General features: G+C 44.3%; 2 protein-coding genes and 1 long non-coding RNA gene across 4 annotated transcripts; 2 read left to right on the forward strand and 1 right to left on the reverse strand.

Moving 5' to 3' along the window:
* Positions 1–723: 723 nt before the first annotated feature.
* Positions 724–6,025, reverse strand: LOC124243006 (uncharacterized). Its single transcript, XR_006889571.1, has 3 exons — positions 5,779–6,025; positions 1,702–1,816; positions 724–1,337 (listed from the first exon to the last, which is right to left on the reverse strand). It is a non-coding gene; the product is annotated as an uncharacterized LOC124243006 (long non-coding RNA).
* Positions 6,026–13,460: 7,435 nt separating this feature from the next.
* VDAC1 (voltage dependent anion channel 1) lies at positions 13,461–39,116 on the forward strand. Of its 2 annotated transcripts, none has more exons than XM_046667280.1 (9): positions 13,461–13,514; positions 24,291–24,363; positions 24,909–24,958; positions 25,589–25,741; positions 25,838–25,890; positions 32,187–32,414; positions 35,312–35,462; positions 37,136–37,193; positions 38,171–39,116. In XM_046667280.1, exons 2-9 carry the CDS (start codon positions 24,297–24,299, stop codon positions 38,260–38,262), a joined length of 852 nt encoding a protein of 283 aa, XP_046523236.1. In that variant the 5' UTR covers positions 13,461–13,514; positions 24,291–24,296; the 3' UTR covers positions 38,263–39,116. The 2 variants fall into 2 exon arrangements, with proteins under 2 accessions (XP_046523236.1, XP_046523235.1); XM_046667279.1 differs by lacking the exon at positions 13,461–13,514 and adding an exon at positions 13,595–13,742.
* Positions 39,117–41,853: 2,737 nt separating this feature from the next.
* C7H5orf15 (chromosome 7 C5orf15 homolog) lies at positions 41,854–56,234 on the forward strand. Its single transcript, XM_046668324.1, has 3 exons — positions 41,854–42,022; positions 51,971–52,497; positions 54,738–56,234. The coding sequence occupies exons 1-3, from the start codon at positions 41,884–41,886 to the stop codon at positions 54,867–54,869; spliced, it is 798 nt and encodes a 265-aa protein (XP_046524280.1). The 5' UTR covers positions 41,854–41,883; the 3' UTR covers positions 54,870–56,234.
* The last annotated feature ends 14,332 nt before the right edge of the window (positions 56,235–70,566 follow it).

Below are 70,566 nucleotides of genomic sequence, written 5' to 3' on the forward strand. Positions count from 1 at the left end.
TTCTAGCACAGTGGAGATCTGAAGGGAAAGCTTTTCTACCTGCTGGTTTCAACCTGCGAGTCTGAGCTTACTTAACCTTGAGAGGTGGTGAGTCTGCTGTCACTAGAAGTTCTGAACAGACGCTCAATGACCAGAAGATACTGCAGGGGGATCTGTGAATTATTTAGGACCTCACTGTCCAAGGTGGTAGGCACTAGTGACATGTGCTATTTGGTGCTTTATGCTCATTTCATATTTAAAAATATTTTATTTATTGTAAAATAATTATAGATTTCCAGGAAGTGGCAAAAATAGTACAGTGAGGTCCTATGTACCCTTCACCTGTTTCCCCCAGTGGTTACGTTTTACATCACTGCACAATATCAACACCAGGAAACTGATGTTGGTACAATGTGTGTATAGTGCTATGTCATTTTCTCACATATGTAGATATGTGTAACCACCACCATAATCAAGACACGGAACTATTCCATTGCCACAAAGATCTCCCACCTGCTACCCTTTTACAATCAGCCACCACCCTCTCCCCCACCATCCCTAACCCCTGTAAACCACTAATCTGTTTTCCATCTCTATAATTTTGTCATTTTCACAATGTTATGTAAATGGAATCATACATGTGTGCTATTTAGATTTAAAGTTTAATTTATTAAAATTAAAATCAAATAGAAAATTCAGATCCTCAGTTATACCAGCCACATTTCTAAGGCTCAGGAGCCACAGTTGGCTATGGACTATCACATTGGATAGCACAGATATATGGCCGTTCCATCATTGCAGAAATTTCTATTGGAAAGTGCTACTTTGGGGAATGAGACCAGATCCGTGGTTCACATCTGCTGATTCATAGACCAAATTATCCAGGAATGTGATGAAATATAGAGTCCTGGGTATATTACTGATCTATTGCTGCATATTAAGTTATCCCCAAATATGGTGGCTTAAACAACAATTAACCTTTATTATCTCACATACTTTCTGTAGGTCAGGAGTTCGAGTGACTTGGCTGTGTTATTAGGCTCAGAGTCTCTCATGAAGTTGCGGTCAGGGCTGCGGTCATCTGAAGGCTTGGCTGGGGCTGGAGGTTCTGCTTCCAAGGTGGCTCACTCACATGGCTGGAAGGTTGGTGCTGGCTGTTAGGGTGACCACTTGTTTCCATTTGCTTAGGACTAAAAGGTTTCATGGGATGTGGGACTTTGAGTGCAAAACTAGGACTGTCCCGGACAAACTGGAACAGTTGTTGGCAGGAGAACTTGGCTCCTCCCAGCATGGGCCTCTTCCAGGGCTGCTCGAGTGTCCTTATGACATGGCCACCAGCTTCTTCAGAGTGAGTAATCCTAGAGAGAGCAAGGCAGAAGCTCCAATGTCTTTTCTGACTTGCCTTGGAAGTCACATGGCATCATTTTTGCTGCATGTTTTCCTTAGAAGCAAGTCACTAAACCCTCTGGTCCACATTCAAGGAGAGGGGAATTAGGAGCCATCTATTGAAGGGAGGATTGTCAAAGAATTAGTGGACATACTTGAAACCCTCCACACTGGCCTACGCCTGAGATCATGATGGGCATATGGGGCGGGGCCTAGGAATCCATACTGTATCGAGGTTCCCTGATGACCCCTGATGTGCAGTCAGGTTTGCCCACCACCAGGTTGACTGACCTCGGTGGTCCCTTCCCACCATGAGAGGGTGGCCATCCCACCTACCTCAGTAGACACTCACAGGATGGAAGTGGGAAAAGGGCAAGTCCAGGCCAGAGAAATTGTTGAGCTGAGCATGATTCCTGAAGCTCTATTAGATTACATGGATGTCCCTTCTCGCCTATAAATGAACAATTGGGGTACTGCTTAGAAAATCCTGGCCATACTGAAACATTGAACACTGTTAGAAATGATCATAACCAAACTGCATAGCAACACGGGAGAAAAAACTCGTGATACAATACATCTACTTGAGGGATGGTTGAAATGCTGTAGCAATGCATGGACAAGGTCTGGAGATTAATTATTACACAAAAAGAACAGAGTTGCAGTTATGGCAGGTGGGCGGGGAGAGGATTATGAGCAATTTAAAGAAATGCTAGTGTTGTTATGTATTAGTGTTGGTTATATTGTCTTTTCAGTAAAAAGAGGGCCACTCCTTCTTCAGATCTTAGCTTAACTGATGCCTTTTCAGAGCCCTTTCCAACCTTCTTGGTTAAAGCTTAGCACCTTGGTTGTGCCCACATAGCACATGTCACATCTGCAAATGCGTTGTCTCTCCCTGTAGCCTATGAGCTCCATGAAGAAAGGCAGGGATGTGTCTGCTTTTGTTGCCCAGAGTCTCCCCAGGGCCAGCCCAGTGCCTTGCACATGCATGCTGCCCAGGAACTGTTAACTGAGGCACGAATGAGGCGAGGTCTGAGGGAAGGAGGAGGGAGATGCTGCCAGTAAAGGAGGCAACGGGAAGCCTTCTGTGGCTGGTGGTAGAGAGGGGAGGCCGGGGATCAGCCTGGTCCAGTGGCCCCTGATCTAGAGATGTCTAAGACTTCATGGGCCTTCACCTCTTGAGAATCTGATTAAATCAGCATTTCTCTACTTCAGCATTGTTGATATTTTGGGCTAGATAATTGTCTGTTGTGGGGGGCTGTCCTGTGTATGATGTTTAGCAGCATCCCTGGCCTCTAACCAGTAGATGCCAATAGCACATCCTCCCTGTTATGATGATTAAGAACATCTCCAGGGTCCTGCTCAGTGGCCTAGTGGTTAAGTTCATGTGCTCTGCTTTCGCGGCCCAGGGTTTCTGGGTTTGGATTCTGGGTGTGGACCTACACACTGTTCATCAAGCCATGCTGTGGTGGCATCTCACATACAAAATAGAAGAAGATTGGCACAGATGTTAGCTCAGGAACAATCTTCCTCAAGCAAAAAGAGGAAGATTGGCGACAGAGGTTAGCTCAAAAAAACCCCACACAAAACCCTCCAGATGTTGCCAAATGCCCCCTGGGGATTGCCCCAGGAGCTGAGTTAGAAAACCAGCCCAGCACTCTAGTGGGCCTGAAATATTTGCATGAAGATGAGCCGAGGATGTAAATGAGGGAGACTGATGCCTGTCTTACACCCAGGAAAAGCTCTGCGAATTTGTTATTCAGAGCCTGTGGGGCACAGGCACAGGGTGTGCTGCCACCTGTTGGTGAGTGAGTGGGAGTGCGCCCCGGGCTCAACCAGCCCAGGGACAGCAAAGCAACTTGGCTGGCAAGTGGGCTGCAGTTGGCCTGGCCTTAAGGGCCTCTCCCCAAGACTGGGCCAGGGAAGCCCCAAATAAAACCAGTCAGGGTGTTCAGCAAGCAGGAGGGTCAGTGGGAAGGGACATTTTCCTATCTTTTGGTCAAATGTTTAATGACGTACTTGTTAAAGAAGACATCAAGTCAACTTCATTTATTTCCTTTCCCTTTTTCCTACAGACACCATGGCCCCTCCTCTTTAAACTCTCTCCGATTTGGGGCTTGGCCCTCAAAGATTTGTGTCAGGGCAGGGACCCTGCGAGTTGGAGTCATGCCCAGCTTGTCACTCTTCAGCCACTCACCTTGGCCAGACTGGTGGTGATCCCAGAGGCAACCCCCTCCCCCAGGCTGGGGTGTGGGAAAAGGCAGGGGGTTGGCACCTCCAATGGCTAAACCCAAACTCACGGTCTTTCCCTACGCCTGCCCCTCCTCAGTGCACCCAGCTCAGTAGGGACAGCACCAACCCCTAGTTATCTGGACGGAAACATCGCCTCCATGGCTGAGTCTTACAGGCTCTACTTCCTCAGTCTACTTTATCCTCTCCTCACCTCCACTGCACTCCCACCAGTGTCTGAGCCACCCTCATTCCAAGCCTGGTCCAGCACAAAGGCTCAGCTAGACGGTTCTTCCGTTCCATGTGGTGTTACCTGGGGTCACGCTTGGAGGTGCATTTAGCTGGGAGCTTGGCCAGGACTGGAATGTTCTAAATGGCTTCATTCACATATCTGGTACCTTGGCTGCTGGGGGTAGGGGTGGGGGTGGCAGGGCAGCTGGATCTCTCTCTCCAGCAGGGTAGTTGAATTTCTTATTTGAGGGGACCAGGGCTATGAAAGAGAGAATGGAAGCTGCCTGGCCTCTAGGGTCTAGGCCCAGAATGGGCACAGTGTCCCTTCTACCACATTCTGTTGGTCAGAGCAAGCCCTGAGGCCAACCCAGTCTTAATAGGAGGAGTGGTTGGGAGGAATTTGCCATCATATTTGCAGACAATACACTGTGCCCACCTTTCTCAGGGCAGGTCAAGCCGTCCATTAAATATTCACTTGCTCACATCATTTTCTTCATTTATTTCTCCTCAGAAGTCATCTGCAAGGAGAGGCCTCCCTGACTGTCCTGAGGAGACCCCCTGTTGCTCTCTACCCCTGCCCCGCCTTAATTTCCTACAGTCGCTGACCAGTGCTTGACAGGGCAGTCCATGTTTATTTGCTAGTTGTCAGTCTTGCCCTCTAGCCAGTAAGCACCAAGAAGGGAGGCACTGTGTCTGCTTAGTTCACTGCTGAGTCCTCAACAGCTAGAAGAGTAGCAGGCCCACTGTAGGAGCCCAATACATATTTGTTGAGTGAATGAGTGTTTCTAAGAAACTTTCTTCCATAACACTTATCAAAGTTCATCATTCCTTGTTTATTTGTGTGATGATTTAGCAAAGTCTATCTTTTCCACAAGGGAAGAGACAGTGTCTGTTTCTGCTCACCATTATATTATATCCCCAGTTCTTCAGGCAGCATCTGGAAACAGCAACCTGCAGTGAACACTGGCTGGATGAATGAACTCTGAGTGGGAGCGACAGGATGGGGGGCAAAAAGTGAATCATCTTCCAATAGAATCACCCTCTTTACAACACGCAGATGCTGGATCCTGAAGAAGAGGGATGTAAATAAAAATATTCTGAACTGCTTTTCTTTAACCCCCTCAGGGAGCTGGTATTCAGAGCAGCCACACCCTGAATTTCTTTCTGTGAGGTTATGTAACGTCACAGCATTTCTCTGAGCGGGCTGTTCCAGGATCACTCAGGGTGCTTGTGAAAAATGCAGCTGCTGGCCCCACCCCAGAAATATTAATGGAGAACCCTGAGGGGTGAGGCCCCACCACCTGCAGGGTCCCCAGCAGTCCAGGTGATTCTCCTGTGCACTACATTTAGAAACATTGCCTAGGCGCCAGCCTGGTGGTGCAGCGGTTAAGTACGCACGTTCCACTTTGGTGGCCTGGGGTTTGCCAGTTCGGCAAGCTATGCTGTGGTAGGCGTCCCACATATAAAGTAGAGGAAGATGGGCATGGATCTTAGCTCAGGGCCAGTCTTCCTCAGCAAAAAGAGGAGGATTGGCAGATGTTAGCTCAGGGCTAGTCTTCCTCAAAAAAAAAGAAAAAGAAACATTGCCTAGGGCCAGCCCTGGCGGCCTAGTGGTTGAGTCTGGTGCACTCTGCTTAGGTGGCCTGGGTTTGGTTCCTGGGTGTGGACCTACACCACTTGTCTGTCAGTGGCCATGTTGTGGTGGCAGCTCATATACAAAATAGAGGAAGATTGGCAACAAATGTTAGCTCAGGGCGAATCTTCCTCAGCAAAAACAAAAAACATCGCCTTTGCATTTCTGTGTCAGATGTTTGGATTTTCTTGGGCTGGTTTCTCCTTTAGACCACCTTGTGTCTCTTAAGACCTTGGCAGCTGTATTTCTTTATTTCTCCCAGAAGGCTTTGTAAACAAGCAGCCTGGCCCATAATCCCTGAAAAATGAGGTATATTTCCTTACCTTCCTCAGGATCATGGAGAGGTCAGATGGTCCGATCCCCTGTGGTTGGGCAGGATCATGCTTAAACCACAGCAGGTAGAGAGGAAGCAAAACTGGGTTCTCTCCTTCTTCAGATTTCCTGTGTGTGGAATTATGAGGTTTGTGTCTGGCGCTAGGGAGAGAAGAGGTGGGTCCTCGATATGGGGCCCTTTTAGCACAGTTAGGGAGCAGCAAGCATTTCCCCAGGGGTGAAGAGGAGCCGGGGACAGGGGAGGGCGGGAGAAGGGGCCTAATCTTCTTATGTAAGAGTCATGGAGGAACCTGTTTTGTAATCCCAGAGCAGCAGGGCTGCTAAGTTTAGATTTGAACCTGAAACTTCTCGACTTCGAGAGGCATGTGAGGCTGCTGCTGACTTGGGCCAGGCTGGCTGTGGCAGGAAGGGCTGCATCTGTGGCTCCACTGTCTCCACTCGGCAGCTGTGGGAGATGGTGGGTGTCAGAGGAAGGAGGGACCTAACAAGTTTTAGGAAAGCTATGGCATTTCCAGAGAAAACCCTGATGGTCAGCCTACCCCCCACAATCTCTCCTCTAGCAAAGACCAGAGTAAGTCAAGGGGGTGGAGGGGGGCATGAGAGGCTGCGGTGGAGACAGTGGGAGGGACACTCGAGCTCAGTAGCCAGTGTGGCTGCTGATTTTTTGTCTGTCTGTCTGTCACTGTCCACATTGGAAAGAAAGTCCTTCCCACTGGCCAGGACAGAGGAAGAGGCACTGATGGTGGGGCCAGTGAGGAAGCAACTTCTCTCCAGTTCCTGGAGGAGGCCTTCGGGGAATAAGAACCTGTAGGCAGTGCCATCTCAGCCAGGGCAGATGCTTGGCCTGACAGCAGACCTTGGGCAGCCAGGAGAAGCCAGTCCTCTTTGTACAGAGTGTACACGTATGTACGTGTATGGGGGGTGATGTAGAGGAAGCACGCTGTGAGAGGGAGCACAGTCCACAAGACCTCCCCCACTGCTGACACCAACTGCAAGTTTGAGGGTCTCCAAGACCACTCTTACGTTTGATAATTCACTAGAAGGACCCGCAGAACTCACTGAGGGCGGTTACACTCACAATCGCGAATTATTACAGGGAAAAAGCAGAGACTAAATTCAGCCAAGAGATGGGGCCGGTGGCATAGGAGTTAATTTTGCAGGCTCTTTGGTGGCCCAGGGTTCACCGGTTGGGATCTTGGGCGTGGACCTGTGCACTGCTTATCAAGCCATGTTGTGGTGGCATCCCACATATAAAATAGAGGAAGGTGGGCACAGATGTTAGCTCAGGGCCAATCTTCCTCAGCAAAAAGAGGAGGATTGGCAGCAGATGTTAGCTCAGGGCTGATCTTCCTCAAAAAAAAAAAAAAAATCAGGGGGCTGGCCCCATGGCCGAGTGGTTAAGTTCACGTGCTCCCCTCCGGTGGCCCAGGGTTTAGCCAGTTGGAATCCTGGGCGCAGACATGGCACATCTCATCAGGCTACACTGAGGCAGCATCCCACATGCCACAACTGGAAGGACCCACAACTAAAAATACACAACTATGTACCAAGTGGCTTTGGGGAGAAAAAGGAAAAATAAAATCTTAAAAAAAAAAAAAAATCAGCCAAGCGATGAGATGCATGGGGCAGAGTCCAGGAAAATCCAAACCTGGAGCTTCCAGCTGTCTTCTCTCGGTGGAGTCCCAGACAGTGTTAACTGCTCTAGCAACGATGTGTGACAATACATGTGGAATACTGCCCACCAGGAAAGTTCACCCGAACCTTGATGTCCAGAGATTTATCACGGCTCTGTAGTCAACTGTCCAGTAGCTCTGGAGGTCCTGCTGATACTGTGTGACTTCAAGCCCTCACCCTAAATAACATTGTTAGTTTGTCCAGTGTGGCCAGTCCCTACCCTAAATAAAGATACTCCTATCTGGCAGGACATTGCAAGGGCTTAGAGAGTACTTTCCAGAAGCCAAGGGCAAAGGCTGGACCTCTCTTTGGGTGAGGTTAAACTCTTTACTACACAGGCAGATTAAACAGTGCCCAGCCCACAGCAAGACCATTCTTCCTGGAGGTTTGGCAAGCCGTGGAGCACAATTCCTAGATGTCTGGGCTGTAGGACAGAGAACACTTGTTCCCAAGGTGTGTAACCAGCATAGAGGAGCGTGAGCCACTTCGTCAGCTGCCTCCCTTTATGCTGGGCATCACTCACCATCTCTTCAGTCATTCATTTGTTCACCGTTTACTGAACACCTGTGACGTGATCAGCACTCATTCTAGTCGGGGAGACAGATAATAAAGACCAAGCCAACTATTAAGTAATGTTTAAGGCTGCTGCATGGTATGGAAAAAGGGCTGAGCTCAGAGTAAGGACGGAGGGGAGAAAAGAACTTGCCTTAGATGTGCGACAGGGAAGGCAGCTTTGAGGAGGTCCCATTTAAGCTGAGCCTAGAGAACGAGAGGCACCAGCTGTGGGAAAAATCGGTGGAAGAGTGTGCCTGGCAGAGGAGCACATGGGCCTCGGCTGGCAGTTGACACCTCTATACAGACTGTGAAAAGGTGCCCAGAAGCAGAAACACAGTCCCATCCTTGTGGCTGACACAGTCTTGTCAGGACCCGAGGCTTCATGAGCCATGCATGGACAGGATCTCAGCCCCACACATCCCCTTGGCCTGTGCTTGTGCAGTGTGTAAACCATGCCACCCTACATGGCAGGCTTGGACACACAGTGCCTGGAAGGCAGCATCCCTGGGTAGCCCTACCAGGTTGGCACCACACACTACGCCATTTTAACTCCATCTGACTTCACCTACATTTTAAAAAATAAAAAACCAAGTTGTGCCTGTTAGCAGAGGCCCTGGTCCCAGATCCTTGGGCAGTGAATGCAAATCAAAGGGGAGAGGCAGCTCCATATGTGTCTTCAGGGCAAACTGCATGTGTCCACTCACTGGCGGGGGGGTGGGGGGGTGGGCTGGAAAACGGGTTCCCTGTCCCTTGCAATAAAAGGAGATCCTAGCTGAATTTTCTTCATCTTTCTCAGGAGCCAGCACATGCTGAGCAAAGGAAAAACTCTTGCCTTCTCTTGGCTCCCAGGTCTCTGAAGGATTCCAGCCCAGGTCATTTCTACTGCCACCCTCACCTACACACACCCACACCCAGGTGCACGTGCGCACACACTGGTGTCCCTTCCAGGGGACCTTACAAGAACCAGAGCTGGACCTGGGTTGGCCACACGACAACAGGAAGGTGCACAATCCAAATCGCAGGTGGTTTTTTACAGCAGAAATCCCTACCTCTTTTCTTCAATGATTTTAGTATGATCTCTCTCTCTGTCCCTCGCCACCTGCGCCCCCCCTCCCCCGCCAAGCACACACCAAGGAAGACTGTGAGGCTATAACCTGGAAGAAAGCTCTTACAAGAAGCTGACCATGCTGGCACTCTGACCTCGGATTTCCAGCCTCCAGAACCGTGAAGAACAAATGTCTGCTGTTTAAGCCGCCCGGTCTGTGGTATTTTGCTATAGCAGCCCGAGCTGACTTAGACACCGTTCTAACAAATCGTTTATAGCAATGCCTATTATAACAAACTACCACAGACTTAGTGGCTTAAATTTAAATTTATTATTTTACAGTTCTGGAGGTCAGAAGTCCAAAATCAGTCTCATTGGGCCAAAGTGAAGGCATCAGCAAGGCTGGTTCCTTCTAGAGGTCCTGAGGAGAGAAATCAGGTTCCTCGCCTTTTCCAGCGTCTATAGGCTGCCTGCATCACGTGGCTCGTGGCCCCTTCTTGCATCTTCAAAGCCAGCAGTGGAGTATCTTCCAATCTCTCATCTCTGCTGCTGTTCTATCACCTCTCTCACTCTGACTCTGGTCTTCCTCTTTGAAAGATCCTTGTGATTACATTGGGTCCTCCTGGACCATCCAGGTTAATCTCTCCATCTCAAGATCCTTAACATAATCACATCTGTAAAGGTCCTTTTGACATGTAAGGTAACATCTGTATAGGATTGGGTGATCAGGACGTGGGCATCTTTGGGAGGTCATTGTTCTTTCTACCATAGTTTGTCTCTATAGTTTTTAAAGTTATATTTGCAGTGATACGGAATATATGATTGCCTTCAGTTAGTATTGTGGCAGAAATGGTCCCCTCAGGAAGTTTTTGTAACCTTCTTTCCTCAAGGCTGTCAATGCTCCATAGAGGGGATGTGCTTCAATTTGCTCAAGCTGGAAACCAGGCTGCATTCCACTCTGGGCTGCTGTACAGCTTCCTGAAGCCAGCGTTCCCCACCCCGTGCTCGGGACGATTGCCTTAGCATAGGTCCCAGGAACAGGTCAAAGGGAGCAGGTTTATGATTCTTTCTACACATTGCCTAATTGCTTTCCAGATTGTGTCAGTTTACACAACCTCTCCTGATCCACCTCATTTGGCTTTCATAAAAAGAAAAAAAAAAAAGGTTGTCTCTTTTTATATTAAAGGTATGGGAAATATAAAAAGAACTGAAGGAAAAAATCACTCATCATTCCATAAATTGAAATACAACTTTCATTACTACTTAATACATTTCTTTCCAATATTTCTCTCTGGGTGTATGTATATATAATTTTTAAAAAACATGGATAGGATATTGGAACTTCTTGGAACTATTTTAGATCTAGGACAACTCATGTGTTTGGATATGCAGGAGAAAAATTTTTATTGTGTTTATCTTGGGATGGTTTCCATCCTGTTGACTTCTGCTCTCCATGTCACGCACAACCTGGAGGCCTGGCCAGGTCCTTCCCTGGATGATGAATGTCAGGGTACAACGTGAGGAGAGTGGCTGAGATTCTTGACTATGAACCCTCATTACTGACTCCCGTTACCCAGGCTTTAGTCTGGAAAATGGTTAGAAAGGTTAGGTTTTATGAAAATTCAGCTTTATAATCCCATTCATTCATGCTGGTTACAAGCAGAATATTTTTCTCTTTAAAAATTAATTTATATAAATTACATCTTCCATTTCTACTTTCACAGACCTCATCTTCAGGTTCTGGTTATTTGGCAAAGACAATAAAGACGTACAGGGACCTCTGGCCCTGAAAAGAGAAGGGCGGGAAGTGTTTCAACATAGGTTCTTAGGAAGGATTGGCTGCTTTTCATCTTGCTAAATATAGTAGAAGAGCTACGGCTGTAAGTTAGACATAAGAAAGAACTTCTCTAAATGAAATATTCTTACACTGGTCACCCATTCCAATACTAAAAATAAAACAAGAATCTCATTTCCCCTGGATGTTGTACCTTGTTCTGCTTGAAGAGAGGAGGTGAACTGAGTTAGGACCTGGAAGGAAACCTAATCCAAACTGGAGCAAGCAAAAAGTGAATATTTCAGCACAGATGGCTGGAAAGCACAGGGGGTAGCCTGAGGTATGGATAGATCCCAGGGCATGATGTCCGAGGAATCCGGTCTCTGACTTTCTTTTGTGGGCTGGCTTCGCTTTTAGAAAAAGGAGGTATTTCAATACCCCAGAATGTCTGCCTGGGGCTCATTGGTCCATCCCTGAAGCTGGGCGAGTGCAATGCTTTGATTGGTCAGGCCGAGCCACAGGGCCACCCCAGGAACAGCCCTTGAGTCAGGAATGGAGTCAGCTCCATCGAACCTTGTGCACAAGAGGAGGCGGCGGCGAAGACTCATTCCCCCAAAGAAAAACCATTGGACCCGGCCTGGGTTTCTTCAAATTTGCAAGAGAGGACCTGATTGGCTGGGCTTGGGTCAGGTGTCCGCCCCAGCCCAATCAGCGGTGGCAGACAGAGTGGAGGCGGGGCTGGGGGTGGGGTTGGTAAGCCGGGTGTGACAAGCAGTCTTTGCTCAGCTCTCGCCTCAGGGCTGTGGTGGGGAGGGGTCAACACCAGGGCCTGAGGGCTCCCTTGTCCCGCCTGATGTCTTCACTGTTTTCTGAGTGCTTATTTGTTAAGTGTCCCATTTTTAACTCACAGTAACCCTCCCAAGTTGAAGCCGAGAGGTTAGGCCCGTTGCTCAGGATCACAGCCAGTAAAAGGCGTTCAGGTGACTAATCTGAACGCAGCACCTGGGTGAGCCCCAGAAGGGACTCAGAGCAGATGGGGCATGGGGAACTCTCAGGCCCAGGTTAAGGGTCATGAAAAGGGGGGGGAGGGGGAGGTGGCAGGGAGGGGTGGAGGGGAGGGAGCACTCTGGGCATCACTGACCCTGGACGCAGCGTCGGCTCCAAGGTTGTGGGAGGTTTCCGGAGCTCCATCTTCCCGCAGAGCCACCTGGTCCTGCCCTGCCTCCCTGAGGTCCTGTCCTCCCAACTCTGCCTCACTGCACTCATGGGTGACTCAGTGGCTTTCCCTGCCCGACCCTCTCCAGGAGTGGACTGGGACCTCTGCGGGGTGGGGACGGCCAGGTTGGGAAGTCTCGAGTCCCCAGTCAGCCATGGAGCAGCTTAGGAGCCTGGGGAGAATTCTAGCATCGATCCTCCCCTCTCCGGGACCTCAAGGAGTTTAGGGACTACTCCTCACATTTTCAGTCAGACCTGAGCCCCCTACAGGGCCCAGGGCACCCTGTCCGCACTCCGCCCGTAAGCCCCCTCCTTCTCAGCACCCCGCCCCCACTGAAACACCAGTTGCCACTTTCCCATTTAAGCTGCCGCCTCTTTCCAGCAGCCTGTCCGATTGCCTCTTCGCTCGCCCCAGCTGCCTATTTCTTTAATTTGCGCCACAGGTGGTTGTGAGGGAGCATCCTGGCGCCTCCTCCATGGGGTCTTAGCCGCCTTAAGTCTTGGAGAAAGTTTGCTGGCCGAAGGCGAAGGATGTGCAGAATCTGCATCCAGCCACGAATTCATTCATCCTCCAAGTCGGCTTGGGGCGGGCCTCGCCCGGGATGCCGGAGACACGCAGTGGTGAAGGAGATCACCGCTTAGGGCTAGCGGGGAGTCTCCACGCACCTTCCCCGAGCTCCGCGGGAAGCAGACCGCGGCAGGGCACGGGTTCCCGGAGCGGCCCCCGGCTAGTCCGAACCTGCGTTACCTCGGCGCGCCGTAAGACCCAGCAGAGGACGTTCTTGCAAAACGCAATTTACTTTTTTCGCTTCTCAAAAACTCCGAAAATGGCTGTTTGCAGCTTCGCTACAGGGGAAAACTGCTAATTGGAACGCAAACTCGGCGCACAGTGGGGTTTCTCGGCGCTTCGCCCCGGCCACCGCCGGGCCCGGCGTGAGGAAGGGTCTGAGGCGCCCGAACACCGAATCGGGAGCCAGGAGCCGAGGAGCAACAGTCGTGGCTGCTGCCCTGTGTCCGAGCCGCCTCCGGCGCCCAGGCCCCCAGCCGCGCCTGGGACTGCCCCAGGGGCTCGGAGCCCGATTTGACACCCCGCGCGGGCTTTGCTGGGGGACTCTGGGATCACCTCGTCCACCCAGGCTTAGGCCTTGGTCCAGCGCCACCCGCCACATCAACTCCCGGAGGAGGGGAGGGTTGTCTCCTACCCCGAGGCCGAGCCAGGAGGCCCAGGACCCCGCCCGTCTTCTCTGAGTGCAGGGGACCCCGGACCACCGCTCAGCTAACCGGAAGACCCCCCTTCTCGAAAGCTTCTACCGGGCGGGATTTCCAGCAAAGGCTGGACACACGTGTCCCTGCGCACGCACGCATCGTGCGCACGTCAGCGCCCCGTGCCCGGGCGCACGCAGGCACTCCCTCGTGCCCGCACACGCCCGTGGGTACACGCGTCCACTGCGGGATCCGGGAAGGTAAGAGGGCGACTCGGGAGCTGGAAGGGACCCAGGGCCCGGCCGGGGCTGCGTCCAGGGCGGGCCGTGGGGGCGGAGCTCTTGGAGCCGGCGCGCTGGGTCGGGGCGGGTCCGCGCCGCCGCCGTCCGCGCCGCCCCGCCCTCGGCCCCGCCGCTCGCTCCGTGCTCCGCGCGCCGCGTTGCACCCCCGCCGCAGCCGCCGCCGAGCCCGCCGCCACCGCCTCTAAGGTAGGCGCAGGAGAGGGGCCTGGGCTCTGCCTGCGTCCCGGCCGCGGGCCGGGCTCCTGGGGAGTTGAGGGGGAGGAGTAGGGGGGAACGGGCGAGGGTCCCCGGACCGGGCCCGAGGGCGAGCGGGAGCGGGCGCGGCTCGTGCGGGGCTGGCTGGTCAGCAGCTGGCCGAGCAGGCCGCGCGGGCGGGCGGCGAGCGGGCCCGGACCGGGGAGCGGGAGGCCGCACATCCGGAGGCGCCTGCGGCTGGGGGCCAGAGCCCGCGGGGACCTGCGGGCGGAAGGGCACAGGCGGCCGCGTGGAGGCCGGACCGCCTGCAGATTAGGTGACCTTCCCCGGCGGCGCCCTCAGGCCCTCGATGCCGCCAGCGCCGGTCAGGCAGGGACTTGCCCACTACCCACGCTCGCCGGGCCCGGCCCGACCCGGCCCTCGGACCTCTGCGGGACACAGCGTCCCCGTGGGGATGAGCCCATGTGACGACCGTGGCCCCGCACGTCCTGTCCGGTCCACGCCCGGGGCAGCTGGTGCCCAGCACTGTCCGAGCGTGCCAGCGCCTTCCGGGGCGGAACGGGAGGCCGAGAGTCGACTTAGGCCGCAGGGGCTGGGGCTGGGGCCTGGGCAGGAGGTTAGGCCTTGGCAGAGGAGGCCCCGCGGGGAGGGACTTGGCCTCCTTGGCCTTGAGATGGATTTCTGATTTGATCGTTCATTCATTTACTAAATGCGGCAGTGCATTCACGAAACTGGTTCAGAGCCAGTTTCAGAGCCGTCTGGATTGGAGGCCTGCAGCCCTAGTGACTGTCCAAGGTCACACAGCTCCGAAGATGCCAAGCCTCAGTTTTCTCATCTGTAGAACGGGAGCAATTATACCTCTCCTTCATTGGGTTTTAGGAAGAGTAAAATGAGTGGATTAACTCGAAGTCTTTAGAACAGGGTCTGGCAACGAGAAGGCCTCTGTAGAAACCTTGGAACATACCCTTGAGAGTTTGGGAAGGGTCAAGCCCATCCCCCGCAGACAGTTTTGCTCCACGGTGGTGTTCTGGAAAGAGTTCAGTAAATGCAGCCCCTGTTGTTTTACGCATTCTTATTAAGCATTTGTGTGCCAGGCATTGAGTTACTTTCAGATAATTCATGAGAAATCCTTTACGATTATGGACAGACAAGGCGAGGCTGGAGCAGGAAGTTGAGTGTGGGTGCAGACCTGGGCTAAGCCTGGGCCTGTGCCGCCCGAGGTCCCCATCCCCTTGACCAGCCTCCCCTCTCCAGAGGAAATAGGGAAATGATTTCCTCCTTGGCCTAATGTGCTGTTGACAGGGCCAGGGCACATGGCCCAGGGCCTGCCTCCTGTCTCTCCAGTCAGCTCTGAACTGAGTTCCTCCAGGGTCAGGCTTAAGCCCTCTGCAGCTTTGTTTTCAGTGCCTCGGGTAGTGCCACCTGGCACACAGTAGGTCCTGGAGAAGGGTCTGGGGGCGGAAGTGCACCCCTGCTTTTTGTCTGAGAGTCAGCTTGCCCTTATTGACAGAGGGTGGTTTTACCATTCCAGCATGTGACTGATAGGAGGTGCCCATTAAGTATTTGTGGAATTATTGGATGGGCATATGTAGTGGCTGCAGGCCTGGGCCATGGTCCCTTCATCCTGGACATCCTTTTTGAGGGACGCACACATCTCACTCGTTTCCAAAAAATAGCCTTGCCTAGCAGAGAATCACAGATATCTGAGAGCTGCAACTGTATGTACATCCCTGGAGCAGTGAGAGGCAGACTGTTTCCTGATTTTGAAATAGCTGCTTTAAACACGTTATCTTCATTCTGTGATTCTCCAGGTCCTGTGGGGAACTTGTGGAACTGGTGTTTCTGGGCTTGCAGGGGAGGTGACCTGGGTGAATGGGATTCTCCTAAAGGCCTTGGGCCTGGTGCCTTTTCCCTCTCTGCTGGTGGCTGGGTCGATGGCTTCTGCTGGAGTTGTCCTCAGTAAAGTGCTTTCCCTGGGCATGGGGGCTGCTCTCTCAGTTGGTTACTTGGTTTTATTTCTGCTATTCTGTAGGTACGGGCTGTTTGTAGACGCAAACCCAGGGGCGCAGGGGGACCATATGGTGAGGAATTGCTGTGAGCCTCTGGTCCTGCTGGACACTAGGCAGATGTGGACAGTGACCTCCAAGCTGGTGGTAATGAGGGACATTCACCCCCACCTTTACCAGTTAGATGCTCCTGAGGCACTGAAGTCCACTTCACCCTTGATGGCGTTTCTCACAGTGTGACGTCCTTGGGGATCGTCACTGAGAGAGGTGTGTGTGTGGCTGCGAGCTAACCAAAGCCTGCAGGCAGCCCCTCCGGGTGCTCAGGGGGTCTGTGGCCTTGGGCTCCCCACAGACTCCTCTGGTAGCCCCTGAGGAAAGGTGAGCATTGGGATCCTTGGCTGGCGGGGCGCACTCCTGCATTTCACTGCTTGCTCTCAGCGGGTGGGGGGTTGGCGGGAATCCACACCCTTTACCCAGAACCGTGCTGGAAAGAGTCCTGGAGAGCAGATGGCGCTCACAACACAGCTCTGACATGAGCCACAGGGTCTAGTACAGGTCATGTCACTTTCTTGTTCCTCAGTTTCTCCCCTATAAAAATGTGATCGTCATCCTGACAGTCATTCTTTATTGAGGGCCTTCGCAGCACCCTCCTGGGGGCTTGACATGTCTTCTGTGACATTGAATCCACTTTCCTACAAGCCCTGGAAGGGAGGTGCTGTTTCCATTTCAGGGGTCAGGAGGCTTGAGCACAGAGAGGTGAAGTCAGCACCCCAAGGTCACATAGCTCAGCAGGGGTGGAGTTGGGATTCAGGGCTAGGTCTGGCTTTCTCCAGTTCTGGTGCTTTCACACTGCAGTCGCCACTCCCAAGGGCCACGGTGAGGAGCTAATAGATGTGAATGCCTTTTGAAAAGTAGAATTTGCTGTTCAGAGGGGAAGCATTACTCTTTCACACTGAGCAGAGTGAGCATGTGCGTGGCTGGGTGTGGACCGGCTATCAGTGGACGGCGGTCAGTGGAGTCACCCCTATTTGTTGCAAGGACAGTGGCGCTGGGTGTCTTATCAGGAGAAGGGTCAGTTTTCCCTGGAACAAGGTGGGAGGCCGTCTTCCAGGACCTGGCTGGACAATATTCAGCTAAACAATACCTCATTATGGTCAGGGAGGACTCTGGACCCTGTGGTTCAGAGTGACCTTTTGACAACCAGCACGGCAGCCATAATTATAATAAATATATAAAATGAAAGACTGTAATAAAATACTGTGTTTATTGCGTGCTTACTGGGTACCAGCCACTGTACTACACGTTTTATGTTAACAATCTAATTCAGCCCTCGTGGTGGTGCTGAGTCAGGTACTCTTTCCCCATATTAGAGCTGAAGAAAAATGAGGTGCAGGTAGGTTGTGACTTGCCCAAAGTCACATGTCCAGAGAGTGGCGGAGTAGGATTGGAACTCGAGTCTGCTTGACTTCCGAGTCTACCTGTCTGAGCACTGTTTATTTTAAGCCCCCTGGGTCAAGCCAGGCAGCGAGGCTCAGGGAATGTGAGTGAGGTGCCTGAGGTCGGACAGGAGCCCTGCATGTGCCTGGGACCTGGACCTTGGCATGCTACCTGCCAGCCCAGGCCTTTCCCCTTGATGGGTGGTGGGCAGGCTGCCCCCAAGTCAACTACATTCTTTTGAGGCTTGTGGAAGGCTGTAATGGTGGTGGCCCAGCTTCCAGGGTGTTTTAAAATAGAAGCAACGCCTGGAAAGCTCGGCTACACCGTGTGAGACTGTCCTGGCAGGGGGGAGGGGAGCAGTGGGGAACAGCTGCACTGGGAACACAGACCTACTAGCAGAGCGTGGGCATTGGCTTTGCCAGCATCCTGGAGACCCAACCAGGGGCTGTTCTCCTGGGCTGCCTCTTCCTGGTGAGAAGGTGTACAGTGGGGGTGTGGGGGAGGCTCCTGATGTGTTGGCCCCACACACTGGCTTGTAGAGCTGGGCTGGCTCCCTGCTGGGGAAGTTGCTTTTCCTGGTCCCTGGAGTTAGGGCGGGTACTTTTGCTCTAGTCTCTGACTGGTCTGATGCTCCTCCTAAGGGCTGGCCCAGTTCTGCCCTGATAAACCACCTAGAATGGTGTTAGAGAAACAGCACAGCCAAAGGCTTCCCTGCATTCTTCCTTCCTAAGGGGAATCCAGGGTGGCCATGGTGACGATTGCTGTGTTGGTTGGGGTCGTTGCAGGAATCAGATGCACTCTCCTGCAGGGTAATCAAAGAAAGCATAATGAAGGGATCATTCGCAAAGGTGTGGGCAGGGTGTGGGGCACCTTACAAGGGGTGTGGTCAGGGTGTGGGGCACCTTACAAGAGGTGTGGTCCCTGGGTCCTTTGGAACCGAGAGGAGACCCCTTGGCATGAGCTGTGGCCTTGGGTAGAGGAAAATAGTCACTGCCCACCTGAGGCCCAGCAGAGAGGGGGCCTGGGGCATGAGTACTCCAACCTCACTCTCCCATCTTCTGCTGGTACGTCCTGTTGGCTGAGCCCAACCGTAGCCCACTGATAACGGTCCATAATGATCAGCTCTTGGGATTCAGAGCAGGGTGGAGGAGGAAAGTGGATCTGGAGGGGCAAACCAAGAATATCCAGAATCATGGACTGTGGTTACCACTGCCACTTATTGAGCACTAACTGAGTGCCAGACATTTCTACATGCTTTACCTGTTTAACTTACTTAGTCCTTTCAATATCTTTGATAGAAAGGCACTGTTGGTAGCTGCATTTTATAGATGAGCAAAATGAGGCCCTGGAAGCATAAGTTTTAAGTGCTATGTCCAAAGACACACAGCTGGTAAGGGCTGGCATTGGATAGAACCTCTGCCAGGCTTGTAGCCCCACCCAGTGCCTGCTGCCTGAGCACCGGATGGGCTGGGAGATGCTGTGGCAGGTGGCTCCTGGTGTTTAGGTCCTGACCCTGTTATACCCTTCCCTTGAAGATGTTGTCTCTCAACCCACTGGAGGTTACCTGTGTTCAGATGACTTTTCCTCTTAGCTGTTCCTAACTGAGCCTTGGGGACCTGTAGCCACCCTGCTACCTGTGTCAACCATCGCAGTGATTGTTGGCTCTCTAGGGGCATCAAGCCTCTCCTGTCTGGATCCTTCTGAGGGAGCCTCTGCAGAGAAAACAGCCTGCTTCAAAGTGGGGGTTCTGGTAGGTGCTTGATGCGGGGAGCGAGCCCACTCTTCTCAGTGGCATCTGAGGACTGCCCAGCCTGTTAGGTGACAAAAGGCTGAGAGGGAGGGAAGGAGGCCTTTGAACAAGTGCCTCAGGTGATTTCAGGAGCTCTGCCCAGCTCCTGCCTTCTGGGCAGGGTTGCCAAAGCCGTAGCTGGTCACCTGGGAGTAGAATGTGCCCCCCACAGGCCCTGCCTGTTAACCCTGTCATCTCAGTGTAGTTTGAATCTGCTCTTGGAACCGGTACAGTCACATGCCACATAGTGATGTCTTGGTCAAGGATGAACTGCATATACGACTGTGGTCCCATAAGATTAGCACTAAAGAGCCTAGGTGTGTAGTGGGCTGTGCCACCTAGGTTTGTGTAAGCACGCTCGCTGATGTTCGCACAGGGACGAAATTGCTTAATGACACATTTCTCTGAATGTATGCCCATCATTAAGGGATGTGTGACTGTACAGAAACATTGTAGATAGCTTTTCCTTCTGCCACCTCTACTGCAACAGCGGTTTAAAATGTGACATGTTGCAGCATCACAAAGGCGATATGACTCAATTTGAGACATATGGGTTGGATTTTTAAAGTTTCTGTCCTTAAAAAAAAGATTATTGTGTACAAACAACTTAAATAATGAAGTAGAATACAACATGAGAAGCCTATTCTAACTCCACTCCTTCCCTAGACCCCGTTTCCTTTCTAGAAGCAGCTCCGAGGCAGCCACAGTTTGCTGATTGGCTCGTATCCTTCCACATGCTTTGCCATCCATTCACAAATGTGTGAACATATGAAGATGTGTATTTAAAAAAGTTTTCCTCTAATTACTTGAAATTGCAAATTTTCTCTGACTTGCTTTTTTCGTTTCACTCTGTCATAGGTAGCTTTCTATGCCACTTCATGTAAATCCACCTCATTCTTTTTGATTGCCACGTGGTACTCCTTAGTTTGCAAGTACCTTAATTCTTATTCATTTCCCTATTGTTGGACCTTTAGGTTGCTTCTGGGTTTTGTGTTGCAAATAACACTGCAGTGAGCATCCTTGTATACACGTCTTGGGGTGCCTTGGGTGCTGTTGTCGAGTGGGTTCCTAGCTTTAGAATTGCCCCACTGGGGTTAATGCGTGCCCACTTAGATGCTGCCCAGCTGTTGGCTCCAAAAGGGCTGTACTTTATATAGTACTCCCACTTAGCGTGAACGGGAGTGGCCGTTTTCCACACCAACGGTAGATATTGCCATTTACATTCTTGCCAATCTGTTGGTTGAGTGAGCTTCCCAAACACAGATGTGTCAGTACTCTCAAATGGCTCCCTAAGGCCCTTAGAATAAAGTCCCGGCTTGGTTCTGAGGTCAGGGGTGACGGTGCTCACTTCTGAAGGCACTGGGTCTCCTCAGCCTGAGTTCAGCTCCCCTTAGGCCAAGGTGTGGGTGGGGGGTGCTAGTCATGGGTCTCCCTGCCCCCATCCCTGGTGGTGCTGCAGCCTCCCTGCCCAGGGAGCTCCTGCTTCCTGGTTACATTGTCATTTACCTGGTCCCTATTGTCAGATACTAAGTTTCTTTTTCTTTTCCTACTATAAAAATACTCTGATGTTCGTTGGGCATTTCCTCATTGAACGGACATTTATGTTGAATGTCTACTATGTATCAGGCTTTGGCATCTTTGTACACACAGCTTTTTCCATATTTTGGATAAATTTATGCATGACAGGCTCTGGGATGCTTTGAGTTCAAGGGTGTGATTTGGGGGTAGGTGTGCATTTGTGGGGGTAGTGGGGGAGCGCTGGGAGCAGAGCAGCTGTCACTGCCATGCAGCTGATTAGTCAAGGAGGATATGTCCCCCCAGGATGAGGTTATGTAAGTGTTGCACAGCCCATGCTGGGCGATATACTATCTCTCCCCTCAGGCTTCCAGTATGGGCTGGATTTTCATTCCTCAGCTGGAGTGGAGCTTGCATAATCTGTTCAAGGTCAGCCAGGGAATGGTTGGGTAGGTAGGCAGGCAGGCAGTGGAGGAGAACCAGGGTCTCCTGTATCCTGGTGTGACTTATTGGTCCTTCTCAAAGTCGTCATTGACTGCAGGTACATCTCTCAGCCTGGCCCTGCCCATCCCTTGCTTACCACTTATCCTTGGGAGCCATGCTCCCAGGCTCTGCCTTGAAGCCGTCAGCCAGGCAGAGACCTGGGCCCTGCCTTCCCCAGGCAGCTTTGTGCTTTACATCTGTCCATGTGATTTACATGCCTTGCCCATGTCAGAGGGCCCTGCTTCATGCTCAGCCTCTAGAGGTTGGGCTTCTGAAGGCACATGGGGTGGATGCTGTCGAGACAAGACAGTGGGTGGCTTGGAGCTGATCCCTATGGAGGCCGGGGCGGGGGCCAGGGTTCAGCCTCCAGGGCAGGTAGAGTGCTAAGTGAGAAAGCAGAATGCTGAATTCTCCTCTCTCCAATCCTGGCCTGAGAAAACATGATTGAAAATCATTCTTTCTACAATGATTTCTACAACAACAAAAAAAATGTTTTTGAAGCAGGTACTGAGAACTACGTAAAAATGGGCATTTTCTGGGTGCTGTTTGCAGTTGTGAGAAAGCTGTTCTCAGAGGCACAGCTGCCTCAGGCCTTGCCTCAGTCATATCAGATAAGTGCAGCAGGGGACCGTGGGGACGAGGAAGACTGCGGAAAAGGCAGAAGGGGAAGCTACACCCGCACAGCAGCCCGGGGCCTTTAGGGAGGAGAGTCATCCTCCTGTTCTCCTTGGCGGGTGTCATCTCAGGTCTGGGAGTGGAGTTGGCTCCACTCAGCCAGTGGTTCCTGTGCATCTTCTCTGCCAGGAGCTGTGCTGGAGTCGCAGGGAGAGCCTGGCCTTATCTGAGCTCCCTTGTCCTTGGATGGTAATCTCCTTAGTGGCCGTGTACTTTGGGGTGATGTTTGCTGGGGGCGGGGTGTTTTTTGACAGGTGGCTTTGCTTGTTCAGTTTTGGGGATTAGTGATGAGAGAGGGTATTTGGGGAACATTAAATGGTGAGTGTTCTGCCTTTGCCCTGAGGGATGGGCCAGTCCAGATGTGAAAGCTGCTTGTGTCTGGTGAAGCGAGTCCTGGAGCCAGGGGAGGGTCCTTGGGAGGGCCCTGGCCCCTGAGGTACAAGGAGGCCTTAGCTGACCCAGAGATAGTGCCGCTGGACTGCTCTCCCCCTCACCCTGGGGCTGAGTTGGTGGCCCAGCTGGGGAGGGGGCAGCGCTGAAGAGGGGTACTCTGTCCACTGATACCTGTTAGTGCTGGCGGGGATGGAGGATGTTCTGGGCCCTTGGCTGAGATGTTCTGCAAGTTTCCGTGGGGCTGCATTACTTCAGCCTTCCATCCAGAGCTGTCTTATTGCTTCTCCTGGGAGGGGACCAGGCCCTTCTATGCTGCACATGTGCCTTAGGTAGTGGGTATTTCTGGAGGACCTGGTCCAGGACCGGGTTGCCGTCTGTCCCTGGGGTGGGTGTGCCTGTGGGGTTTGTTTGGGGTGGAAGCGGATAAACTCGGGAGAGGGGAGTTCCCAGACTTGAAAGAACCAGTGGGGGCAGCCTAAAATGGATCTTCCCCCATGTTCTTTGTGCCCTGACCCTAATAGACTGAGCTGCCCATGGTTCCAGCCCGATCATGTGCAAGAAATAACAACAGCAACAAAAATAGGAGAGCGTAAACAGCTCGCTGGGCTGCTCCTCTTGGCTCCCACACAAAAGTGAGTTGGGACAGAAGTAGCAAAAGTTCTCAAGAAAGTAAAATAGGACCTGGAGCACAATTTTATAATTTAAGATTGTGGGAGTTTATAGTTGTTTCTTTTTCAGTGTGCTCACTGATTCTCGGGGCTCCTTGCAATGTCTTTGAAGTTAGGGCTTTGGTCAGGAATGCAGCTTTTAATTGTGATATTGTTCCCCTAGTATCACTTGAACCACTTTTTTTTGGGAGGGGAAGATTAGCCTTGAGCTAACATCTGCTGCCAATCCTCCTCTTTTTGCTGAGGAAGACTGGCCCTGAGCTAAGATCTGTGCCCATCTTCCTCCACTTTATATGTGGGACACCTACCACAGGATGGCTTGCCAAGTGGTGCCATGTCCACACCCAGGATCCGAACTGGTGAACCCTGGGCTGCTGAAGTGGAACGTGCGAACTTAACTGCTGCGCCAGCAGGCTGGCCCCCTTGAACCACTTTTTAGTGGGCTCCCACTTACCAGAACATGCCATGCAGGGGTGTGAGTGGATGTGTGTGACTTTAGATGGGGTGTATGCGGATGTAGTTTGGTATTTAGGTATACTGTATTTTAAAAGTTAATGGAACCATCCTTGGGTTAATTGAATTTCTGACCAGTAGAGGCAAATGATGTTGAGGACGGAGAAGATGCCAAAGATGGTGCTTTTTCATGGTCTATCTCCTCCTCGATGGAGCACACAGCGTGTGCTGTCCTGGATTAGGATTTTAATTCTGTGTACATAATGTGTCAAAGCAAAGCCTCCGAGGCCCGCCATGTGGTACTTAGCAAGGACTGTTTGAATTACTCGCCTGCCTTGACTGAGTTGCTTAATAAATGCTTGTTGACTGACTTAGTGATATGCAACAATCCCAAGTAGTACTTTGATAGTTGTTTTAAAAAAGAAAGTCACATTAGAGCTCAATAAATGTCGATTTGAAGAAAATTTGGGGGAGAGGATGTGGTTGCATTTCCTTCCATGTGAAGAGCTGCCTAATTAGTTAGGTTTTACTCTGTTAGGAATATGATACTTTAAAAGTGGAGTCCCCTAAAATGCAAAACTTTTATGAAAAGTTGGATCCATTCTGGCACATAGTAGGTACTTTGTAGATATTTGTTGAGTGAATGAAATCAGAACCATATGGAAAGTAGGTTGCCATGAAATGCTCTGATTTCTCTTCAGGGCGTTTAGTGCCCTAGCAGTCAACATTTTGTAAGAAGATATGTTTTATTGGCTAGAGTCCTGCCATCCAGTAAAGTAGCTGGCTCATGGGAATGTGTCTTTGACAATTAATTCATTCAGCAAATATTTACTGACTCCTACTGTCTGGGGATGCCAAGGAGAAGAGATCTAAAGTCAGACTGATCTGCTGTCAACAAAAACTTATTGGCTGTCTCAGCTCTGGCCACAGAAAGAAGTGTGAGACAGCACAGGCGTCTGTCTCCACCCCTGGGAGAATCAGGTCCCTGGACCTCAGTGCTGATGAGTGTTATTGGTTGTCAGTTATATCTAATAATTTTTATTGATGAGAAATCTTGGCAAAGTTGATGGTAATCTCCATAATTACCAATGTGTTTATTCTGTTGGTTCTTTTGTTGTAGCGGAAGATGGCTGTGCCTCCCACCTACGCTGATCTTGGCAAATCCGCCAGGGACGTCTTCACCAAGGGCTATGGTGAGTGGTGCCTGGAGTGGCCTTCCAGCTCACAGACTGGGTTGGCGTGTTTGGGATTTTACCCATCACAGCTTGCGAGACCTGGGTCAGTCAACTCTGAGAACTTTCGTGTCAGGGAAAAGAGAAGCTTCCTATGGCTAGTAAAGCAGTTTTGGCTGTGCACCCAGTAGGGGCAGGCTGGTGAGCTGCTGCAGACAAGTGGCCTGGCCGTTCCTGTCGCCTCTCCCAGGTGTGGAGCAGCTCTGCAGGTGTGCTGCGGTGGCGCGTGATTTCTAAATTTAGCCCGTCCTTAGCTTCGGCACGTGCCCATGCTGTCACACACCTTTTTCTCAGACTCCGCAGGGAGCGCGGGTGGGGCCCAGGTGGAGCCTGAGCCTGCTCTGCCTGCACTGTTCCATGGCACCTGAGCTCCGCACATGGGCAGGCAGCAGTGGAGACGGGCGTCCTCCGCACTCGTGGCATTTTGAAACAGCGTGAGAGAGGCAGAGATGCTGCTGTCGAGTTAGTCATTTAACCTATTAACAGTTATTCTCTTCTTTCCTTAGGATTTGGCTTAATAAAACTTGATTTGAAAACAAAATCTGAGAATGGACTGGTAAGTTGTCTTACTCCTGTGGAGCCTGAGTATTTATTGTAGATTAATAATAAATAACTGCCATGTCCGCGCTGGCAGTTTGTGGTTCTCGTGTTCATCGCATCCTCTGGGGGATGGGTAGTCCGGGGAACCACACCAATAGGTCCCCAATTCAGCAGCTGTTAACACTCACAGGAATATGGGCTGGGCCTCAGTTTTATTTTTCCTTGTGTTTCTTATTTCAAAATTGACCTGTGTTCAATGCCACATAATGAAAAAAAAATCCTAGTAGTCCCTTTTAGATTGTGTGTGTGGTAATTGTTGGGAGGAAGAAGTTTGGGGTTGAATCGTGCCATGTCAGCTTTAGCTCGATGCTTTTTCTCTGTACTAGGCTGGAGGCAGGGTGGAAGGAGGGCTGCCTTCCTGTCCAGACTGAGGAGTTACAGGGCAGGAAGGAGGCTGTCTCCTGATCTCCTGTCCCATGAGATCCCTTTAATTAGCAGACTCCTTTAGCCCCATCTGTTCTTTAAGTGTCTAATTGAATTATAGAATTAGCTTTTTCCCCATTCAGAATCTCGCCTCCTGCATAAAGGGACGGGCTGGAGTGAAGGGCTGGTGTGCAGGCACTGACTCTCTCTCTCTCCTTGAAAGGAATTTACAAGCTCAGGTTCAGCCAACACTGAGACCACCAAAGTGACGGGCAGTCTAGAAACCAAGTACAGATGGACCGAATATGGTCTGACGTTTACAGAGAAATGGAACACCGACAACACACTAGGCACGGAGATTACTGTGGAAGACCAGGTAATGGTCACCCGCGAAAAAGACACGGTTTTGTTGATTGATATCTGCTGGCCTGCCTCGTGACTAAACCTGCTGGCCAATTTCTTTTCTGTTCAGCTTGCACGTGGACTGAAGCTGACCTTTGATTCATCCTTCTCACCAAACACTGGGTAAGAAGCTCGTGTTTTCTCCACGGGGACGTGTAGCCATGTTTTATAATAAGATTCTGTGCTGTCTGTTACTGTTCCCCTGGCCTCAGCTGTGGAGGCTGTAGGAGGTCCAGTAATGCTCCATTTCACGTGAGTCACACCGCTGGTCGTGCAAGTGGCCAAGGCTCTGGGGCAGCGGGCGATGTGTGGGAGCAGGGGCTAGCCAGTCCCTGTTGCCAGCCCCATTTTTTGGGCTTGGAGGGCCCTGTCCCCAGCTTCCTACTGAGGGACACTGAGAGCATGTGGGCGTACCACGGTGGCTCCCGAGGCTGCCCTTTTTACCCCAGGCCCTCCAGCCACAAACAAATCAGTCTTGATGGTTCTGGGTTCTCAGAACATCTGGAGGCAAGATGGTCTGCCTCAGCTCCTCAGCTCTTCCCAAAGTGGCTAGGAGGGTTTGTTCCCTTCTAGAACACACTCTTGTTTTTTCCCACTCAGAGCAGTGGGTCTCCTAAACCTGCGGAAGGTTGTTTTGCACACTGATGATGGGCTCAAATACTGAATTTCATTTTTTAGTTTTTAAAATTGTGATAAAATAGTCATAAAATTTACCCTCTCAACCATCTTTAAGTGTACAGTTCAGTGGCCTCATGAATTTCATTTTTGGCCATTCCATTTTATTTTCCTCTCTTTCTCCTTCCTTGTTTCCCTTCTGACAGATGTTTATTAGAGGGAGGATCTACTGAGTTCAGACCCTGTGCTGGGTGCAGGGGGACCACGAGGGGCTGAGCAGACAGGGCTCCTGCCTCTGGAGGTTGTAGTCTTCTGATAACTTGGTTATGGATCATCTGAAGACCATTGGCCAGGAGCTGAATTTACTCTTGTTCTCATCTCTGCTGTGGTTTCTCCTGCAGGAGCATTGCCTTCCTGCTTGTCCGCCTCCCCCCAGCCACCCTGCTGTGATGGGAGGAGTTATCCAGAGAGACCCTCTGATAGGACCAGGGGCTGAAGGATGTGCCCACAGGCTTGAATTTGCTGCCCAGGACTTTGCCTGCTGCCCTGAGATGGCAGACTTTGGAATTTCTAAGGAATTTCTGATTACCTTTGGCAGGTTTACAGAGAAGTCTTCAGGTTCTGAGTTAATATACATAAGAGGAAGGTGTTTTTCTTTTTTTTAATTTAACTTTTTATTTTGAAATAATTTTATACTTATACAAAAATATTGCACAAATAGTATGTAGAGTTCCCTTGTGTCCTTCACCTAGCTGCTGCTAATGTTAACATCTTACATGACTATAATTAACAGAATCAAGAAATTTATGTTGATAGCATACTGTTAATGAATCTCTTGTCCTATGGATATCTTCTTTCTGGTCCATGATCCAGTTCAGGATACTACATTGCATTTAGTTGTCATGTCTCATTTGTCTCCTCTAATCTGGGACATAGTGTTTCTTTGTCTTTCATGACCATGACACTTGTAAAGAGGATTGGCCGGGGCCGGCCCAGTAGTGTAGTGGTTAAGTTCACACACTCTACTTTAGCAGCCTGGGGTTTGTGGGTTTGGATTGCAGGTGTGGACCTACACACCACTCATCAAGACATGCTGTGGTGGTGTCCCACATATGAAATAGAGGAAGATTGGCACAGATGTTAGTTCAGGGCTAATCTTCCTCAAGCAAAAGAAGAGAAAATTCGTAACAGATGTTAGCTCAGGCCAAATCTTCCTCAGCAAAAAAAAAAAAAGAAAAGAAAAAAAAAAGAAAGAAAAAAAATTGGCCAATTATTTTGTAGAATCCTTCAATTTGGATTTGTCTGTTATTTCCTCATGGTTAAACTCAGGTTATGCTTTTTTTTCCCCCCGAGGAAGATTTGCCCTGAGCTAACATCCATGCCAATCTTCTTCTATGTTTTAGTATGTGGACTGCCAGCACAGCATGGCCACTAAGAGAGCCATGTAGGTTTACACCCAGGAACTGAACCTGGGCTGCTGAAGTAGAGCGTGCCAAGCTTAACCACTAGGCCACTGGGGCTGGCCCTCAGGTTGTGCATTTTGGCAATGAGAAAAGTGAGGTTGTATTGTGTGTGTCTTGGTACATGATATCAGGAGGTGTACGTCAACATTTCTCGTGATTGGTGATGTAAACTTTGATCACTTGATTAAAGTGGTGTTTGCCTGTTTCTCTCTAAAGTTACTGTTTTACTCTTTGTAAGTAATAAGTATCTTGTGGGGAGATACTTTGAGACTGTGCAAATATTCTATTTCTTATACTTTGACTTGCAAATATTAGCATCCATTGGTGATTCTTGCCTACAACAATTATGTTTGGCAAATGGTGATTTTCTATTCCCATAATTCCTTCTACATTTATTAATTGAGATTCTACTGTAAGGAAGGACTCTTCCTTCTCCATTTATTTCTTTAATCATTTATATCAGTATGGATTCAAGGACATTTATTCTATGGGTTATAATCCATTACTATAGTTTATTTTGTTACTCATGTTGTCCCCACATAGGGCCATTGGGAGTGCCTTCAAGTTGACATCCTGTATGTTTTTGACAAACCCTTCTCATTTTTTTGAGCAATTCTTCAGAAGATGTACCAGGTTCCTCTTCTACTTACGCTTGCCTAGCCCTGCTGTCAGCCATTTCTCTAAGGAGCCTTGGTTGTTTTCCTTGAAGAGTGGTGTTTAGGGGCCGACCTGGTTGCATAGTGGTTAAGTTTGTGCACTCCTCTTTGGTGGCCCGGGGTTCACCAGTTTGGATCCTGGGCATGGACCTACACACCACTCATCAAGCCATGCTGTGGTCGCGTCCTACATACAAAATAGAGGAAGATTCGCACAGATGTTCGCTCAGAGCCAGTCTTCCTCACTAAGCAAACAAAAAGAATAGTGTTTAGAAACCAAGATTGTGGGTGCAGGGTGTACACATTGCTACTGGGTATTTGGTGACTTGACAGGAGATTGGAGATGAAAGCTGGCTTTTCAAAGTGGCTGAGGGATATAGTCTGGGAAAGCATCCAGGCTTCCATAAGGAGCGAGGCTGCAGACCTCATCTAGGGACCAGCACCCACACTGAGCACCTACCACAGATAAAGCCAGTTTGTTCACCACCAATCAGATCATGCCTCTTTTCATGTGCTTGTCAAACTCGCACCACTGTTTAAATAGCTTTTAAAGGATCCCAATATTGGGGGCTGGTCCTGTGGCCGAGTGGTTAAGTTCGTGCACTCTGCTGCGGCAGCTCAGGGTTTCTCTGGTTCGGATTCTTGGCGTGGACATGGCATTGCTCATCAGGCCACACTGAGGTGGCATCCCACATACTACAACTAGAAGGACCCACAGCTAAAATATGCAACTATAGACTGGGGGAATTTGGGGAGAAAAGCAGAAAGAAAAAAAAAAAAAGAAGATTGGCAACAGTTGTTAGCTCAGGTGCCAATCTTTAAAAAAAAAAAAATCCCAATAATATCTGAAAGCAGAAAAGCTCCAAAGGCATAGAATGCTGCGTTAGAGAAGAAACCTGGAGGAAAGCCTGAGTCACTGCCCCAGCACTGCCCTTTCTCTGGGGACCTTGTGCTCCTGGCCAGGATGCAGTGAGATGGCGTGTAGAGGTAAACCGCCCAGTGCGGCTGCTGCACACCACTGGCTGGAGGCCGCCGCAGGCATCCCATGTTGTGGTCAGCAGCAGCTTTTTAGGTAGTGGTTAGGAGATGCCCAGTTTTTACATTTCTTGGTCTCCTTCTCTTTCTAAATGTAGCCCTGAGCAGCTGTCTTTTTCTTCATCACCCCACCCAGCTTGGTGCCAATTGGATACTTGGCCAAAAGCCAGGCTTCTCCCAAAGAGCACAGAGACCAAAATGGGTTTATTTTGAGTTTTTCTTATTGGGAGAGAATTTGTTTGGTGGTTGCTCCTTCCTTCACAGCTTGTGAAAATGCACAGAAGCAACTTGAACGAAAGTTGCAAGTTTCATTGTCACTTGGAAAGGGTGTTCGCTTTGTTTTGGACTATGACCTCTGAAATTCTTGAAATTTTGTCTCACTGAGAACTTGGAGTGTTTACCCTTTAGTTCTTTATTATGAAAATTTCAAACATACAAAAGAATACAGAAAGGTGTATTAAACCCTCAGCATGTTCCCCTCACCCAGCTTTAATAATTATCAACCCATGGCCAATCAGGTTTTATTTATACATCCATAATCAATCCCTCCCACCCTCAGATTATTTTGAAGTAAATAACTGATAGCATATAATTTCATCTGTAAATATTTTAATATGTATCTTTAAATAAGGTTCCCTTTTGAAAAAGCATAACCTGGGGCCTGCCTGGTGGCATAGTGGTTAAGTTTGCATGCTCTGCTTCAGCAGCCTGGGGTTCATGAGTTTGCATCCCAAGCACAGTCCTACGCACTGCTCATTAAGCCATGCTGTGGTGGCGTCCCATATGCAAAATAGAGGGAGATGGGCACAGATGTTAGCTCAGTGACAATTTTCCTCAAGCAAAAAGAGGAAGATTGGCAACAGACATTAGCTCAGGGCCAATCTTCCTCACCAAAATAAATAAATAAATAAATAAAAAGCATAACCACAATATAATTACATTGTAAAAACTTAATCATAATTCCTTCATATTGTCAAATCTCTAGCCTTTTCAAATTTACATGATTTCATGAATTTTTTTACAGAATCAAAAATTGTCCATGCAGAATTGCAAAAATTTGTTCATATGCCTCCTAAATCTCTTAATTTTTAGATTCTTCATCTCTGTTTTTTTCCCCTTGCAATTTATTTGTTGAAATGAGATAATTTGTCCTGTAGAATTACATACAGAGTAAATTTTGTGGTTTGCGTCCCTGTGGTGTCATTTAACTTGTCCCCGCCTCCCATATTTCCTATGAATTGGTAAGTCTGGAGGCTTCCTCACATTTAGAATCCACTGTGGGGGGTGGGAGGGTGTGCTAAAATATAAGAGGTGCGGTATGCTTCCATTGGGATGCACTCAGAAGGCCTCGTGTTCTCTTTGTACATTAGTGCCATTCACGATCCACTCGTTAGGGTTACACATTGGTGATAATTCCACTTTTATCCTTCCTTCATTTCGGCTGGAACATTTCAATAAAGGGAAGCTTTTCATCAACTGTTTGGTTACCTTGAGATATAGTTAGTCTAGGAAAGGTGGAATAAATGTTTGATTCCTTTTTAATTTACTGTTTTCAAAGTAACAAATTGGTTCTCTAGTCTCTAAAGATGATTACTGTGTGTGTGTTTTGAATATCATTGTGAGTTCATAGATTGAAATGTATCTGATATGTTTCTGTTTATTGCTGATGTTATTCTTAATGATACATTGTCTCATGTTTGAAGCCCTGGGGAGCCTCTTCAGGTTAGATCTCGAGTCCTTTTGCTCCAATCCCAGTAATCTTTGATACAGCTTCCAGCTCCCCTTGCACATTTCCTGCCCCGAACACAGTCAGGTGAAAATAGTCTGAATTTTATTTGATAGATGTGATCTCGTCTCCAGTGTTGAGTTTTGGTAAATGGCATGGTGATAATATATTTGCAGGTGACATGACTCACCTACCCTCCCTAATAATGTTGGGTCTTGAGTAATAGGTGAGGGAGGTACTGATGTGGTCAGATATGTAAATCTGGGATCAGCAGACTAGACCCGGGGTCTTGTCTGGTCAAGCAGGGCTTCCTGGCCTCCAAGACTGTGGGGCTCCTGGTTCCACATCAGTACCTAGTTCTCTGAAATGTATACTCATTGGGATCTCTTGAATACTGAATTAAAAGCTGTCTCTTGTATTTACTTAGAAGGGATCTAGTATTTGATTCTTTATTTTTACTAAGTGAGCCACAAAATAAGAAGACAACCATCTCCTTGAAAGCTGCTACTTAGATAGCTCCCTGCATGACAGATAGATCTTTTCCACAGGCTTAGAAAATAGCGAAGATGCATCTGTTTCCTAATGACATAGTGGCGCTCTAGGTAATAAAGCCTGTGTAGGCCACTATGTTAAGCATAGGGAGAGGATAGTCAAAGAAAATTGCTTAGTGCTTTTCAAGCTTTTCCTGCTTGTGTTCGCACTTCATCCTTGTGGCATGTCTGCAGACTGGATTCCGGCTGAAGAGAGGTTGCGTTCTGCGCATTGTGGCACAGCAGCTGCTTAAGGGAGATCTGGGACCCTGACTTTCCCCCCCTACCCCACTACTTAAGCTGGGATTATTATTTTTTTTCAATTTGCATTTCTTGGCATGGTTGTCACAAGGTGAATTAGCTTCTGAATGTAATACAATTTCTTTTCCTTCAGGAAAAAAAATGCTAAGATCAAGACAGGGTACAAACGAGAGCACATCAACCTGGGCTGTGACGTGGACTTCGACATCGCAGGGCCTTCAATCCGGGGCGCCCTGGTGCTGGGTTATGAGGGTTGGCTGGCTGGCTACCAGATGAATTTTGAGACCGCGAAGTCTCGAGTGACCCAGAGCAACTTTGCGGTTGGCTACAAGACTGATGAATTCCAGCTTCACACTAATGTGTAAGTGCAGGGGAGTGTGGGTGTGTGAGTGTGTGCAGGAGGGGGCTTGTTTTTCGTAATTTTTTTCTAAGCTCAGGTTTTAATCAGTGTGAAGTGAGTTTGTTGGAAGCAGGTGAGCCAGATGGGCTTGCTAGTATTTTTCTATTTCCCAAGAACCGAAGTGACTTAAGTTCTTTCTCCTCTGTGAGCAGTAAATGTTGTCACTGGTACACACAGACTGACTGATCAGTTGCCGCAAGGATGTGCTCTCGGCCCAGAGGAGTGTCCTGCCCTGCAGCTTTGTGGACGCTGGAGGTCCTTTCAGTTTGAGTTAACAAGATGGGGGGCAGGGGGATGGCAGCTCCCTCTCTCTGTATGATGCCCGAGGGTCAGCTTGCTGTGCTTAATGAAATGTAGACATGGGAGACAAATGATGAGAGGGTTATCTCAGTTAAATACAGTGTCTTCTCTGCATGGGTGAGCATTTGAAAGTTTATTAACTACTGGACAGTATAGTGAAAGGAAGGGAAAATTACAGGTTAGGTTAGAGAGAGCCCCTTGTAATCGAATGAGAGTTGAAGTAGAGTGCTGATTTTAGGATAAAGGAAACAAACATTTCATCCAGAAAATCCCTGTAGACTTGAGGAGCTAACCTGTGGTGTAAGTGGGGTACAACTTTACCAAATCTCTTTCTTTCCACTAGAGGTCAGTAAAGAAGTGGCTTCATAAAGACAAGTAAATGGTATTAGTGTCTAAACTAATATTTCCATTAATAAAAATTTTTAAAGAATTTTTATAATTAATAGATTAATATAAGTATAATAAATTAATATAATGAATACATTTTGAGTCTTTTAAAACTAAAAAGTCAAAGGAGAAGCATAGAGGCGGACAGTCTTGTGATCCCTGGCGGGCGGTGAGGGTGTGACTACAGAGCGGTGGCACGTGGGAGTTGGGGCGTGGTGGAACTGTTCTGTATCCTGACTGTGGTGGTCACATGCATCTGTACATGTGTTAGAATTCATAGAAAGGTACACCAAAAAGTGAATGAAAATTCAAAAAAAGGTAACATACACACAGAAAAGTCATAGGAAAAAATATCCCCCCCCAAGTAATTTTATTGGGATTATAATGGTTTATAACATTGTATAATTTTGGGTGTACATTATTGTTTATCAATTTTCTGAATTGAAGTGTTTTTTTAACTTAGAGTTTTGACTGCAATGGAAGGTGCCTCCTTCGTTAGGAATTGCGAATTGGCACCAATTCTTAGGAAGAACAGTGGCGGGGTTAGCTGTTTTCCCCACATACCTGAGCTTCAGGATTTTTAATAAATTGGCACGGTTTATTTTGGAACTGGCGTGGAAACAGCTGACACAACTAATCTGGGCTGCCCTGGTGCTTGCAGAGGCCCAGATGTGGAACACACGTTCTTCGTACTTCCTGTAGATGGATTTGAACAATGAATTCCCTCTGTTTATGGTTTTGAGAGCTCAGTACAGGAAGGCACTGTTGCTGATTTTAGAATATATTGAAAAATCTGACTTTTTTTTTTAAGATTTTATTTTTTTTCCTTTTTCTTCCCAAAGCCCCCCAGTACATAGTTGTATATTCTTCGTTGTGGGTCCTTCTAGTTGTGGCATGTGGGACACTGCCTCAGCGTGGTTTGATGAGCAGTGCCATGTCCGTGCCCAGGATTCGAACCAACGAAACACTGGGCCGCCTGCAGCGGAGCATGCGAACTTAACCACTCGGCCACGGGGCCAGCCCCTGACATTTTTTAAAAAACACATTTGAGCCTGAAAATTTCCCCATTTTACCATCTCCCCATTATACCAAAGTCACTCAAAAATCGATTATTTTTGACAAGCTGCTTTTTGTGGCATGTTCAAACTTTCTGAAGAAGTCAGGATTCCCTGTGAATCGGGTGCTACCTGGGCTCTCCCTGTACTTTCTGGAAGCACAATGTCTGTCTCGCTGAATTCAGGGGAAAACTTAAGAATTTAGAATGTATTTATAATGAGCATCTCTTTTAGGGAGAGTGTATTGGTGAAGAGCAGTTTGCAATAAAATAGCAACAATCTGTTCTTGTGTTAGAAGCACATGGGCTCTGCCTTAACAGTTTCCAATGCCATTTCCACTGAAAACACCCAAGATGATGAGGCACAACTTTGACATTGGTTTTTTATGGAAGGGAAGGGGAGGGGGTATTTCCAGAGGCTAGAATTAATGTGATGCGTTTGGAAGAGAGGAAGGAATTTTGTAATGTATCAAGTAGCTCCTTTTCAAATCCCACCACGACCGTAGCTGTTACAACATGGGCCAACAGTGTGCACAGGTGGACAAGTCTGAATCATAGCTTAAGCTCTTCTGTAACTGCTGCTCCTCCAAGGGGCTAGGTCAGCTCTGGCTCTGTCCTCCCAGCAGTGGCTGCAGCTGGTGGTGCTAAGGGCTATAACCTGCGTCTGAGGAACACGAGTGGCCCAGCCTTTCTTGCCATTTCTGGCTGTGTTCTTGTCTCATTTGCTTCCCCTCCCTTACCATGTTTATGATAGAAGCATTTATAAAAGTAATAGCAGAAGAAAGAAATCACTCAGAATCCAGAATCCCAATGCCTTAGTTGCTATTTCTATTTTGAAGAATATTTTGGAAGCAAACTTCACGTTTCCTGCAGCCTGAGTAGTTGACTGAGCTGCCTTTGTGTGTTCCCAGTGATGGTTGAAATAGCCTTTCCCTTCCTCCGAACCTTCTTGACTCTGGTGTTTGTTCCATTCCTGTCAAGCTTCCCGTAATTTGGTACCTGTATTGTGATCAGTCCATTTACAGCATCCCTGCCCTCTTTTAAGACTGGGGCAGCTCTGCCCAGCTCCCTCCTGCTTTCCTGGGCGGCTTGGCATTTCTGTTGTGCTTGTTCGCAGAAACGATGGGACAGAGTTTGGCGGCTCCATTTATCAGAAGGTGAACAAGAAGTTGGAGACTGCTGTTAATCTCGCCTGGACAGCAGGAAACAGTAACACTCGCTTCGGAATAGCAGCCAAGTATCAGATCGACCCTGACGCGTGCTTCTCGGTGGGTACTGGTGGAATCCTTCTGGATTGCTGGAGTTCCCTGCTTTGGCTAGATGTTTTCTCACTGTGGAAAGAATTCGAATTGAGTAAAACAATAATAGTAACGGTACTTCCTATGGGTGCCAGGCACTGTGTGGAGCCCATTGTTGGTGGGGTACTCTATTTAATTTGTACACAACCCATTTTGGGGTAGGTGCCTTTTTGTTTTTTAATCATTCCATTCCTGTTTTCACAAATGAGGAACTGGGAGCTTAGAGAGGTTGAGGAACTTCCCTGGGGGCAGACAGTTGGTAAGTCCTGGGGCCTGGACTTGACCGAGAGGAGCTCGTTGTGGGGCCTCTTCCCCGGACCAGTCCGTGTTCCATGCTGCAGACTGTAAAGCGAATTACCTTGAGCCCTAAGGTTTTAAGTGTTCATTTTCACCCTCATCTTTCATTCTCTTGCCCAGCTCCTATATTGCAGATTAAGAAACCAGGCCCTGGCACTGGGCGGTTGGCATCTTATCTTGCAGACCCTGTAGCATTGCTTATGGCCCCTTGCGTTGCTGCACGCTTTTTGCATTAAATCCTGTCGAGCCCAAGTCTGTTGCCACGAGGCACTGTCAGCTGCACCCCTTTTGGGGTGGAATGAGGAAATCTCCTGTTGCAGGATGGTTTGTGTAATCGACAGACAGCCCATTTTAAGTCTTCTGAAATGGGAACTGAATTTGGCTCCCTTACTGTTAGGCACTTAAAAACAAAGGGAAAGGGATCTCGTTATTTGGATGGTAGGAGCAAAAAGGAACAGCTAGACGGGGTGCTGACTGCCAGGGGGCCTTCCTTCCCCTGCTTTGCTCTTTCTTATGGGAGCTGTCAGGTCTGAAGACAGCATTCCAGCAGGAAACATGCTTCTGGGCAGCCCCAGCATTTGCTAAGACTCAGTGTTCTCATGGCCTGAGCTTGCTCTGCTCCTGACCCCTCCTTATTTCACCAGAAAGGGGTCAGTGAGAGGCCCAGATTTTCCGACTCAGGCAGAAGAATGAGGGCAAAGTTATTGATTCCAGTGCTTTATTGAACTTAATTATTCATCAGCGTTGATAAGTGCTGAAATTTAAGTGATTGGCTAGGTCATTCTTTTGCTCCAATATATATTTCATATTCATGCTTGTCAGCCCTGAAACTTCTTCATGTCAGTATGATTTTTGCTTCTCTTTTTCATCAAGAGAAAATTCTAACAATGTTCTACCTTAAAAAACCCCAAGACCCTCAAAACCCCATCTGACATTTCCTCCATTTTCCCTTATCCCAATAAATAGATGTTGAAGAAATCTTCCCTACAAAAAAGCCTTTTCTCTCTCTGGCCCTCAATGAAAGTGTCCTCATCTGTTAGAACGTAAATACAGACCTACTCAGTATAAATAGAACGGGAGATTCCTACCTTCAGGAATCAAATAGAAACAACTTTCTTTTAATTGAAAATTATGTTGACTCTTGGGGTTTCCTATCTGAGACCTAACTCCCAAATTTGATATATTTCATATTGAATTTAATGAGTCCCATAAACAAAGTGGTCATGAAGAAAGAGAATTTGATTCTGAAGTTTAGAGCTGGTTGATCAGAAAGCTTTGATTCATTTTGGAGATGGAAGCATGGAAGTACTTAACATTTTCACTCTGTCTGATCTTTTCCTGACTAGGCTAAGGTGAACAACTCCAGTCTGATAGGTTTAGGATACACCCAGACCCTAAAGCCAGGTATGTGTTGGTCGTGTGTGAAATTTGTTCTGTGTCTTAAAAAAAAAAATTGTGCTGGTTTGTTGCTTTATGTTATTGCTTATAAAATGCCTGTAGAGTACATTATTAAAAAAATGAGTGTATATAAAGTTCTATAATTAAATGTTTACAAAGGCATACAGAGTCATGATAAAACATTTGGAGAATAGAAGTAGTAAGCAGGAAAAAAAAGGCCAAGGCTAACATAGATTACATTTTTGGTTATTTTCTTCTATCCTTTTTTTCCAGTGAGTACATGGTGCTTGATACTTATTTCCAGCAGGTTCTTAAAACAAGCCCATAAATCATCCCATCTGTAAAACTGGTGTGTAGGTTTCCTCTGCGCAGTTGGCCGAGCCAGTCCATGGGGTGTTAGAGCTACAGGAGATAATACCACTTTGGGGTTAGTCTGGTCAAGTTGGGCCTTTGAAACCTGGAAATCTAAGATTACATGACGCTGTAATTAAGCTCTTGTAGGGAAAATATCAGTTAATTGTGTGCATGTGTGTATTTGTGTGCATGCTGTGAATGTAAGACCTCAGAGTCCAATTCATGGTTGGGGGTTCCTTTCAAGGGGCTATTGCTGAAGAAGCTTACTGCGTGGTGCCAATGGTAGAGGGATTAACTGTAGCAGGGGATGATGAGAGGGAAGAGGAAAGTGGAGTCCGTAAAGTGGATTTGGGTAGGCGGTGGAGTTGTGATGATTGTTTTATAAGCTCATTCTAGGCTGCCTGTACATTAGTCATATGGTGTAAAGTAACGGGGTTTGAAGGGCTGTGTGGTTTTGCCCCTGCTCATCATCCTCAGCTGAACGAGTTCTGAATTTGGTGTGGTTTTGCCAGTGTGCTCCAGCATTCCTGTGTGTGTGAATCTTTCTTCTCTCTCTCTGTGTTAACCTGTCTTCTCTTTTCTTTCCTCCTTCCCTCCCCCTTTCCTCTCCCCGATTTTTCCCCCTGCAGGTATCAAACTGACGCTGTCAGCTCTGCTGGATGGCAAGAATGTCAACGCTGGTGGCCACAAGCTTGGTCTAGGACTGGAATTTCAAGCATAAATGAATACTGTACAATCGTTTAATTTTAAACTATTTTGCAGTGTAGCTACCTTCAGAGTTTAGTGTACCTTTTAATGTTGTATGTCTGGGATGCAAGTATTGCTAAATATCATGTTAGACTTCCAGGTTAAAGATGATTCAGCTTTAAAGTGTTACCCTTTCAGAGGTACAGAAGAAACCCAATTCCAAAAAAGGTCCTTCCAGCTGTAGACTTGGGGGAACTTGGCGGCCCCTCTAGAGATGTCAGGTTTCTTTTTTATCTAGAAATGGCTGCAAGTGGAAGCTGATAATTTGTAGGCACTTTGTAAATTCTTATTGAGTAAATGAATGAAATTGTGACTTCCTGAGAATTGAACCTTGGTTTCCTACCCTAATTGCGAGAGGCTTATGGTTTGATGGTGTGTACAAACTCATCTGAAAGGGACTTTTTTAGACAGATCTTCATGACCTGTTTCCACCCCAGTCCATCACCTCTTTTAGTCTGCAGGGCATGGTGGCTGTTTGTTTTGTGCCATTTTGGGGTGGAGAAGGTGGATGTGATGAAGCCAATAATTCAGGACCTAATTCCCTCTCATGTTGTGGTTTTTTTGCCCTTGCCCTTTGCACCAGAGTATGAAATAGCTTCTAAGAGCTCCAGCTGCAAGCTGGGAAGAGTCTCTGTGACTGTAATCACATGAGGACAACACTCGAATCTAAATTGGACTTCTGTTGTATTCTCGCCACTCAGTTTATTTTTTAGTAGTTTAATGGGTACATTTTAGTCTCTTCCATTTTGTGTGGAATTAGATCCTCCCCTTCAAATGCTGTAATTAACATCACTTAAAATAAAACTTGAATAAAATATTGAAACCTCATCCTTCAGTTGTCTTTATTAGTAAAAGTGTAAAACAGGGCATTTGTCTGGTCTTGTTATTTGGCTCCTTGCTGTTTTCTACTGCTGCATAACAAATTACCACAAATTTAGTGGCATAAAACAATGCTCATTTATTTATTTCACAGGTCTGCAGATCAGAAATCCGAGCACGGTGTGGCTGGGCTCTCTGTTAAAGTTCTTAATGATGCTGAAATTAGGATGTCTGTCAGACTGTTCTCATCTGGCGCTTGGGGTCCTCTTCCAGGCTCACATGGTTGTGGCAGAATTCAGTTCCTTTTGGTTGTAGAATAATGGTCCCTATTTCCTTGCTGGCCATTAGCTAGGGGCCACTCAGCAAATAGAGGCCCCCTGTATTCTTTGCTGAGTGGTCCCCTCCATCTTCAAAGCTGGGACAGAAAAATTCCCTCACTGTGAAATCCCTCTCACACTTCGAATCTCTTCCAGGAAGAGCCCTGACACCCTTTTTAAAAAAGTTTCATTTTTATTTTTTTATTGAGATAATTGACATATGAAATTAGTTTCAGGTGTACAACATGATTCAATACTTGTATATATTCCAAAAGGATCACCACAATAAGTCTAGTTAACCTCTGTCACCACAGTTAGTTTTTTTCCTTGTGATAACTTTTTAGATCTACTTTCTAAGCAACTTTCAAATATACAACAGAGTATCATTAATTATCTAGTCACCATGCTGTACATTACAGTTCCATAACTTAGTACTGCCCCAACCCTTTTAAAGTCTCACCTGATTAGGTCAGGCCCACGGAGGAGAATCTCCCATTCTTAAAGTCAACTGCCATGTAAAATAACCTAATCACAGGAGTGATGTCACTGTATCTCCATATACACAGGTCCCTCCCACACTGAAGGGCAGGGGATCATACAAAAGCACGGGTCATTTTAGAATTCTGCCATATATTTTTAAAAGTAACTTGACTGTGGAAATCTCAAACATTTACGAAGTAAAATAGTAAACTCTATCCAGCTTCAACAAATATGAAAATTTTTTCTATTCAATTGATATGTTTTTAGGCAGAATTCCTTTTCATGGGTGTTTGGAAGTGATAATTCCAAACATGTATAAGATTTAGCATTTTGTGTAATTGATCACCTGGGCCCCTGTTTGTCACACTGTCCTCATCAGGTTCATAAGGACCTGCACTATTTCAAAGTGACCTTTGTTGAATTTGTTCAGAGAGTTTGGCACATAATTGTTGGCTACATCCAGTCGGATAGATGCCAGGTACAGAATCGCTATTTTGAAATGTAAAAATGGCCCTCTGAGTAAGGGAATATTTCCCTCTCCATTTACATATTAAGTATCTGCCTGTTGTGTGCAGCATGTCGGAATATTGTGCAAAATGCCTTGAGTTCATGATATCTCACCAGTAAGAGAACTGAAACGATCTGTTATAGGGACAAAGGAACAAAGTGGACAAAGAAGAGAGGATTGAAGGTGTGTTTATTACAGAAAAAGGCTTGTTCAAGTCTGACTCTCCCAACAAGCAGAAGCTAGAACTGAGAGGCTTATTCATTAAACTGAGTGAGTGGTGGTTTCTGTACACACAGCAGGGAAAGCTCCGGGGGGAACTTGAGAAGACTGTATCCTGGCCTCCCTAAAGGTTTACAATAAGGGCACCATTCAGTCTATCTGGGCTTGTGGTGGGCTTAGGGAAATGAACAGATGAATGACCTCTTAGTTTTCCTAACAACACAGTTTGTGTGTTTCTGAGCTGTCACCAGGGCCAGATTAATGTTAGGGGAAACCAGATTCAGGAGAACACAGGTCCTCTCTTCAGAGGCAGCTCAGCTGTCTCTGGGGGGATAGCGGCAATCTTCTAAGGGAATCACGGAGACCAGAGTGGTGAAGCTGTGGGTACAATAAATGTCTTGCTTCGTGCCACACTGGTTTTCCTGTGAATCAAGTGGAACTTCTATGATTTGAAGCCCATAGGTGTTTATTAAGGAAATATTCACAGAACATACAGACCAAAGCATTGTGCCAGGGCCCTAAGGGAACTTCCTGGAAGTTTCTAAGTTGCATTTTCATATACTGGGGTTTTTGTTCTAAGTTCCAAAATTTAAAAAGTAATAGAAGCTTGTAGGAAATGTGGAAGCTGTTTGCACCCCTACTTCCTAGCCTGCTTCCCTGCATAATACCTTTACGATCGTATATAGTGTATATTTTACACCATAGTCTCCCTATTATGCTCCACAAAGGTAGGGGGGCTTGTTCACTGCTGTATACCGAAATACGGAGAGGTGCTAAATATCTGTTGAAGTAACAATTATGGGGAAAGATAAAAGATAAAGTATTTACCTATAATTCCACCACCCAGATCCGGCCACTGTTAACATTTCTGTTATCTTCGCCTTTGGGAGCGGGAGAGCAGTTACTTCCTTTTCCAGATCAATCTATTACACAGTTGGATCTTCCTTTTAAAAACGTTTTAAAACACTGTTACTAGTTGTTTAGTATCCCACCGTGCGGGACGCAGGGAGGGGCTCCCTCCGACCCTCTTCACACCTTACACAGTACATCCTTACCCCGCGGTCAAGTTTGGGCAGGGCGCCCCTTTGACTCAAGACCCCCTACCCTTCGTTACTCCGGTTTCTAGAGCCCCGCTCCAGGCTGCCACGTCATCACGCTGGGACGTAGTTGCCTGGGGTCGTGATGCCTTACGCGGTGTCTGACGTCATGACGCAAATCCTAGCGACGGCGTAGGCTCCCGGCCGAGTCGGTTATGGCCGCTGTCGCCCTGAGGAAGATGCGGAGGGCCGTGCAAGCGAAGCTGCCTCCCAGGCCGGGCATCCCGGTCCCCGCGGGGTTGGCGCGGCCGCTGGCCCTGGCGCTCCTGCTTGCGTCCGCCATCGTGTCCAGTAGTAAGAGGGGCGCGGCGGCAGGGCGGGCGCGGGAAGACGGGGAGGGCCCGGCGTGGACCGGCACACGGGCCGGGCCAGGGAAAGGGCGCTTCCGAGGGTCCGGAGCAGGCGGCGACGGCGACCTGAGGAGGGAGGGGTCTGAAGGGGTCTAAGGAGGTGGGGTCTCTAAGAGGCAGAGAAGCGGGGTTGAGATGCAGGGACCCACGGAGCCGAGAGCGTGTAGAGGGGCGGGGAGGGAGGAGTGGTGCTGGTGTCTGGAGTCTTGAAGAATGGGTTGCCACAGGAAATGGCGGTAGTGGGGTCTCTAGAATTCCTTGGATTGAGGGTTTTAGGGGGGTCTTGAAAAGGAGGTGGGGGAGACGGGTGCTGAGGAGATGGCCGAGGTTGGGAGGTGTGGTGTGTAGAGAGGGTCCCACAGTTGGGGGCAGGGGCGCACCCAGGGGTCTTCCAGGGCCGAGGGAGGATGTGGGCTTTCCAGAACGGGTGAGGTCAGTGGTAAAGACGAAGGTGGGCAGCGGCAGTGACCGGACTGAGTGATGGAATATTTCGGAGAGCAAAAGTGAGGGGGAAAGAACTTTCTTCGGGTACTGGTGCATCTCTGAGGTCTGGGAGGTTCTGGTACTTAGTAAAGAGCCAGAATACTGGGGCCTTGAAAAGCTCCCCAGTGGCTTGGGAGGAGGAGAGGAGTTTCGGAACAAAGGAGATTCTTTGTAAACCTGGTACCCCTTCCCTGTGCCCTGGGTTAACCGGACAACCCTGCTTCATTTTAATGGATCCGTAGCATTTGATTAAGTTTCTTCTTTTTATTTTAATTTTAAAAAATTTTATTTTTTTGAGGTATAATTGACATGTTAGTTTCAAGTGTACAACATAATGACTTGATCCTTGGATACACTGCACATGATATGCATAAGTCGTCTAGTTACCATCCATCACCATACAGTTACTGAAATTTTTTTCTTGTAATGAGTACTTTTAAGATACTCTCTTAGCAACTTTCAAATATGCAATACAATATTATTAACTATAGTCACCATGCTGTACAGTATATCCCCGTGACTTTTTTATTTTATAACTAGGAAGTTTGTACCTTTTGACTCCCTTCACTCATTTCTCCCACCCCTACCCCCTCTTTCCTTTGGCAGCCACCAATCTGTTGTCTGTATCTGTGAGCCTGTTTTTTTTGTTTTATTTCGTTTTGTTTGTTTTTGTTTTTTTAGATGCCACATATAAGTGAAATCATACAGTATTTGCTGTTCTCTCTCTAACTTATTTCACTTAGCATAATGCCCTCAAGGTCCATCTGTGTTGTTGCAAATGGCAAGATTCCATTCTTTTTTATGACTGATTAATATTCCAGTCTGTGTGTGTGTGTGTGTGTGTGTGTATTTCCCATTCCAGTGTGTGAATGAATTCTCAGGGTCCTGTGCATTCTCATCTGAGAAATATTGATATAGTTTAATTTAAGGCATTTTTTAAAAAGGGACCAGTAGGAGAGAATAAAATTTAGAAAGTTTTATTTTTAAAATGGTAAGTCTCAACTAGAGAGGAATATCAAATAGGAAAGGGTAGAAATGCAATGTTTAGAAGTCTAAAGTAGTATATGTTTGTAGAAGCTCAACAATTAAATTTGTAAAGTCAGAGTTATCACTTTGTTCTGAGTACTCTTCATATTTGACTGGATCAACTTTCTCTGATTTGAAAGAGTAGAGGTCCAGGAGATTGATCTAATTTGCATCATATGTTTCAGATGAATTTTTAGTTTGTTTTCTTATATATTACTTGCAAGTTTTTACTCCTTGAACAATACTTATTGATTCTGCTGCTACTTGGTGCTAGGTGTTGGAGTTACAGCAACAAATAGGGTGACACTGGAGATATCCTTAGAAGAATGAGTGGGGTTTTGTCTGAGAACTATGGGAAAGGCTTTTCAGAGGGTGCAGTCGGTGCAAAGATGCTACCTATGAAGCAGTGTAGGATTTGTGTTGAGTGTTGGATCAAGAGCATATTCAGTAAATATCTGTTGGATGCTTGCTATCTGCTAAGTAGGCAATGGGAGCAGAGTAGTTAGGGAGATTAGTAAGAGATGATGAGATTGAGGTAACGGGGGCCAGATCATGTAGGATTTTATAGGCCATTATAAAGACTTTGAATTTCACTCTTGAGAGAAATGGACAGCTCTCAGAGGGTTTTAAGCAGAGGAGTAATATCATTTAACTTAAGTTTTTACAAGATGACTCTGGCTGTTGTGTTGACAGTGGACGATATGGGTTATGATAGGAGCAGGCAGGTCATTTAGAAGTCTACTGTGATAATCCAGGTGAGATGATGGTGGCTTGGCCTAGACAGTACAGTGGAAGGGTGACAAGTTTTCAAATTCTGCATATATTTTGAAGATAGAATAACAGATTGGATTGATGACTCCAAGGTTTTCGGCTTAACTAGGAAAATGGAGTTGCCATTAACTGAGAGGGAGACTGTAGGTAGAGCAAGTATATATATTTTTCTTTTTGACATGGGAGGTAATAATGCATTTCTTTAAATTAAACTTTTTATTTTGAAGTAATTGTAGATTCACTTGTAGTTGTAAAAATAATACAGACCCTGTGTACTGTTTATTTCGTTTTCTCCAGTGGTAACGATACCACAACCAGGATACTGACACTGATACACTCAAGATACAGAGCATTTCCGTCACCATAAGGACCTTCTTGCCCTTTTATAGTCCCCCCGCCCTTCCCTCCTCTCCTCACTGCCTCCTGGAATCCTGGCAACCACTAATCTGTTTTTTATTTCTCGAATTTTGTCATTTGAGAGTGTGATATAAATGGAATGATATGGCATGTAACTTTTTGGGATTGGCTTTTTTCACCTAGTGTAATTCTCTGGAGATTTATCCAAGTTGCTTCATATATCAATAGTTTGTTCCTTTTTATTGCTGAGTAATAATCCATGGTATGGACGTACTGCACTTTGTTTAACCATTCACCCGTTGAAGGACGTCTGGGTTGTTTCAGTTTTTGACTATTATGAATAAAGCTGTTACAAACATTCATGTACAGATTTTTTTGTGAACATAAGCTTTCATTTCTCTTGGATAAATGCCCAGGACTGCATTTGCTGGGTCATATTGTAGTTGGGTATTTAGTTTTTTAAGAAACTGCCAAACTGTTTTCTGGCTGGTTGTCCTATTTTACATTTACCACCAGCAACATATGAGTGATCTAGTTTCTCTGCATCCTCACCAACATTTGTTGTTGTCATTATTTTTCATTTTAGCCATTCTGATAGCCATTTTAGACATTCTGATAGGTATGCAGTGATATCTACCTGTGATTTTAATTTGCATTTTCCTAGTGGCTAATATCTTCTCATGTGCTTATTTGCCATCTGTATATTCTCTTTGGTGAATTGTCTATTTGTGTCTTTGCCTATGTTTTAACTGGATTGTTTGCCTTTTCACTTTTGAGTTTTCAGAGTTCTTTATTGTAGATACTAGTCCTTTGTTGTGTATGGGGCTTACAAATATTTCTCCCACTTTGTGGCTTGTCTTTTCATCCTCACAGGAAGGTCTTTCATGGAGCAAAAGTCTTTAATTTTGATGGAATTCAACTTATGAATTTTTCCTTTTATGTATTCTAGTTTTGGTGTCAGGTCTAAGAATTTGTTGCATAGTCCTAGATTCCAAAGGTTTTCTCCTATGTCTTTTTCTAAAAACTTTATAGTTTTACATTTTACATTTAAATTTGTGATCCATTTTTAGTTAACTTTTGTATAAGGTGTGAGACTTAGGTCGAGGTTCATTTGGCTTGTTAATATGATGGATTACGTTGATTGATTTTTGAATATTGAGCCAGTCTTGCGTCCCTGGAATAAATCTCACTGTTCGTGGACTGTCATTCTTTTTATATATTGCTGATTGCTATTTGCTAGTATTTTGTTAAGGATTTTTGCATCTATGTTCATGAAAGATACTGGTCTGTAGTTTTCTTTTTCTGTAGTCTCTTTGGTTTTGGTATCAGGATAATAATACCAGCTTCATAAAATGAATTGAGAAGTGTTCCCTCCTCTTCTATTCTCTGAAAGAGATTGTGTAGAATTGGTGTTAATTCTTCTTTAAACATTTGGTAGAATTCTCCAGTGAAACTATCTGGGATTGGAGACTTATTTTTGGGGAGTTTTAAAATTAAGAATTCAATTTCCTTTATAGTTACAGGGCTATTCAGATGATGTATTACATATTGGATAAGTTGTGATAGTTTGTGTTAAGACTCTGGTCTTATCTAAACTTTATTTTTCAGTTGGTTTTTTATGACATTGCCCTGGCAGGGGAATAGGGGCTTGCTGCACATTACTGCCGGGTAGAGATAGAAATCTAGGGTCAACTTGATCTCTGTTGACACCCAAAGGGTGGTGGTCATGTTACTTCTGGGCAGGGGTGGGAGTTCTGGCTCCTGTCATGTTCTGCACCAACATAATGCTGGGGGTGGCCTCTTTACTGCTAGGCAGTGGTTAAAGTCTTGACTCTCCACTAGGCCTCCTCTGACACCATCCCATTGTGGAGGGGAAGGGGCACCTCATTACAGCCTGGTGAGGTTGGAAATCTGGGCTCTCCACTCAGCCTTTGCTGGTGTGGATGTGAGTGGAGCCACAGTTTTTTCTGTGCTGTTTGCCCGGAGTAGAGCAGTCATTGTTTAAAAGTTTTCTTTCTTGCTAGGCTGACTCGCTCTTGATCTTTTGGCTAGAGAGAGCAGGCTTTTTGGGGGAGTCCTTTTTGTCGATACCCCTTGGTGTTGCCAGGTTGCTAGCTTCTTCAGCTCCAAGTCTAGAATACATGAGATAAAAAGAAAATCCAAGGAAGTTACCACCGGGTCGTTTCTCAGGTCCCGAGGTCTCTAACTGCTCTCCACCTTTCAGAGTCTTCTTATGTTATTTTATGTATACTACTCAGGATTTTTAGTTGTCTTTAGTAGGAAGAATAGGGAAAAGTATGTCTACTCCATCTTCCTGGAAACCAAAGTCAGAATTCGTTTTGAACATGTTAACTTGAATGTCATACATCTAAGAGGAGATGTCAAGTGGGCAGTTGGATTTATGAGTCTAGAGTTGTGGTAGTTCATGGGAATTCTCTTCTCATGGCTTCATTTTTCTCAGAGAAGTTAGGAAGTGATGTCATCAGTTGACAATGAGGACAGTAGAGAAGGTTTGGAAGTTTGAGGACAGAGGGAGATGTGAATGGCCCCCTAAGTGAGTAGGAGGGTGAATGGACTAGGAAAATACAGTGTAATTGCCAACATCATTACATGTACACCTGACTTTTTACATTGAACTTAAAATGAAAAACAGTGGCATGCTTGTGTATTTATTTCCTGCCATGTTCACCTGCTTAGTGCAGATGGGGAGTAGTTAGAGAGTTTGATTTAACTCAGGATGTAGCCTTGCCAAATAAGTGAGACAGAGTGAGCAAGGGGGAAAGGGATTGAAGTTATATATAAGAGAAGGATAGTGGCTGACCACAGAACTGAGTCTGGGTAAAGAGGGAAGAGAGTGTATTGGGCAAGGGTGGAGTGGTGGCCATGAGGAACCAAAAAGGTGGTGGGATCAGAGAATTGTAGGTTCTGATGGATTCAGAATACCAGGGAATGAATTTGAAGGCTAGGAGGTCATGTCAGCAAGTGGGATGTTTGAAATTGAGATGATGGAAGAGTTGTGATGATAGGTGATGACCATGGGAGTGAGAGGTTAAGGGAAAGGAGAGGGTTGGCTCATCAGAAGAGAGGAGGTCGAGGATTTTGAAATCAACCCAGGAGTATTAGGTAGAGTGAACTCTAGAGCCAGGAGCTAAAATCATTGAGAAATAGGGCCCGTGACCCAGGAGTTGGTGGACAAACGTTAGTCGGTGATAGCAGATGACAAGAGAATCAAGGCTGCGGGCATTCAGGGAGAGGAATGGGAAAATGATGTGGGTGAGGCTCCCCCAACCCAGGAGAATAATTCCCCCTTCTCCAGACTGAGTGGTGCAAAGATGTGTGAGAAAAACAGTTGTTAATTAAAAGGGCTGCAGGGACAGTGTGTCCTTACAGGAAAGCCAGGATTTAGTTATACAAAAAAGTGAAGGATGATAGAAGGGATTTGCTGATGACTGACTGAATTCTAGAGGCACAGTGGAGGGATTTCTGGCCATGGAGAGGGATGGAAGATAGGGGTAAATTATAATCTTTCCCACCCCTTTCAGCTTGTGTCCTTTAAATATATATGATTATTCTAAAAGCCAAGCACAGAAAAACAATTTTTAAAAAAGTCAAGGTTAGTTAGTAGGCTCCCAGTTTTTTAAAATGTTAGTTTAAAACATTTTTTCCCACACTTTGGCAGGAAAATTAAATATATCAGAGAAATAGTAATTTGTAAATGTCTGAATCATAAGTAAGTTGAGGTGGTAAATGTTAAAATTCTTTTAAGAAATTCCTCTTAATAGTTTTCTGAATAATGTGTACTCAATGTGTTCAGTTTTAGGCCGTGTTTATTTCTTTTCTTCCAGTGAAAAATTTCAAGGAACTAACTGTTCAGAAATTTTTAGAGAGTTTTACTAATTTACTAAATTTTTTACTGATTTACTAAATTATTTTTTATGAGAGATTCTGTTCAGTACAATTGACTACCTATTTATTTTCTCTGCACGAAGTAGATGTCCACTCTGATACACAAGCCAGAGAACAAAGAGTTGTCTGTTAGATTGTTAGTTTGTGTGCATACACACGTTTGTGAAAACCCAGGAATGATTTGGTTTAATCTTACCCCTATAAAATATTTTACTTTAATTTGATAGACTTTAAAATATTATCTGTAGTTTTAGATCTCATATGACAGTTTATTTTTAAGATTTTTATTTTTCCTTTTTCTCCCCAAAGCCCCGCGGTACATAGTTGTATATTTTAGTTGTGGGTCTTTCTAGTTGTGGCATGTGGGACGCCACCTCAGCATGGCCTGATGAGCGGTGCCATGTCTGTGCCCAGGATTTGAACTGGTGAAACCCTGCGCCGCCTAAGCGGAGCATGCGAACTTAACCACTTGGCCATGGGGCCTGCCCCGGACAGTTTTTTCTTTAAGTTTAATGGATATTCTTGAAGTTCTTTAATAGATACATTAGATTATAAATTAGAAACTGTTAAATTTCAAAGAGGATTCCTCTGAACTTTTGGTAGAGTTACTTCTGTGAACAATGCTTTAGTAAACCGTGCTGAGTGGGTAGGAGCATAAGGAAATAAGAGCTTGTATGTATTTGGTGTCATTCCCATACCTAGGTTGCCTTCCCCAATCTTTATAATAGTCTAGTTCACACTTACTTTTCAAGTTCCACTTTCTAATTCTTTTCCTTTAGGAGTTGTCCCTTTCTTCCTGAAAATACTTAAAAAAAAAAAAAAGATTTGTGGGGCTGGCCCCATGGCTGAGTGATTAAGTTCGCATGCTCCATTTTGGCGGCCCAACAACTAAAATATACAACTATGTACTGGGGGGTTTTGGGGAGAAAAAGCAGAAAAAAAAAAAAGAAGATTGGCAACAGTTGTTAGCTCAGGTGCCAATCTTTTTTTTTTTTTTTTTACTTTTTGTTAAGATTATGATAGTTTACAACCTTGTGAAATTTCAGTTGTACATTATTGTCATTGTCAGTCATGTTGTAGGTGCACCACTTCACCCTTTGTGCCCATCCCCTCACCCCCCCTTTCCCCTGGTAACCACCAATTAGTTCTCTTTGTCTACATGTTTAACTTCCACCTATGAGTGGAGTCATACAGAGTTCATCTTTCTCTACTGGCTTATTTCTCTTTTTTTTTTTTTTTTCTTTTGGAAGTTACAAATTTTTTTTATTTTTTTTTTATTGAGTTATTGATAGGTTACAATCTTGTGAAATTTCAATTGTACATTAATGTTTGTCAGTCATGTTGTAGGTGCACCACTTCACCCTTTGTGCCCACCCCCCACCCCACCTTTCCCCTGGTATCCACTAAACTGTTCTTGGTCCATAGTTTTAAATTCCTCATATGAGTGGAGTCATACACAGATTATCTTTCTCTCGCTGGCTTATTTCTCTTAACATAATACCCTCAAGGTCCATCTGTGTTGTTGTGAATGGGACTAGTTTGTCCTTTTTTATGGCTGAGTAGTATTCCATTGTATGTATATACCATATCTTCTTTATCCAGTCATCAGTTGATGGGTGCTTAGGTTGGTTCCACATCTTGGCTCTTGTAAATAATGCTGCAGTGAACATTGGGGTGCATGGGACTTTTGGAATTGCTGATTTTAAGTTCTTTGGATAGATACCCAGTAGTAGGATGGCTGGGTCATGTGGTATTTCTATTTTTAATTTTTTGAGAAATCTCCATACTGTTTTCTGTAGTGGCTGCACCAGTTTGCATTCTCACCAACAGTGTATGAGGGTTCCTTTTTCTCCACGACCTCTCCAACATTTGTCACTTTTTGTTTTGTTTATTTTTGCAGTTCTAACGGGTGTAAGGTGATATCTTAGTGTAGTTTTGATTTTCATTTCCCTGATGATTAGTGATGATGAGCATCTTTTCATGTGTCTATTGGCCATCCGTATATCTTCTTTGGAGAAATGTCTGTTCATGTCCCCTGCCTGTTTTTTGATCAGGTTGTTTGATTTTTTGTTGTTCAGTTGTGTGAGTTCTTTATATATTATGGAAATTAACCCTTTGTTGGATATATAACTTGTAAATATTTTTTCCCAATTAGTGGGTTTTTTTTTTGTTTCAATCCTGTTTTCCCTTGCCTTGAAGAAGCTCTTTAGTCTGATAAAGTCCCATTTGTTTATTCTTTCTATTGTTTCCCTTGTCTGAGAAGACATGGTGTCTGAAAAGATCTTTTTGATACTGATGTCAAAGAGTGTACTGCCTATATTTTCTTCTAGAAGCCTTGTGGTTTCAGGTGTAATCTTTAGGTCTTTGATCCATTTTGAGTTTATTTTTGTGAATGGTGAAAAAGAATGGTCAATTTTCATTCTTTTACATGTGGCTGTCCAATTTTCCCAGCACCATTTGTTGAAGAGACTTTCTTTTCTTCATTGTAGGCCCTCAGCTCCTTTGTCGAAGATTAGCTGTCCATACATGTGTGGTTTTATTTCTGGGCTTTCAATTCTGTTCCATTGATCTGTGCACCTGTTTTTGTACCAATACCACACTGTTTTGATTACTGTAGCTTTGTAGTATGTTTTGAAGTCAGGGATTGTGATGCCTCCAGCTTTGTTCTTTTTTCTCAGGATTGCTTTTGCAATTTGGGGTCTTTTGTTGCCCCATATGAATTTTAGGATTCTTTGTTCTATTTCTGTAAAGAATGTCATTGGGGGAAAAAAAAATTGGGGAGAGAGAATCTTCCAGTTCTAGTATCACTTAGAAATGCTGTCTACAGCTCACTTCTCTTACAGCTTCTCTTGACTTTGTTGTACTGTGTTGAAAATATTTAGGTTCACGTTTCATATCTAGTTTGTGACCTCCTTGAACTAGGATCAGCCACTTATCTTTCTGTTTTGGGGATAGGGTGGAGTCTGGGCAAAAATTATTGAAGTCCAACCTCTTTGTGAAATGAAGACAAAGGGGATGGTAAGAGCTCTGTGTGGACTGCCATTGTGACCTAGAGTCAGACCCCTCTCTACTCATTTTTTCTTTTTCTTTTGGTGGCAGGCTATATAATGCAGTAGGATTATGCTGCTTAAGTTGTTAGTATCTGGCAAGGCGGTTGTTATCTGATGAATAATTGACTAAGAAGAAATGTAACTGCTGGCTATTGAGACTTATTAACTAATCTCAAGGGAAAGTTATAGGAATTTAGCAAAGAGAAATGCTTAGTGAAAAATCTAGGTAAATATGCTTCTAGCTTCGTGGAGATAAACTTGGAGATTTCAGTTTCGTGTTCTTTATTTGCTTGTTTTAGCTGTAGCACAGATGGATCCACAAAGCCAACGTGAACCCCATCTAGATACTTCTACTCCAGATATGAATGCTTTAACACATGAAAACCAAACCAAACCGTCTGATTCTGAAATCAGCACCACCTTGTCTCCCACAACTAGTACAGAGAAAAGTGGAGGGGCGTCTGCGGCCCCTCATCCCTCGCCTACTACTTCTCTGTCCCAAGAGGAAGCTGATAACAATGAAGAGCCTAGCATAGAGGAGGAAGATCTGCTCACACTGAATAGTTCTCCGTCCACCGCCAAAGACACTCTGGACAATGGAGATTACGGAGAACCAGACTATGACTGGACCACCAGCCCCAGGGACGATGAGTCCAGTGAAGCCTTGGAAGAAAACAGGGGCTACATGGAAATCGAGCAGTCTGTGAGATCTTTGAAGCCCCCATCCTCAAATATAGAAGAGGAAGATAGCCATTTCTTTTTTCATCTTATTATTTTTGCTTTTTGTATTGCTGTTGTTTACATTACATATCACAACAAAAGGAAGGTAAGTTTGGGATTTTTCAGCCCTTTTAGGTACCCTTTATTATCTTAATTATATTATTAACGCTTTTGATGGTTCAGAGCTTTTTCTTTTTTAGTCACGTTTAAAATGATGGAAAAATATTGAGATGTCTAATCAGTTTATAAATCTGTGGTATATTTTAACAAATTACAGACAGAATGCTTTACTGTATGTGCTTCAAAATAAAGAAGCCAAATTACTTTTTAGTGAGCAAAACCAAAGCTCAGTGACTTTTTAAAAAAGGTTTTATATCTTGGGGCTAGCCCAGTGGTGCAGTGGTTAAGTTTGCGTGTTCCACTTCGGCAGCCTGGGGCTTGCCGGTTCTGATCCCAGGTGCGGACCTGTGTACCGCTTGTCAAGCCATGCTGTGGTAGTGTCCACATAAAATAGAGGAAGATGGGCACTGATGTTAGCTCAGGGCTAATCTTCCTAAAAAAACCCCAAAATGTTTTATATCTTAATTTAGCACTGCCACTTCGGTGGAATACTTGTGGAGAAGGATTGTTAATTAATTTATTTTTGGTGAGGAAGATTGGCCCTGAGCTAACCACTGTTGCCAATCTTCTTCTTTTTGCTTGAGGAAGATTGTCCCTGAATTAACATCTGTGTCAGTCTTCCTCTACTTTGTATATGGGACCCCACCACAGCATGGCCTGATGAGCGGTATGTAGGTCCATGCCTGGATCTGAACCTGTGAACCCCAGGCCGCTGAAGCAGAGCACATGAACTTTACCACTACACCACTAGGCCAGCCCCAGATTGTTATTTTAATACTTGTAATTAATTAATTTTTAATTTTTAAATATTTTCTGAGGAAGATTGGCCCTGAGCTAACATCTGTTGCCAATCCTCCTCTTTTTCCTTGAGGAAGATTGTTGCTGAGCTAACATCTGTGCCAATCTTCCTCTCTTTTATGTAGGATGCTGCCACAGTGTGGCTTGATAAGCTGTGCTAGGTCCACGCCCGGGATCCAAACCCATGAACCCCGGGCTGCCAAAGCGGAGCACGCAAACTTAACCACTATGCCGCCAGGTGGCCTCTGATACTTTCAGTTTGTTAAGCATTGAACTTAATGTTATTTTCATAACTTTTTTTCCTCGTTGTAAATGTATGAAGTGTTTGTTTTAGGGAATTCAGAAAACACAGAAATGTATAGAAGAGAGAATTTAAGCTACCATCTGAATCTGAGCATTATTAACATTTTGGTATATTTCTGGTCTGTAAATATGTATATAATTCAGATGTATATGTTATAATTTTTAAATGAATTTTATCTCATATAGAGTTTTATATCTTGCTTTTTACCTAACATATCATGAACATTTTCCATATCATTAATATTCTTTAAAAACATGATTTAATAGCTACATAATTTATTGAGCTATTTTCCTGTTGAACATTTAGATGGTTTCCAATTTTTGGTTCAGAGATTATATTGTGGTGAACATTTCTGTACTGGAATTGGTTTGTGGGCTACACAAGGCAAAAGAGGCATAAAAAGGATTGGATGGTTAATTTTGTGTGAGAGTGCATCCCGGCACCGCGTAGCCCCAGAGCTAACAGTTAAAATACTTAAAGGAAGATCAAACACAGTGTCCTTTCTAGTACTTAACTGGTCAGGAAATCTCAGGTCTTGACTTCATTGTAACTTTATTTGTGATTCCTGCCAAGCCACCTTCCCCTTTGGGACCTTGATTTTCTCTGAGAAATAACAAAACTGGACCAGGTAATTTCACAATACCTTCCAGCTTTGAGAATTGGTGATTCTAATATCGTGTTTGTGGTTTTGAGTTAGAAAACAAGCAAACAAACCGTTTTGGTTATTTGTGATTTAGTGGTTTATCACTAGATTTGTAAATATTTGTAGGTGGACAACAGTTTGAAGCCAGAGATGTTCTCTCCCAGGGTTTAGAGTTGGGCTGTCTCTAGTGTAAACACCTGAGGGACTTGTTGGGTTTCTGGGCTCCACTGCAATCTACTAACTCACCTCTGAAAATGGAGTCTGGGGATCAGTCTTTACCAAGTGTTCCTGTGTATGTTAAAATTTGGGAAGCCCTGTCAAGCCTTGTTTACAAGACGGAAAACAAAAACCCCTTTTTTTGTTGTTGATGTACTTTTTGTATTTGGGAACCTAGGAGAGAGATATTTCACTTGTTATAAAGACTTTTAGCATATCTTCCATTTTCTCTTTTGCTTATCTAATTTATTTTGTTTTATTCCAGATTTTTCTTCTGGTTCAAAGTAGGAAATGGCGTGATGGTCTTTGTTCTAAAACAGTGGAATATCATCGTCTAGACCAGAATGTTAACGAGGCAATGCCTTCTCTGAAGATTACCAATGATTATATTTTTTAAAGCACTGTGATTTGAGTTTGCTTATTATGTAATTTTATTTGCTTGACTTTTTATATGATATCGTGCAGATGTTTGCCATAGGTAATTGGTACTTAAATGAGAGGTGGGTCTCTCTATTTTGCCTTGGTGCTTTGGAAATTAAATGTCACAAACAAGGAGTGCATAATTTTTTACCTATACTTTTAGAAGTGAATTCTATCAGGTGTCCAAAATGTGGAGCTAAGCATTACCTGTTAGTTTTTACTGTTCTGGATTTCTTTATTGTACTTCTTCTGGAAGTATTAGTAATGCTACTTTTGAAAGATCCCAAACTTGTAATTAAATTCTAACGTATCTAGTACTGCTGACTGAGATTCTCTCTCTGCCATCCAAATACTATTTTTTAAGCACACGTTTCTTTGTGCTCTCAAACTATAGTCTACGAGGATGTATATAATAATGCTTTGCATATAAGTCACATTTTTTCTTCTGGGGAAATTGCTTTGGATATTTTTGGATAATTTAAACATAATTTAAGTAATTATATTGCTCATTCTGACCACAATTTTAGGTAACAGATTAATAAATGTGTCTAGAAATTCTGGCAATAGAGACTCCCTGCAGTTTGCAGTGGACGTAGATAAAATATTATAGAGATACAATTTTTTGGTTAGAATTACTGAGTTAAATTTAGAGGTAGAAATTTGTGGTAAAATATTAAATACAAGTACAATTGCTTTTAGTTGGCAATTGATTATAGCACGGGTTCCTCCAAGCTTTCAAGCAAGAGGCAGAGTTTAAAATTATATCAGGTTTGTTCACTTTTATTATTTTATAGTAAGTTTGAATAAATCTTAGGGGCCATTATCACCTAAGTAATATTGTATCTAGGTCTTTCAAATTAGAATTATACCCGAACGAAGTTGTTTGTATACATAAAGGATATATGCGTACAGTGACTTTTTCTCCCCTGTACTTGTTTTATTTTCTTTTTTTGTTTTTTACAGCAACTGGAAATTTATTTACTGTATTTCATTTTAGCTTGTCTTTTTATCATAAAGAATTGATCACTATGTAAATATGTGATTTGAACTATGGTTGACTTACAAGCGTCACTACAACTTTTTAAAAAACGTAACCCCTAATACACATTAAGCATCCACTCACAAAGCCTGAGTGAGGCAGTGGGCATGCGCTTTGTGTAGAGATGGAAGAAGCAGGGCAGTCCATCATTTCTCTTGGTGGACAGTTTATTGTCCTAATAAGGAAGGGAAGCACAATGGAAATACACCTGAACTGTTTTATTGCAGTAATTTTTTTCATATCTGAAATTGTATTATTTAATATTTTGAATAAGATTTAAAAAAAATAAATGGCAAAGATATAAATCCATGATTTTATAAGTGTGTTTCATTTTAATGATGGTTTGGGGCCTTCATTCGGGTGGTGACAGAGGAGTAGTGCTTTTGTCTGGGAGGAAGCTAAACTGACTAGCTTGCTTTTATTCCTTTTAGCAGTATAAGTCTGCCTCTGATTCCCACTTGCATTTCTAAATCCTGCTTTAGGTACAGTTTACTGCTAGGTGCTGAAGTTTATTGAAAACTGTAGCAAAAGTAGAATTGTGAAGAAAAATAAAGCAGCTAAATCAATGTGCACTTTCTAGTATCCTGGCCGCCCTGTTGTCTCCCTGTTGAAGGCTCCCGTGTCCTAGAGGATCATCCCCCTTAATGGATCCGGGGTTCTTTGGCACCTCCTGATGGCGCATTCTTTGCTTCCCAAGTCCCAGTGCTGCTATCAAGTAGCCTCTGACTGTTGGAGCATCAGATTGTACATTAATTAAAATTGCTGCCAGAGGGCCCGGCCTGGTGGCACAGTGGTTAAGTGCGCACATTCTGCTTCAGTGGCCCAGGGTTCGCCAGTTTGGATCCTGGGTGTGGACATGGCACCGCTTGACAAGCCATGCTGTGGCACACGTCCCATGGATAGAGTGGAGGAAGATGGGCACGGATGTGAGCTCAGGGCCAGCCTTCCTCAGCAAAAAGCAGGATTGGCAGCAGATGTTAGCTCAGGGCTAGTCTTCCTCAAAAAAAAAAATAAAATTTGTAAAATTGCTGCCGAGTCTTGCAGACCAGCAGACCTATAAATATGTATATAATTCATATGTATGTATATGTTATAATTTTTAAATGATTTTGATCTCATAGAGAGTTTTGTATCTTGTTTTTTACCTAACAAATCATGAGCATTTTCCATATTGTTAATATTCTTTGAAAACAATAGCCACATAATTTATTGAGCTATTTTCCTGTTGTATGTTTGGATGGTTTCCAATTTTTGGTTTGGAAATAATGTTGTGATGAAGATCTCTGTACTGGAATCGGTTTGTTGAATTACATGAGGCAGAGGAGGCATAAATAGAACTGGATGGCGCAAATACCCACACTTGAGTCTTACAGCACTAATGTATCCTACTCACCTGTGGTGTCTGTTCTTGTCTCCCAGTGTCACCTGGACAGACCGGGAGCTCTTACCAAATGTTACTACTTATGGCATAAAAGGTTACCCTTTAGTTCAGTTCCTGTGTCTTATCTGAAAAGGAATGGTTGAAACTTGTGAGGCAGACAGACGTTTGTTTCTACAACTTGTTACTACAGACATTTAGAATGTGTGCAGGCAGGCATGTCTTGACGGGTTTTGATTTTAGCTGTGAACTCAGGAGAGTGAGGGCAAGCTCTTTTGTGCACTGTGCAGGAGGTGGCCCTCTGTAGTTTGCCTCACATAGTGTGATCCTGAGAAGAGAGACTGGCTCTTACTCATCTCTAGCCCAATATTCACTGCTTGGCACCTACCAGGGGCCCTTGAAATCGTTCAATGATATATTTCCAAAATTAGATGAAGAGAAAACCAAGACAAATCAGGCTTTGTGCTGGCTCATGTAGTCAGCATAGAGTCTAATACTACTAACATCTGGGACCTGGAGCTGCATGTAGTGGGGGAGAACCAAGATGTGGTGTGTCAGCTTTATCTGAACATCCACATTCCTACATGAAGCTAAAGCCCACATCTATGGTGTGAGATATCACTCCTTCCCCCACGTTGCAGGCTCTGATCAGAGCAGCTGCTGCCCGTGAAACTGAAGGGGATGGAGAAGGTTACTGCTGGCACAGGTGCCAAACTGTCCCTCTTCTCTCTCTGTCTGTCTGGCTGACCTTACCTTTGGCCTTCTCTCACCCTGGTCTGGTGGTGCAACAGTTAGCCTCCCTTCTGGGTTTAGCAGTAAGTAGTTCCAGCCTTCCCAGAGGTTCAAAGTATTCGGAGGGCCAGATGTCTTCCACGGGCATGGAAAAGGATGCTGTCTGAGGTTTGAGGTCAGTCTGTGGCTGGATTCTGTTCACCTGTGTTTTACTTGCTTTGACACGAGGATGGAAGTTGCTGGGACAGATTCTGGAAATGGAGCTGGGTCCATTTCTGACTCCCGTCTCAATAGCCCTGTGTGGTGGTGACCTGCTGACTAGGCTGCTGAAGTGACTCTAGGGAGTCTGATTTTGGACAGTAAGTAGCAGCTTCTACCCCATCAGCTCCAAGCCCACCTGCCTTCTGGCTCCCTCCTAAGGAGTCGCAGACCCCTCTGCCATTATTGATGAGCCTCTAGATTTAAAAGCCCCTGCTCCTTGGGAAGTCTTTCTCCACCTAACGGCCCAATATCTCTGCTCTGAAACCCTATGCTTCTTTCTCTCATAACCCCAAACTGCCTCATTTCTCTGCTGGAAAACCCTGAGATGCCATGTTCTGGGAATCCTTTACTTCCTGCGTGCCCTTCCCATAGGGCCCTTTGTGCTTTTCTCCCAGGCCACCCTTGGCATGTGGATTGGACGGCACTCCCATCTGAGACCCTTTCAAAGGAAGCAGTGCCTGCACTGGGTTGGAGCTGTTGTGGGCCCTGGGATCAGATAGGTCTAGGTTAGACTCTCACTCTGGCCAGACCATTTTGCATCCTCTAGGGAGAGGCCAAACATATTTCCTGATCCCCTTGGGACTGAAGAAGGGTCTGGGGTCTGAAGGGCTAACATGAATGGCCTGGGCTTTGCTGGGGCTAAGGACATCCTGGCACATGTTGCACCTCTCTGCTCTTCTAGGAAGACAGACCTGGGGAGAAATGGAGGGGAAGGAGGGGTGTGGGGTGAGGTCAAGGCTGGATGACCTTGGTCTGAGCTCTTTGTGATTGTATCAGTCTCCTACCTTGTAAAATAGGCAATTGATTAGCTTGCAGGTTTGTCAGGAAGAGAAAATGGATTTATGGATGTGAAAGGACTCTGTGTAAAGGGAGGAGTTTCCAACAAGCCACTGACCACAGAAGAGCCAGCTCGAGTCTTGGGCCCACTGAGTGAGAGCCTGAAGGAGCTGCCCACAGTCCTGGACAGCTCCCCCAGGACTCCCTTGAGGGATGCAGCTTGTCAGAGCTGGGTTTGTCCCGAATCATCTGGGCATGTATGGCCCGCTAGATGACAGATGGGGCTTCCTGGGAGCCTCCCAACCCCATTCCCTGTTCCCCATCCTCATCCTTTCCATGAAACAAGGCCAAAGGGTCCTTCCCATCATGGCCTGGGCTGTTTTCAAGAATGTTTGCCTAGAGGCAGTAGGACCCAGGACCCCAGAGAGAGCTACTTTTAGGCTACTTAGCGTGCCTTAGCTAGAGGGGCTTGCTCGTCTCGGGGAGCAAAGATAGAGGCAGGGCTTGGGTGCCAAGGCTCGCTCTTGCGTGTCCACCTTCTACCAGTAGCACAGCATCGCAATAAAGGAAAATACTGAGCTTCTTCCACTTGGGCTCTGTGCTGCGAGCTGGGGATGACAGTAGGTCAACACAGACACTGTCTCTGTCCTCATGCTGACCACTGTCAGGCAAAGAAGAAAAAGAATTAAGCAATCACAGTGAAGTGTGATGAGTGTTCTAAGTCAAAAACTGGATTTCCGTTTTGTTTCTTCGTGGTGCAGGTAATTTAGACTCATTACAGTAGCAGATAACACCTAGTGAGGGCTTATGATGGACAGGCACTCCCTGCTATCTCTGTGTGTGCACCCAGCCCAGGAAGGTGGTTGCTATTATCCCCATGTCACAGATAAGGAAACAGAAGCCTACAGAGTTCAGTGACTTGCCTGAGGTCATACAGCTAAAACAGAACTGGGATTTGAATTAAGGTAAGGTCTGACTCTAGACTCCCTATTCTTTATCTCTAATTGCCTGTTGTGATAGAAAATGAGACAGCTACAGAAAAGTAAGAAGAAAAAGTATCCAAAGTTTCTCTCCCCTTAGGCTGTAAACATTTAGGTATATTCTCGTTTTCCTCCTTTTAAAATTGCTTTTATTATGACTATAACATTGCACATGATAGGAAAATGCATCAAACAAATGTACAGCTTAACAAATTATTACAAAGCAAATGCTTGTGTAGCTATCACCCAGGGAGAGAAATAGAACTTTGCCAGCATCTCCAGCTTCCCTCCTGGTCACTACCCTTTCCCTCCCTCCACAGGGAGCTGTTATCTTGACCTTTATCATAATCACTACCGAGCTTTTCTTTTTAGATTTACCACCTAAGTATATGTCCCCAAATACTATAATTTATTAAGTTTTGAACTTTTATAAAAAATGAAATCATATGGTATGCATTGCATGTATTTTTTTGTGACTGGCTTCTACATTATGATGGTGAGATTCATCAGTTAGTTCAGTGTGTAGCTGTAGTTCATTCATTTTCATTGCTAGATGGTATTCTCGTAAAGAATACACTGCAATATATTTATTTAGTCTGCTGTTGATGTACCTTTGAGTGATTTCCAGCTTCAAACCATTATGGATGATACTGTTGGGATCATTCTTATACATATACATGTCTTTCATTGCTTGCAGGAGTATTGGCCTTTCTGGTGGGTATGTACCTAGGAGTTGAATTGCTGGATGCATACTTTCAACTTGAATACTAATGCCAAACAATTTTCTGAAGTGATTGAACCAATCTATACTCTTTCTAGCAGTGTGTGAGAGTCCCTGTTGCTCTACATCCTTGCTAACACTTGACGTTGTTAGTGTTCTTAATTTTAGCTATTCTGGTGGATATATAGTGGTATCGCATTGGGGTTGACTTTGCATTTCCCTGACGATTTTTTCTACTGGAGTGTCTGTCTTTTTCTTACTGCCTTGTGGGAGTTCTCTCTTCTGGATATGAGCCCTTACCTGGTTATATATGTGACAAATCACACATATACTCTTACTCTGTGTCTAGCTTGCCTTGGCACTCTCTTAATGGTGTCTTTTGACGCACAGAAGTTCCTAAAATTTTTTGAGGAAATTATGGCTCTGTTTTATTCAGATGTACTTTACATACGTAAATCCACAGATTTTAAGTATTCAGTTCAATTAGTTTTGACAATCGTGTATATCTATGCAATTGCCACTCCAAACAACATATAAGATATTTCCATCACTACAGAAAGTTCCCTAGTGCCTCTTTCCAGGCAATGCTTCATCCACCTTCCAGAGGTAACCACTTTCTGCTTCCTGTCACCATACATGAGTTCTGCCTATTCTAGACTTTCACATGGAAGGAATAAAAAGCATGTATTCTCCTGTGTCTGACTTCTTTAGGTCAATATAGTGTTTTTATTTTTGTTTTTAAATTCACCCTTATTGTTGCATTAATAGTAGTTTTCTTTTTATTGCTAAGTAGTATTCATTGAACTAATAGAACATAATTTATTTATTCATTCTCCTGTTGATGGACATTTGTGTTGTTTCTAGATATATACATATATTTCTGTATCTGAATTTAATATATATTATTACTACTTTAAATGTATTAATGCTTATTTTAATATTTTAATAATATTTAATAGTTATATTAAATCTCTTGTAAGTATATAATATTAAACTTTTAATTTTATGATAATTATAGACTCATATGCAGTTGTAGGAAATAATATAGAGATCCTGTGTGTCCTTTACCCAATTTCCCTCAGTGATAACATTTTGGAAAACTATAGTACAATAGCCCAACCAGGATGTTACTTTGATATAGTCAAGCTACAGAACATTTCCGTCCCCACAAGGATCCCACTTGTTGCCCTTTTATAGCTACTTTCACTTCCCTCCCACTCTCAAACCCTCCTTAATCCCTGGCAGCCACTAATCTGTTCTCCATTTCTATTCTTTTTCATTCCAAGAATGTTAGATTAGTGGAATCATATAGTACGATTCATATGGTATATAACCTTTTGTGACTGGCTTTTTCAGTCAGCATAATTCTCTGGAGAGTCATCCAGGTTGTTACAAGTATCAACAGTTCCTTCCTTTTTATTGCTGAGTGATAATCCATGGTATGGCCTACCACATGTTCTTCAACCATCCATCTGCTCAAGGACGTCTGGGTTGTTTCAGGTTTTGACTATTGTAAATAAAGCTGCCATAAACATTCATGGACAGATTTTTGTGTGAACATAAGTTTTCATTTTTCTGGGATAAATGCCCAGGAGTGCTTTGCTGGGTCGTATGACCGTTGCATATTTAGTTTTTTAAGAAATTGCTAAAGTGCTTTCCAGCGTGACTGTCCTATTTTACATTCCTACTGGCAACATATGAGTGATCCAGTTTCTCTGTATCCTCACCAACATTTGGTGTTGTTGCTATTTTTTTACTTTAACCATTCTGACAGATGTGTAGTGATATCTTATTATCATTAATTTGTATTTCCTTAATAGATAATGATCTTGAACATCTTTTCATGTGCTTGTCATCTGTATATTCTCTTTGGTGAAATGTTTCTCCGTGTCTTATGCCCATATTGTAATTGGCTTGTTTGCTTTCTTGATATTGGTTTTTTAGAAACTTTTTATTATTGTGGTAAAATACAAGATAAAATGTATCATTTTAACCATTTTTAAGTGTACAATTCAGTGGCATTAATTACGTTCACACTGTTGTGCAACCATCACCACTGTTTCCAAAACTTTTTCATCACTCCAGTAGTAACTGCAATCATTAAGCAACATCTCCCCTCCCCACTACCCCATAACCTCTGATCTACTTTGTCTCCATGAATTTACCTATTCTAGATATTTCACACAAATGAAATCATCCAATATTTGTTCTTTTATGTCTTGCTTATTTCACTTAGTATAATGTTTTCATTTTGTAGCATGTATCCGAACTTCATTCCTTGTTAAGACTGAATAATATTCCATTGTATGTGTACACCACATTTTGTTTATCCATTCATCTTTGGCGAACACTTAGGTTGTTTTCACCTTTTGGTTATTGTGAATATTGCTGCAGTCTACATTGGCAGACAAATATCTGTTTGAGTTCTTGTTTTCAATTCTTTTGGGCATATACCTAGGCGTGAAATTGCTGTGTCATATGGTAATGCTGTGTTTAGCTTTTTGAGGAACTGCCAGACTACCACAGCAGCTGCACCATTTTTACATTCCTACTAGCAGTATATGAGGGTTCTAACTCCTCCACATCTTTGCCAACACTTGTTATTTTTATTCATTCACTCATTTATTTATATTTTAATAGATGCGAAGTGGTGTCTTATTGTGGTTTTGATTTGCATTTCCCTAATGACTAAGAATGTTGACTATCTTCCTCATGTGCTTATTGGCCATATGTATATCTCTGAAGAAATGTCTATGCAAGTCCTTTATCTATTTTTTAATTGGGTTGTTTGTCTTTTTGTCGTTGAGTTTTAGGAGTTTTTCATTTATTTTGGATCTTAATCCCTTATCAGATACATGATTTGCAAGTATTTTCTCCCATCCTGTAGGTTGTCTTTTCACTTTCTTTATAATATCCTTTGATGTACAAAAGTTAAAACATTTTTTTCATTTGCCTTTTAGTTTTATTTACGAAATTTTTAAGTTTACTTTTTAAAGTGACTTTTAATTTTTTCCATTTTCTCCCCAAAGCCCCCACTACATAGTTGGGTATTTTTGGTTGTGGGTCCTTCTAGTTGTGGCATGTGGGATGCTGCCTCAGCATGGCCTGATGAGCGGTGCCGTGTCTGCACCCAGGATTCAAACCATCGAAACCCTGGGCTGCCGCAGCAGAGCACGTGAACTTAACCACTCAGCCATGGGGCTGGCCCCATAAGTTTACTTTTTATTAAGGTAACATTGGTCTATAACATTATATAAATTTCAGGTGCATGACATTATATTTCAATTTCTGTGTAGACTATATCATGTTCACCTCCCGAAGACTAATTACTGTCTGTCATCGTACACAAGTGCCCTTTTACTCCTTTTGCCCTCCCCTACCCCTTTACCTTTCTGGTAGCCACCAATCTAATCTCTATATCTATGTGTTTGTTTATTGTTGTTATTTTTGTTGTTTTTATCTTCCACTTATGAGTGAAATCCTATGGTATTTGGTTTTCTCTGTCTGGCTTATTTCATTTAGTATAATACCTTCAAGGTCCAGCCACATTGAAACAAATGGCAAGATTTCATTATTTTTTATGGCTGAGTAGTATTCCATTGTTATATATTCCATATATATACACACCACATCCTCTTTATCCATTCATCCACTGATGGGCACTGGGGTTGCTTCCACGCCTTGTTTTTGTGAATAATGCTGCGGTGAACATAGGGGTGTATAAATCTTTTTGAATTACTGAGTTCATGTTCTTTGGATAAATACCCAGAAGTAGAATAGCTGGATCACAAATGATAGTTCTATTCTTAAATTTTTGAGGAATCTCCATACTGTTTTCCATAGTGTTTGCACAAGTTCACATTCCCACCAGCAGTGTATGAGGGTTCCCTTTCTACACACCCTCTCCAGCACTTATTATTTCTTGTCTTGTTGATTATAGCCATTCTGATGGGTGGGAGGTGATATCTCACTGTAGTTTTGATTTGCATTCCCCTTATAATTAGTAATGTTGAACATCTTTTCATATGCCTTCTTTGCAAAAATGTCTGTTCAGATCCTTTGCCCATTTTTCAATTGGGTTCTTTGCTTTTTTGTTAAGTTGTATCAGTTCTTTATATATTTTAGAATATTAAACCCTGATCAGATATACGATTTGCAAATATCTTCTCCCAATTGTTAGGTTGCCTTTTTGTTTTGTTGATGGTTTCCTTTGCTGTGCAGAAGATATTTAGTTTGGTGTAGTCCCATTTGTTTATTTCTTCTCTTGTTTCCCTTGCCTGGGGAAACATGGTGTTCAAAAAGATGCTGCTGAGACTTATGTCAAAGAGCATACTGCCTATGTTTTCTTCTAGAAGTTTTATGGTTTCAGGTCTTACATTCAAGTTTTTAATTCTACTTTCATTCTTTTGCATGTGGCTGTCCAGTTTTCTTAACACTATTTGTTGAAAAGACTTTCCTTTCTCCATTGTATGTTCTTGACTCCTTTGTCAAAAATTAACTGTCCATAGATGTGTGGTTTTATTTCTGGGCTTTCAATTCTGTTCCATTGATCTGTGTGTCTGTTTTTCTGCCAGTACCATGCTGTTTTGATTACTAAAGCTTTTTAATATATTTTGAAATCAAGGAGTGTGATACCTCCAGCTTTGTTCTTTTTTCTCAGTATTGCTTTGGCAAAAAGTTTTTAATTTTGGAAAGATTCAATTTATGTTTTTTTTTTCCCTCGCTCATGCTTTTGATGTTATAGCTAAGGATCCATTGCCAAATCCAAGGTCATGAAATCTTGTTTTCTTCCAAGAGCTTATGGTTTTAGCTCTTATGTTTGGGTCATTGATCCATTTTGAGTTAATTTTTGTATACGGTGTGAGGTAAACTTTTAATTCTTTTTTGCATCTGGAAATCCAGTTGTCTCACTTCCGTTTGTTTTCTTTTTTCAGCACTATCTTTTGAGGAGCCTGTTCTTTTGCTATTGAGTGGACTTAGCATCCTTGTCAAAAATCAATTGGCCATAGACGTATGGACTTATTTCTGGGCTCTCAATTCTATTCCGTTCGTCTATATGTCTATCCTTATGCTAGTACCACACTGTTTTGATTTCTGTAACTGTACTAAGTTTTGAAATCAGAGAGTGTAAGTCCTCTGACTTTGTCCTTTTTTTTTTTGAGATTGTTTTGGCTATTTGGGGATTCTTGCAATTCTATATGAATTGAGGAGTGACTCCTCTATTTCTTCAAAGAAGGCTGTTGGAATTTTGATGGGGGTTGCATTGAATCTGTAGCTCTCTTTGAGTAGTGTGGACATCTCAACAATATTAAGTCTTTCTATCTGTGAACATAGAACGTCTTTCCATTTATTTAGGTCTTGTAAGTTTCCTTAAGCAGTGTTTTATAGTTTTCAGTGTACAAGTCTTTTACTTCCTTAGTTAAAATTATTTGTAGACACTTTATTCTTTTAGATTCTATTGTAAATGGACTTTCTTAATTAATTTTGGATTGTTCACTGCTGGTGTATAGAAACAAATTGATTTTTGTGTGTTGATCTTATATCCTGCAACTTTGCTGAACCTGTTTATTAGTTTTAGCAGCTGTCTGTGGATTCTTGGGGAATTTTAACATGTAGGATAGTGTCATCTGCACGCAGAGATAATCTTACTTCTTTCTTTCCAACTTGGATACCCTTCATTTCTTTTTCTTGTCTAGTTGCTTTGGCTAGAACTTCTGGTACAGTGTTGAATAGTGGTGGTAAAAGTGGGCATTTTTGTCTTGTTCCTCATTATAGGGGGAAAATTTTCAGTCTTTCACCATTGCATATAATTTTAGCTGTGCATTTTTTGTAAATGCTTTTTATCATGTCAAGGGTGTTCTCTCTTATTCCTAGTTTTCTGAGTTTTTTTTTTTAAATCATGAAAAGTTCTTTCATCCTGTCAAATGCCTTTCCTGCTTCAATTAAGATGATCATGTGTTTTTTTTTCCTTTGTTTTATTAATGTGATATGTTATGTTGATTAGTATTCTTATGCCTTCTTACCACTCTTGCACTCCTGGTCTAGATCCCACTTGGTCGTGGTTTATAATCCTTTTGATATGCTTTTGGATTTGGTTTGCTAGTGTTTTCTTGAGGATTTTCATATCTATATTCATTGGGATATTGATCTGTAATTTTTTTCTTGTGATGTCTTTATCTGGCTTTGCTGTCATAGTAATGCTGGTCTCATAGTTAGGAAGTGTTCCATCCTCTTCTATTTTTCGGAAGACTTTGAGAAGGATTGGTGTTAATTCTTTACATGTTTGGTAGGATTCACCAGTGAAGCCATCTGGTCCTGAACTTTCCTTTGTTGGAAGGTTTTCATTACTGATTCAATCTCTTTACTTTTTATAGGTCTGTAGAAATTTTTCATTTTATCTTGAGTCATTAAGGTAATTTATGTGTTCCTAGGAATTTGTCCATTTCATCTAGGTCATTCAATTTGTTGGCATGTAATTGTTCATAGTATTCTCTCATAATCCTTCTTATTTCTGTGAGGTCAATAGTAACATCTCCACTTTAATTTCTGATTTTAGTTACTTGTATCTTCTCTCTTTTTCCTTTGTCAGTCTGGCTAAAGTTTTGTCAATTTTGTTGATCTTTTAAAAGAAACAACTTCTGGTTTTATTGATTCTATTATTTTTCTATTCTCTATTTTATTTACCTCTTCTCTAATCTTTCTTTTCTTCCCTTTGCTAGCTTTGAGTTTAGTTTGCTCCTCTTTTTCTAGTTCCTCAAGGTGTAAAGTTAAGTTACTGATTTGAGATCTTTCTTCTTTTTTAGTATAGGCGTTTATAGCTATAAATTTCCCTCTGAGCACCTCCTTCTCTGCATCCCGTAAGTTTTGGTATGTTGTGTTGTCATTTTCACTCATCTTTAAGTCTTTTCTAATTTCTCTTGTTTGTTTAACCCAACAAAAACAAATTGTTTGATTTGTTGGTTGTCTGAGTATGTAGATAGTTGATTGTTTGAGTATATTGTTTAATTTCTACATATTTGTGAATTTTCCAGTTTTTCTCTTGGATTATTTATTTCCAGCTTAATTCCATTGTGGTTGAAAAACATACTATGTTTTCATTTTTTAAAAATTTATTGAGACTTGTTTTGTGGCGTAATAGTGGTCTATCCTAAAGAATGTTCCATGTGGACCTGAGAAGAATGTGTATGCTGCTGCTATTGGATAGAATGTTCCATATATGTCTGTTATGTCTAGTTGGTTTATAGTGTTGTTCATGTCCTCTGTTTCCTTATTGCTCTTCTGTCTGGTTGTCTATCCTTTGTTGAAAGTAGTGTACTGAAGTTTCTGTTACTGTAGAACTGTCTGGTTCTCCCTTCAAATCTGTTAATGTTGGTTTTATATATTTTGTGGCTGTTGTTTGGTTTATGTATGTTTATAATTGTTATATCTTCTTGACGAATTGGCCCTTTTATCAATCTATAATGTCATGCTTTGTCTCTTTCAACAATTTTTGACTTAAAGTTTATTTTTTCTGATATTACTATAGCCATCCTAGTTCTCTTTTGGTTACTATTTGCATGGGTATTTTTTTTCCATCTTTTCGCTTTTGACATTTTTGTATCTTTGGATCTAAAGTGAGTCTTTTGCAGACAGTGTGTAGTTTCACTGTGCTTTTTTGAATACATTCTGCCAATCTCTGTCTTTAGACTTGGAGAGTTTAATCCTTCTACATTTAAAATAATTTCTGATAAGGAATGACTTACTTCTGCCATCTTGCTATTTGTTTTCTGTATGTCTTATGCTTTTTCTGTTCCTCATTCCTCTGCTACTGCCTTCTTTTGTGCTTAGTTGATTTTTTGTAGTGGACTGCTTTGATTCCCTTCTCATTTCCTTTTGTATATATTCTATAGATTTTTTTGTATGGGTACCATGGGGGTTACATTTAACATTCTAAATTTATGACAATCTATTTTAGAACTCTGCTGTTATACAGTTCCATCTTTCCTGCTTTATGTTATTGTCACAAATAATGTCTTTATAATTGTCTGCCCAATAGCACATTTATAGTTATTTTTTTATGTATTTGTTTTTTAAATTCTGTAGGAAATAAAAACTAGAGTTACAATCCAAAGAATATAATAATACTTCTTTTATATTTGCCCATGCATTTATCTTACCAGAGATCTTTATTCCTTTTATGGCTTTGTGTTACTGTCTAGTGTCCTTTCATTTCAATCCAAGGGACTCTTTTTGGCATTCTTGCAGGGTAGATCTAATAGTAATGAACTCTCTCAGCTTCTGTTTATCTGGGAATGTCTTAATTTCTCTCTCATTTTTGATGGACAGTTTTGCTGAATTTAAACTATTTGGTTGACAGTTTTTTCTTTTAGCACTTTAAATATGTCATCCCACTGTCTTCTGGCTTCTTTGGTCTCTGAAATTGGCTGTTAATCTTATTGAGGATCACTTGTATGTGATGAGTTGCTTCTCTCTGCTTTCAAGATTCTCACTTTGTCTTTGTTTTTCAACAGTTTGATTTAATGTTTCTCAGTGAGCATCTCTTTGATTTATCCTTCTTGGAGCTTCTTGAGCTTCTTGGAATTTTGGATTTGTAGATTCATGTTTTTCTTCAAATTTGGGAAGTTTTTGGCTATTATTTTTTCAAACATTCTTTCCACCCCTTTTTCTCTCTCTTATCCTGGAATTCCCACAATGTGTATGTTAGTCTACTTGACGGTGTCCTGCAGGTCCCTTAGACTCTGTTCATTTTTTTTCCTTTCTGCCCTTTAGACTTGATAATTTCAATTGTCCTATCTTTAAGTTTGCTGATTCTTTCTTCTGTCTACTTAAATCTCCTGTCGAACCCCTCTAGTGATTCTCGATTATTGTATTTTTCAGCTCAAGGATTTATGGACATCTCAGCTGAGTGCCAGGAGTCTTAATGTGGTGTTAACATGTATTAATGAGATTTCTTCATTCGGGGAGGGCCATAACACTGATTTCTCTTAGCACTTTTTCTCTCAACTTGGTAACAATTACTATCTGGCAAGCTTCAGGTGGTCTCTTCCTGCACATACAGCCTAGGCATCAGCCAGATTTACAAGAAACCCCTACATTGACCTATTAAGCTTCCTAACTTCACAGTTTTCTTCTCTCCAGTGCCCTACCTCTCAGATTCTAGCTGCTTTAGCTGCTCTAGACTCTGATTTCTGCCTCCTCAGTGCAGTGGCACTGCCATGCTCTATTTGGACTCCAGGTTTTTTGAATGTGATTGGGAAATTGTCCTCAATTAGAGAGCTGGATGGTTGAGTGATGGTGTGACTTACCTCATGAGTTTTCCTTCTCTGAGGGATCACGGTCTTACCCTGCCTGCTATCCCTGCCTGATTAGTTGTCATATATATGAGACATATATGATATATATATAATATATATGATATATATGACATATATGATATATGTATATGTACATATTCCAGTTTTATTGTTGTTTATGGTGGGAGGGCTATACAAGTGCTAACTACTCCATCATAGTTAGAGGCAGAAGTTTTCTTCTTTCTTTCTTGATTAAGCTGATTACACGTTGGCAAAGATGTTGAGACAGATGTCAGGCAGAGCCAACCACTCTCTCTGATCCCCTGCCTTTGTCAGGTCTCTATGAGCAGCAGGGCAATCACTTGTTAGGCTCTGCAAGTGCATGGGTGTGATGTCTTGCACCCCCTTGTCCTCAGCATACTCAATGATGAGACTTCTACTACATCAGTATTGATGGCAAGACTCTCTTGGATCCTGGAAGTCATTCACCTTA

Source organism: Equus quagga, chromosome 7 (genome assembly GCF_021613505.1).
Source record: "Equus quagga isolate Etosha38 chromosome 7, UCLA_HA_Equagga_1.0, whole genome shotgun sequence".
Lineage (NCBI taxonomy): Eukaryota > Metazoa > Chordata > Mammalia > Perissodactyla > Equidae > Equus > Equus quagga.

What these genes read in the sequence shown, in the direction of transcription:
- VDAC1 (XM_046667280.1), top strand. Translation starts at nt 24,297, where the DNA reads ATGGCTGTGCCTCCCACCTACGCTGATCTTGGCAAATCCGCCAGGGAC. An exon ending in ACCCTGACGCGTGCTTCTCG is followed by an intron (nt 35,463 to 37,135) that starts GTGGGTACTGGT and finishes TTTCCTGACTAG; the next exon opens with GCTAAGGTGAACAACTCCAG. An exon ending in CACCCAGACCCTAAAGCCAG is followed by an intron (nt 37,194 to 38,170) that starts GTATGTGTTGGT and finishes TTCCCCCTGCAG; the next exon opens with GTATCAAACTGACGCTGTCA.
- C7H5orf15 (XM_046668324.1), top strand. Translation starts at nt 41,884, where the DNA reads ATGGCCGCTGTCGCCCTGAGGAAGATGCGGAGGGCCGTGCAAGCGAAG. An exon ending in GTCCGCCATCGTGTCCAGTA is followed by an intron (nt 42,023 to 51,970) that starts GTAAGAGGGGCG and finishes TGCTTGTTTTAG; the next exon opens with CTGTAGCACAGATGGATCCA. An exon ending in CATATCACAACAAAAGGAAG is followed by an intron (nt 52,498 to 54,737) that starts GTAAGTTTGGGA and finishes GTTTTATTCCAG; the next exon opens with ATTTTTCTTCTGGTTCAAAG.